The sequence below is a fragment of the Ranitomeya variabilis genome, chromosome 2 (genome assembly GCF_051348905.1).
Source record: "Ranitomeya variabilis isolate aRanVar5 chromosome 2, aRanVar5.hap1, whole genome shotgun sequence".
Lineage (NCBI taxonomy): Eukaryota > Metazoa > Chordata > Amphibia > Anura > Dendrobatidae > Ranitomeya > Ranitomeya variabilis.
Genome location: NC_135233.1, coordinates 756218304 through 756290392, shown reverse-complemented (window position 1 = coordinate 756290392; position 72089 = coordinate 756218304).

Below are 72089 nucleotides of genomic sequence, written 5' to 3'. Positions count from 1 at the left end.
TACACTAATACATGATGTGTGAGGTGAATGTACTCCTATCAGCTATAATGTGAGGTGATAACCCCAGTATTATACTCCCTGAAACTGCAGACATGTTTCCTTAATAGTGTTGAGCATTCCGATACCGCAAGTATCGGGTATCGGCCGATACTTGCGGTATCGGAATTCCGATACCGGGATTCCGATACTTGCCGCGTATCGGATACCGGAATCGGAAGTTCACAGATTCAAACTGCACAAATTCATCCAATGAGAATGATTCCAAGTGTGGGCACATCCTGTTCAGCATGGAGGGCATGAAACTACTGGCATGGCTGTGATTGGCTGCTGAAATGATGTCATGATGCAGTTTAAAAGTCGCTTGCGCCATTTTGCGATCACTCTGCTGTGAATTCAGTTAGTGACAGGACGCTGTTTGCTGACTGAGGGCCAGTTTAGAGATAGCGATTTGCTTCTTTGTGCTTTCCAAAGGCTAATTTAGCAACCGCTGTGTTCACCTACTATTCACCTTGCTTTTGCCTTGTAGCGCTGTTTTCACAGCGATCTGCAAGGTCTGTGTGTGTGTGTGTGTGAGTGCAGCCCACTCTCTAGTCTGAGTGCAGCCATAGGCCATCCATAGCTGGTTGTATTCAGTTCAGGGAGGGTGGTTCATTGCCTCATACTGTTCTTTTTTTTTTTTTTCCAAGTAGTGTAGTCTGCTGCTAATTTTTTCAAAAAAATTCTATTAGTGTCTTTCCACCCGTCTCCAGCTAATTTGTGGAAAAACACTACATAGGATAACGTAGAGGAGGGTTTTTGGGCCTTGCAGCGCCGTTTACGGCTGTCTGCACGGTCTCCGTGTGACTGCAGCTCGCCCTGTAGTCTGTGAGCAGCCATAGCCTGGTTGTCTCCAGCTCAGGGTTCTTCACTGCGTCATACCGCAAAATCAATTTTCATTTTGTTTTAAGTAGTGCAGGCTGCTGCACATTTTTTCAAAAAATTCCTATTAGTGTCTTTCCACCCGTCTCCAGCTAATTTGTGGAAAAACACTACATAGGATAACGTAGAGGAGGGTTTTTGGGCCTTGCAGCGCCGTTTACGGCTGTCTGCACGGTCTCCGTGTGACTGCAGCTCTATCTGTTGTCAGTTCAGCCCCCAAAAAATAAATAAATAATAAAGTTCACCAAACACACCAGTGACACCACTTTACATTTGTGTAGGCCACATTAGCTCATATTAAAGTCTAGTCCACACTTTAGAAAATTAGTGTTTCTTATACCTGTTAGGAGGAGTTGTTCAGGAATAAGCACACAAATCCGTTAGTACTTTTCTGCTTATCATTATCAGTCAACCAAGATGAAGAAGGCAGTGAGTAAGGCACGTGGGAGTGGGCACGGAGCAGGGAGGGGATGTGGGGATTCTGTGCCTGCTGCGGGCACCGGTGACTCATCAGCACCCACTTTCACCAGGGAACAGTCTTTCATGCGCAGCTTTGTGGCAGAGCGCCGTACACCGCTGCTGCGTGAAGAACAAATTGAAGCCGTTGTCGGATGGATGGCAGCTAATGCATCAACTTCAATTAGTGCCACATCCTCTCAGACACAGAGCACTGGAGAGCAGCCATCTTTCTCTTCACCACCTGCCAAATTGCCCAGGCAGACAGAGAGCCCAGGACAGGAGCTGTCTCTACTTCTGTTCTCTGAATCTCTTGGCTTGGAAACAGGGGGCCAGCCAAGCAGCATTGGAGAAATGGAAGAAGAGGCAGGGTGCAGTGATGCCCAACAGCTTTTTCTCTCTTCCTCTGAAGAGGCGGGTGGGCCAGTGGCTCCGTTCACTACATCGCAGGCCACATCAGCTGATGATGACACTCAGGTGCCACTTACTGGTGCGTGCTCTGCTGCTGAGACTACCCAGGAGGAGCAGTTGGGGGCAGAGGGTAGTGTAGATGATGAGGTCCTTGACCCATCTTGGCGTGAGGGACAGGAAGGTGGTGGGAGCAGCTCTGAGGAAGAGATTCCCCATACGGCCCAAAGAGGGAGAGGGAGGGGGAAGACTGCGGATCCTGCAGCCTCCGCTTTGGCACCCGTTAGGAGCATGTCTCTTCCAAAAGCCAAAAAGGGCGCTCCCAAGACTTGCAGTGCCTGGTCCTTTTTTGACACAGTTGCAGATGACATTTGCTATGTCAAATGCAAGGTGTGTCATCACAAAGTCAAAAGAGGGAAAAATGTCAGCAACCTCAATACCTCCAACATGTGGAAACATGTGCGCACCAGGCACCCGGCGGAGTTAGAAAAACACACTGAAGAGCTAGGCCAACCAACAGCGGCAGCTACCACCTCTTCAGCTCGTGTTGCCTCTTCCTCCAGCTCACACGCAGCTGGTTCGGCTTCCTCCCAGGATCGCCGTGGAAGAACCTCTGGCCCTGTTGTCCAGAGACCCGCTGTAATTCCACCCGCAGCACCACTTTCCCAGTCATCCACACACTCCCAGCCCAGTCTACAGCCATCGGTAGTACAGGCATGGGAGAAAAGTCGGCCTTTCTCGTCAAACCACCCACGAGCACAGGCTCTGACTGCAGGCATTGCCAAACTTCTGTCACTGGAAATGCTGTCATTCAGGCTGGTGGAGACTGACAGCTTCCGTGACTTGATGTTATTGGCAGTCCCACAGTACAATGTGCCCAGCCGCTTTTACTTCAGCAGGCAAGCCGTCCCTGCCCTGCACAAGCATGTGGAGGGACACATAAAACACGCGCTACTGAACGCCGTCAGTAGCAAGGTCCACCTCACCACCGATGCGTGGACCAGTCAACATGGACAGGGGCGATACCTTTCCCTCACTGCCCATTGGGTTAATGTCATTGAGCCGGGTACAGACCGTGCGAGTGGCGCAGGACGTGTCCTGCCCACTCCAAGGATTGCAGGAATCCATTCTGTACGCATTGACTCCTCCTCCTACACCAGTTCCTCAGAATCATCGCTGCAGGAGCCGTCACAGTCCACCTCCACATGGACCCGTGATGAACGTGTACCTGTTACGACCGACATGAGCACAGCCGTGGCCAAACGTCAACAGGCCGTCTTGAAATTAATTTATTTGGGGAATCGAAGCCACACAGCGCAGGAGCTCTGGAATGCCATCAAGCAGGAGAGCGATGTGTGGTTTGTGCCAGCGAATCTCCAGCCAGGCATGGTAGTGTGTGATAATGGCCGAAATCTGGTGGCAGCTCTGGGCCTCGGCAACCTCACTCACATCCCATGTCTGGCACATGTGCTCAATTTGGTCGTGCAGAGTTTTCTGAGGGACTATCCGGATCTTGATGCACTGCTGCACAAGGTCCGCCTAGAGTGTGCTCACTTGCGGCGTTCCAGCACGGCAAAAGCGCGCTATGCGGCTCTGCAGCGCCGACACCGCCTGCCGGAACATCGCATCATATGTGACCTACCTACCAGGTGGAATTCCACGTTACATATGTTGGAGCGGTTGTGTGAGCAGCAGCAAGCTGTAATGGAGTACCAGCTGCTTCAGGCGCAAAGAAGTCGCACTCAGCGCCGTACAGACTTCACAACCACAGAGTGGGCCACTATGAATGACGTCTGCCAGGTTTTGCGTCCCTTTGATTATTCCACGCGGATGGCGAGTGCAGATGATGTACTAGTCAGCATGACTGTCCCCCTTATCTGCCTGCTTGAAAAATCACTGCAAGCGCTAAGGGATGATGTTGTGGAAGAGGTGGAGGATGAGGATTCAGCATTTCCATCATCTTCTGGACAGTCAGCGCCACGTGGTTCCTCACAAACGCGTAGGCAGGGGACAGTTTGTGAGGAGGATGAGGAGGAGTCAATGGAGGAGGAAGACATCCGTCCAGAGGAGGGAGTTACACAATTGTCCAGTACTCAGTGTGTACAGCGAGGGTGGGGTGATGACGAGCGGGCAGAGATCACGCCTCCAGCAGGGGACAGCGTTTCTTGGGCAGTTGGCAGTCTGCAGCACATGGTGGATTACATGCTGCAGTGCCTGAGAAACGACCGCCGCATCGCCCACATTCTCAACATGTCTGATTATTGGGTGTTCACCCTCCTCGATCCTCGCTACCGGGACAACGTAGAAAGCCTCATCACACCGTTGAACCAGGAGCGAAAAATGCTGGAGTACCAAGACACACTGGTGAATTCCATCATCTTCTCCATTCCAAGTGAGAGAAGTGCTGCTAGTGCATTCCAAAGCAGCTCAGTGCGTCCAGGCAGTGGTGGAGGCTCTGCACAAAGAGGGAGCAGAAGCAGTGCCTCTGCCCAAGGCAAGACCAGTATGGCCCAACTGTGGCACAGTTTTCTGTGCCCGCCACAAAAGTCTACACCATCACAGACGGCTCCAGTCAGCAGGAGGCAACGGTTCCGTCAGATGGTGACAGACTACATGTCTTGCCCTCTTGCTGTACTCCCAGACGGCTCTTCCCCTTTCAAGTTTTGGGTCTCAAAGCTGGATACATGGCCAGAGCTCAGCCAGTATGCATTGGAGGTGCTGTCTTGCCCTGCGGTCAGTGTATTATCGGAACGTGTCTTTAGTGCTGCAGGTGGTGTACTAACTGACCGTCGCATGCGACTATCCTCCGAAAACGTTGACCGGCTTACTTTCCTGAAAATGAACAAGGCCTGGATCTCGCAGGAATTTGCCACTCCTCTTCCTGATTAAATAATTAGGTCACTGTCTACAGTATCCAGGTCTCCTGTTGTGTTCATCTTTCTACCACCTGAACTTAAATTCCTGGGCTCCAACACCGCCAGTTGAGGCTCAGAAGTGCCGTCTGCACAGTCAAAACATACGACCCAGTGTTATTGGGTTTCAGTAACGTCAGCTGATCCCCAGCTGTGTAGCCGGCAATGTGTCCTGCGACCGCCACGCTGACACAACAACTGAAATGTAAGTGAACCTGTCCCCCCCCCCAAGGCGTTTGTTACTGAAAGAGCCACCTTGTACAGCAGTAATGCTGCACAAGGAAAAGGTAGCTATTTTTGTTTAGCTCCTTGCACACGCAGAACTTAACACTTATAAAATGTGTCCACTGATACCGTAAAACCGTCCCGGAGGTGGGACTTTCCTTCGTAATATGACGCAGCACAGCCGTCATTCCTACCCCCTTGGCGCCGTGCCCCGGCTCCTCAGCGTTGTTTGATTCCGTCCCGGAGCCTGCGCAGTTATGTTATCCCTTGGCCAGGCACACTTAGCGCTGCCCGTCTTCTGACATCATTTGGTGTCAGGATGGCTGCGCCTGTGCGGCCGCGCTGGCCGAGAGCCCGCCTCGCAGTGTCTTCTGATTTAATCCCACTGGGGGCCTGAGATCCATGGACATGCGCAGTGCATATCTGAACCTCCACCTCTCACTCATCTCCCTACGGCTTCTTCAGACTGTGCGGTGTCAGCTGGTCCCTAATAGCATGCCACGGCCGTGACACCGCACAGTCTTAAGAAGCCGTAGGGAGGGGAGTGAGAGGCGAGGATATGCACTGCGCATGGCCACGGATCCCAGGCCCGCGGTGGGATTACATTAGACGACACTGCGAGGCGGGCTCTCGGCCAGCGCGGCCGCACAGGCGCAGCCAGCCTGACACCAAATGATGTCAGAAGATGGGCAGCGCTAAGTGTGCCTGGCCAAGGGATAACATAACAGCGCAGGCTCCGGGACGGAATCAAACAACGCTGAGGAGCCAGGGAACGGCGCCAAGGAGGTAGGAATGACGGCTGTGCTGCGTCCTATTACGAAGGAAAGTCCCACCTCTGGGACGGTATCAGGGGACACATTTTATAAGTGTTTAGTTCTGTGTTTGCAAGGAGCATCATGAAAAGAGCCACCTTTTCCTTTTGCATCTTTTTTGCTGCACAAGCTGGCTCTTTCAGCTACAAACGCCTTGGGGGGGGGGGGGGTTAAAGGTTCCCTTTCAACTTTCTCCAATCAGGCTTCGGCCTACATTGTGTTCCTCTGCTTCTCCTCCTTTCCCTGGGCTCCAACACCGCTAGTTGTTGCCTGGTAGTTACATAGTTACATAGTTATTAAGGTTGAAGGAAGACTGTAAGTCCATCTAGTTCAACCCATAGCCTAACCTAACATGCCCTAACATGTTGATCCAGGGGAAGGCAAAAAAAACCCATGTGGCAAAGAGTAACTCCACCATGGGGAAAAAAATTCCTTCCCGACTCCACATACGGCAATCAGACTAGTTCCCTGGATCAACGCCTTATCAAGGAATCTAGTGTATATACCCTGTAACATTATACTTTTCCAGAAAGGTATCCAGTCCCCTCTTAAATTTAATTAATGAATCACTCATTACAACATCATACGGCAGAGAGTTCCATAGTCTCACTGCTCTTACAGTAAAGAATCCGCGTCTGTTATTATGCTTAAACCTTCTTTCCTCCAGACGTAGAGGATGCCCCCTTGTCCCTGTCTCAGGTCTATGATTAAAAAGATCATCAGAAAGGTCTTTGTACTGTCCCCTCATATATTTATACATTAACATAAGATCACCCCTTAGTCTTCGTTTTTCCAAACTAAATAGCCCCAAGTGTAATAACCTATCTTGGTATTGCAGACCCCTCAGTCCTCTAATAACCTTGGTCGCTCTTCTCTGCACCCGCTCCAGTTCAGCTATGTCTTTCTTATACACCGGAGACCAGAACTGTGCACAGTATTCTAAGTGTGGTCGAACTAGTGACTTGTATAGAGGTAAAATTATGTTCTCCTCATGAGCATCTATGCCTCTTTTAATACATCCCATTATTTTATTTGCCTTTGTAGCAGCTGCCTGACACTGGCCACTGAATATGAGTTTGTCATCCACCCATACACCCAGGTCTTTTTCATTGACGGTTTTGCCCAGAGTTTTAGAATTAAGCACATAGTTATACATTTTATTACTTCTACCCAAGTGCATGACCTTACATTTATCCCCATTAAAGCTCATTTGCCATTTATCAGCCCAAGCTTCTAGTTTACATAAATCATCCTGTAATATAAAATTGTCCTCCCCTGTATTGATTACCCTGCAGAGTTTAGTGTCATCTGCAAATATTGAAATTCTACTCTGAATGCCCCCTACAAGGTCATTAATAAATATGTTAAAAAGAAGAGGGCCCAATACTGACCCCTGTGGTACCCCACTGCTAACCGTGACCCAGTCCGAGTGTGCTCCATTAATAACCACCCTTTGTTTCCTATCCCTGAGCCAGCTCTCAACCCACTTACACATATTTTCCCCTATCCCCATTACTCTCATTTTATGTAACAACCTTTTGTGTGGCACCGTATCAAAAGCTTTGGAAAAATCCATATATACTACGTCCACTGGGTTCCCTTGGTCCAGTCCGGAACTTACCTCTTCATAGAAGCTGATCAAATTAGTCTGACATGAACGGTCCCTAGTAAACCCGTGCTGATACTGGGTCATGAGGTTATTCCTCTTCAGATACTCCAGTATAGCATCCCTTAGAATGCCCTCCAGGATTTTACCCACAGTAGAGGTTAAACTTACTGGCCTATAATTACCGAGTTCAGTTTTTGCCCCTTTTTTGAATATTGGCACCACATTTGCTATACGCCAGTCCTGTGGCACAGACCCTGTTATTATGGAGTCTTTAAAGATTAAAAATAATGGTCTATCAATGACTGTACTTAGTTCCTGCAGTACTCGGGGGTGGATCCCATCCGGGCCCGGAGATTTGTCAATTTTAGTTATTTTTAGACGCCGCTGTACTTCCTGCTGGGTTAAGCAGGTGACATTTAATGGGGAATTATTATCACTAGTCATATTGGCTGCCATGGGATTTTCTTTTGTAAATACTGATGAAAAAAAGTCATTTAGCATATTGGCTTTTTCCTCATCCTCATCCACCATTTCACCCAGACTATTTTTAAGGGGGCCAACACTGTCATTTTTTAGTTTCTTACTATTTATATAGTTAAAGAATATTTTGGGATTATTTTTACTCTCTCTGGCAATGAGTCTCTCTGTCTCAATCTTTGCTGCCTTGATTTGCTTTTTACAGAATGTATTTAATTTTCTGTATTTATTTAATGCCTCCTCACTACCTGCTTCCTTTAATTCTCTAAATGCTTTCTTTTTGTCCCTTATTGCGCCCCTTACAGCTCTATTTAGCCATATTGGTTTCCTCCTATTTCTAGTATGTTTACTCCCATACGGTATATACTGTGCACAGGTCCTATCCAGGATGCTTATAAATGTCTCCCATTTTCTTTGTGTATTTTTGTGTCTCAGGATATCGTCCCAGTTAATTGCACCAAGATCCTCTCTCATCCGTTGGAAATTTGCCCTCCTGAAGTTTAGTGTCCTTGTCACCCCCCTTCTACCCATCTTATTAAAGGTTACATGAAAACTTATTATTTTGTGATCACTATTCCCCAAGTGACCCCCAACCCTTATATTTGCTATGCGGTCTGGCCTGTTGGTTAATATTAGGTCTAGCAGTGCCCCCCTCCTTGTTGGGTCCTGAACCAGTTCTGAAAGGTAATTGTCTCTCATAGTTGTCAAAAACCGATTACCTTTGCTGGAACTGCAGGTTTCTGTTCCCCAATCTATTTCAGGATAGTTGAAGTCCCCCATAATAATGACTTCTCCTTGAGTCGCAGCTTCATCTATTTGCTTTACGAGGATATTCTCCATTGCTTCCATTAGTTTGGGAGATTTATAACAAACCCCTATCAGTAATTTATTATTTTTTCCCCCTCCCCTTATCTCCACCCACAGAGACTCTACATTTTCATTAGATTCACCTATATTATCACGCAGGATGGGTTTTAAGGTCGATTTTACATACAGACACACCCCACCCCCTCGCTTATCTGTACGGTCATTTCTGAAAAGGCTATAGCCCTGCAAGTTAACAGCCCAGTCATGGCTCTCATCCAGCCACGTCTCAGATATCCCCACCATGTCATAATTATGCTCCAACAACATTAGTTGTAATTCATCCATTTTGTTGGCGAGGCTTCTGGCATTAGTATACATGCACTTGTTGTTACTCTCTGTACCTCTATTCTTTCTTAAATTACTATCTGTTCTAACCCCACCCCCCATGCCACCGCCACCCCCAACTTCCTTATTTGTGCCCAGGTCTCTATCTGCACTATCTTCCCCTCCTATAAAATGAATACCCTCCCCCCCAATCCCTAGTTTAAACACTCCTCCAACCTTCTAACCATTTTCTCCCCCAGCACAGCTGCACCTTCCCCATTGAGGTGCAGCCCGTCCCTAGCGTAGAGCCTGTAGCCAACTGAGAAGTCGGCCCAGTTCTGCAGGAACCCAAACCCCTCCTTCCTACACCAATTCTTGAGCCACTTATTAACCTCCCTAATCTCCCATTGCCTCTCTGGCGTGGCACGTGGTACAGGCAGTATTTCGGAAAATACCACGTTGGAGGTCCTTGCTTTCAGCTTGCAGCCTAATTCCCTGAAATCATCTTTAAGGACCTTCCACCTACCTCTAACTTTGTCATTTGTGCCAATGTGCACCATGACCGCTGGGTCCTCACCAGCCCCTCCCAGTAATCTGTCCACCCGATCAGCGATGTGTCGGACTCGAGCGCCAGGTAGGCAGCACACCGTCCGACGATCCCTGTCTTTGTGACAGATTGCCCTATCTGTTCCCCTAATAATTGAGTCCCCCACTACCAGCACCTGTCTGGCCTGCCCTGCTCTCCTATTTCCCTCCTTACTGGAGCAGTCACTCCTCCGGCTTTCAGAGGACATGCCTGGCTGCAGCAGTGCTACCCCTGCACTGGCACCCCCCTCATCTGCCAACTTAGCAAACTTATTGGGGTGTGCCAGATCAGGACTAGCCTCCCTGGCACTCTTCCCTCTACCCCGCCTTCTATCTGTCACCCAGCTAACTGCCACACTGTCCTGCAGCTCCATCCTACCATCCCCCTCCTCATCTATCCCATTGAGCGTCTGCTCTGTGAGCAGAAGACTCCTCTCCATATTGTCTATGGATCTCAGTGTTGCCAGGTAGTGCTGTACGCACAGTCCCAACAGTCCCTCCTCTGTTATTGGGGTTCAGTAACGTCAGCTGTTCCCCTGCTGTGTGTGTGGCAATCCCTCCTATCTCCTCCACCTCCACCTCCCCCTCCTGTCCCTGGGCTCCAACACCGCTAGTTGTTGCCTGGTAGTGCTGTACGCACAGTCAACAGTCCCTCCTCTGTTATTGGGGTTCAGTACCGTCAGCTGTTCCCCTGCTGTGTGTGTGGCAATCCCTCCTATCTCCTCCACCTCCACCTCCCCCTCCTGTCCCTGGGCTCCAACACCGCTAGTTGTTGCCTGGTAGTGCTGTATGCACAGTCAACAGTCCCTCCTCTGTTATTGGGGTTCAGTACGGTCAGCTGTTCCCCTGCTGTGTGTGTGGCAATCCCTCCTATCTCCTCCACCTCCACCTCCCCCTCCTGTCCCTGGGCTCCAACACCGCTAGTTGTTGCCTGGTAGTGCTGTACGCACAGTCAACAGTCCCTCCTCTGTTATTGGGGTTCAGTACCGTGAGCTGTTCCCCTGCTGTGTGTGTGGCAATCCCTCCTATCTCCTCCACCTCCACCTCCCCCTCCTGTCCCTGGGCTCCAACACCGCTAGTTGTTGCCTGGTAGTGCTGTACGCACAGTCCCAACAGTCCCTCCTCTGTTATTGGGGTTCAGTAACGTCAGCTGTTCCCCTGCTGTGTGTGTGGCAATCCCTCCTATCTCCTCCACCTCCACCTCCCCCTCCTGTCCCTGGGCTCCAACACCGCTAGTTGTTGCCTGGTAGTGCTGTACGCACAGTCAACAGTCCCTCCTCTGTTATTGGGGTTCAGTACCGTCAGCTGTTCCCCTGCTGTGTGTGTGGCAATCCCTCCTATCTCCTCCACCTCCACCTCCCCCTCCTGTCCCTGGGCTCCAACACCGCTAGTTGTTGCCTTGTAGTGCTGTACGCACAGTCAACAGTCCCTCCTCTGTTATTGGGGTTCAGTACCGTCAGCTGTTCCCCTGCTGTGTGTGTGGCAATCCCTCCTATCTCCTCCACCTCCACCTCCCCATCCTGTCCCTGGGCTCCAACACCGCTAGTTGTTGCCTGGTAGTGCTGTACGCACAGTCAACAGTCCCTCCTCTGTTATTGGGGTTCAGTACCGTCAGCTGTTCCCCTGCTGTGTGTGTGGCAATCCCTCCTATCTCCTCCACCTCCACCTCCCCCTCCTGTCCCTGGGCTCCAACACCGCTAGTTGTTGCCTGGTAGTGCTGTACGCACAGTCAACAGTCCCTCCTCTGTTATTGGGGTTCAGTACCGTCAGCTGTTCCCCTGCTGTGTGTGTGGCAATCCCTCCTATCTCCTCCACCTCCACCTCCCCCTCCTGTCCCTGGGCTCCAACACCGCTAGTTGTTGCCTGGTAGTGCTGTATGCACAGTCAACAGTCCCTCCTCTGTTATTGGGGTTCAGTACCGTCAGCTGTTCCCCTGCTGTGTGTGTGGCAATCCCTCCTATCTCCTCCACCTCCACCTCCCCCTCCTGTCCCTGGGCTCCAACACCGCTAGTTGTTGCCTGGTAGTGCTGTCCGCACAGAGCAAAACACCTCGCCAATGTGTTAGTGGGGTTCAGCACCGCCAGCTGTTCCCCTGCTGTGTACACGGCAACGTGTACTGCGACCGCCACGCAGGCACAACAAGTTAAATTTAAGGGAACCTGTCCCCCCCCCCAGGCGTTTGTTACTGAAGGAGCCACCTTGTGCAGCAGTAATGATGCAAAGGGAAAAAGTGCCTCTTTTCGTGGTGCTCCTTGCACATGCTGAACCTAACACTTATGAAAAGTGTCCCCTCCTACCGTGATACCGTCCGGTTGGTGGAACTTTCCTTTGTGATGTGACGCAGCACAGCCGTCATTCTTACCCCCTTGGCGCCGTGCGCCGCCTCCTCAGCGTTGTTTGAATCAGTCCCGTAGCCTGCGCTGTTAGGTTAGCCCTTGGCCATGCACACATTTTGCGCTGCCCGTCTTCTGACATCATTTGGTGTCAGGCTGGCTGCGCCTGTGCGGCCGCGCTGGCCGAGATCCCGCCTCGTACTGTCTTCTGATTTAATCCCACTGGGGGCTTGAGATCCATGGACATGCGCAGTGCATATCTGAACCTCCACCTCTCACTCATCTCCCTACGGCTTCTTCAAACTGTGCGGTGTCAGCTGGTCCCTAATAGCATGCCACGGCCGTTACACCGCACAATCTGAAGAAGCCGTAGGGAGGGGCGTGAGAGGCGAGGATATGCACTGCGCATGGCCACGGATCCCAGGCCCGCGGTGGGATTACATTAGACGACACTGCGAGGCGGGATCTCGGCCAGCGCAGCCGCACAGGCGCAGCCAGTCTGACACCAAATGATGTCAGAACACGGGCAGCGCAAAATGTGTGCATGGCCAAGGGCTAACCTAACAGCGCAGGCTACGGGACTGATTCAAACAATGCTGAGGAGGCGGCGCACGGCGCCAAGGGGGTAAGAATGACGGCTGTGCTGCGTCACATCACAAAGGAAAGTTTCACCAACTGGACGGTATCACGGTAGGAGGGGACACTTTTCATAAGTGTTAGGTTCAGCATGTGCAAGGACCATAATTAAAAGAGCTAAGTTTACCTTTTCCAGCATTAGTGCTGTACACGATGGCTCTTTCAGCTACAAACGCCTGGGGGGGGGTTAAAGTTTCCCTTTCAACTTGCTCCAGTGCAGGCTTCGGCCTACACTCTGCTCCCTCTCCTCCTCCTGCTGACCCTGGGCTCTAACACCGCCAGTTGGGGCCCAGATGTGCTAGCTGCACAGAGCCAAACACCAGCCAATGTGTCAGTGGGGTTCAGCACCGCCAGCTGTTCCCCTGCTGTGTAGCCGGCAACGTGTCCTGCAACAGCCACGCAGACACAAGAACTGAAATTGAAGGGAACCTGTCCCCCCTCCCCCAGGCGTTTTTACGTTTTACAGCCACCTTGTACGACAGTAATGCTGCATGTGTGCAAGGTGGCTCAGAAACTTATTCTCCTTGCCCATGTTGAAGTGAACACGTCTAAAAATGAGTCCTCTGCGACCATTAAAACGTCCCTCAGGTGTGATTTTCCTTTGTATTGACACGCAACAAGCTCCTTGGTAGCGCTGCCCGTCTTCTGGCATCATTGTTTGGCTGCCTGCGCCTCTGCGGCCGCCTTGTCCCACACAACGCCCCTCGGAGTCTTATTTATTGGGACTGCGAGGGTGTGATTGATGGGCATGAACGGTGCATTTCTTCGCCTGTCCCTCATCTCCTTCCGCCTTCTTCGGACTGTGCGGCTTCATGGCCCGTGGCATGCGATAAGGGATCAGCTGACGCCGCATAGTCTGAAGCGGGTGTAAGAACCCAAGCGAGAGGCGAACATATGTACTGCGCTAGGCCATGAATCCCAGCCCTGCAGTGTTTTAACAATGTTAAGACACTGGGGGGCTGGGATTCATGGTCATCGCAAACCGCAACGGCCGACATAACATGATGTCAGAGGATGGGCAGCGCTAACAGCGCAAGGCCAAGGGATAACACAAAAGCGCAGACTCCTGTGCAACAAATAACGATGCTCAGGAGGCCGCGCAAAGCACCAAGGTGGCATTTTTGCCAGCTGTACTGCGTCTCTTTACGAAGGGAACTCACGCCTCAAAATCAGTTTGACTGTGTAAGGGCCTAAATGTTATACGTGTTCCTTTCAGCGTGTGCAAGGAGCAAAATTAAAAGAGCAACCTTTGACTTGTGCAGCATTACTGCTGCATAAGCTGTGGCTCTTCTAGTTTGTAACCCCTGAGGGGGGGTTAAAGGTTACCTTTGAAATTGGTTCAATTAGGCTTCGGCCTACACTCTGCTCCCCCTGCAGAGCCCGGGCTCCAACACCGCCAGTTGGGGCCCGGTACTGCTAGCTGCACAGAGCCAAACACCAGCCAATGTGTCAGTGGGGTTCAGCACCGCCAGCTGTTCCCCTGCTGTGCAGCCGGCAACGTGTCCTGCAACAGCCACGCAGGCACAACAGACCCAAAGCTGCCGCCAGTGCAGGCTTCGGCCTACACTCTGCTCCCTCTCCTCCTCCTGCTGACCCTGGGCTCCAACACCGCCAGTTGAGGCCCGGTACTGCTAGCTGCACAGAGAAAAACACCAGCCAATGTGTCAGTGGGGTTCAGCACCGCCAGCTGTTCCCCTGCTGTGTAGCCGGCATCGTGTCCTGCAAAAGCCACGCAGACACAAGAACTGAAATTGAAGGGAACCTGTCCCCCCTCCCCCAGGCGTTTGTACGTTTTACAGCCACCTTGTACAGCGGTAATGCTGCATGTGTGCAAGGTGGCTCAAGTGCATCAGTTCGCCTGTCCCTCATCTCCTTCCGCCTTCTTCAGACTGTGCGGCTTCATGGCCGTGGCATGCGATAAGGGATCACCTGACGCCGCACAGTCTGAAGCGGGTGTAAGGACCCGAGTGTGAGAGGCGAACATATGTGCTGCGCCAGGCCATGAATCCCAGCCCCGCAGTGTTTTAACAATGTTAAGACACTGCGGGGCTGGGATTCATGGTCATCGCGAACCGCACCGGCCGACATTAAATGATGTCAGAAGATAGGCAGCGCTAACAGCGCTAGGCCAGGGGATAACACGACAGCGCAGACTCCTGTACAGCAAATAACAACGCTCAGGAGGCTGCACCCAGCACCAAGGTGGGATTCTTGACATCTGTGCTGCGTCTCATTACGAAGGGAACTCGCGCCTCCAACACAGTTTGACTGTATAAGGGGCTAAATGTTATACGTGTTTCATTCAGCGTGTGCAAGGAGAAAAATTAAAAGAGCAACCTTTGACTTGTGCAGCACTACTGCTGCATAAGCTGTGGCTCTTCTACTTTGTAACACCTGAGGGGGGGTTAAAGGTTACCTTTGAAATTGGTTCAATTAGGCTTCGGCCTACACTCTGCTCCCCCTGCAGAGCCCGGGCTCCAACACCGCCAGTTGGGGCCCGGTACTGCTAGCTGCACAGAGAAAAACACCAGCCAATGTGTCAGTGGGGTTCAGCACCGCCAGCTGTTCCCCTGCTGTGCAGCCGGCAACGTGTCCTGCAACTGCCACGCAGACACAACAGACCCAAAGCTGCCGCCAGTGCAGGCTTCGGCCTACACTCTGCTCCATCTCCTCCTCCTGCTGACCCTTTGCTCCAACACTGCTAGTTGGGGCTCTAGGAAGACAAGCTTGAATAGGTCCCCATCCTGGTTCCAGCACCGTCAGCTGGTTCCGGGCAGAGCCTTTGGCTTAGGTGCCTCCCTCTGGGTATCCGAGTTCCACCAACGTCAAGTGGTCCTTGGTAGTGCTTTCAGGCACGGGTACCTCCTGCTTAGTAACCAGGTTCCAGTAACATCAGCTGGTCCTCGGTCGTTCCATTGGCTCTTGGACCTTCGGCTACCCATCCGGGTTCCAGTACCGTCAGCTGGTTCTCGGCAGTGTCTTTTGCTCTTGTACCTTCTGCTCCCCATCCTGGTTCCAGTACCGTCAGCTGGTTCCGGGCAGAGCCTTTGGCTTAGGTGCCTCCCTCTGGGTATCCGAGTTCCACCAACGTCAGGTGGTCCTTGGTAGTGCTTTCAGGCACGGGTACCTCCTGCTTAGTAACCGGGTTCCAGTAACGTCAGCTGGTCCTCGGTAGTTCCATTGGCTCTTGGACCTTCGGCTACCCATCCGGGTTCCAGCACCGTCAGCTGGTTCTCGGCAGTGTCTTTTGCTCTTGTACCTTCTGCTCCCCATCCTGGTTCCAGTACCGTCAGCTGGTTCCGGGCAGAGCCTTTGGCTTAGGTGCCTCCCTCTGGGTATCCGAGTTCCACCAACGTCAGGTGGTCCTTGGTAGTGCTTTCAGGCACGGGTACCTCCTGCTTAGTAACCGGGTTCCAGTAACGTCAGCTGGTCCTCGGTAGTTCCATTGGCTCTTGGACCTTCGGGTAGCCATCCGAGTTCCAGTTCCATCAGCTGTTTCTCGGCATTTTCTCAGCCTTCTTGTACCTTCTGCTACATTTCCAAGTTCAAGAGACTAAACACGATGACCCGGAAGACCACCCCTAAGATGACGACGACACCAGAGACGACAACCACCGTGATGACGACGACCCTGGAGACGATGACCCTGAAGACCACCCCGATGATGACGACCCCGAAGACGACGACGACCTGGAAGACCGAGAAGCAGAAGAACAAGAGGCTGCAGAACAAAGAGCAGAAGAACATTAAGCATAACACTAAATATCAGAGCAAAAGATATTATCTAAATTATAAGCAGAAGAAGACTAAGCAGTGTATGGGGGTGAGTCCGTTCCTCTTCGTGGTGCCCCTGGATAAAGCCTGATGCTGCAGGCCAAACTGAACGCGGACAAATGTAACTGTTTTGTGACAGGCAGAACGGAAGGTGTAATCTTCAAACTTTTATAGATAACAACTACGGGAATGCCTGTCACAAATAAGAATATGATGAAGAAGTAGAATATGAAGAAGATAATAGTAAAATAAAAAGAATATGAACAATGTCACAAAAAAAATAATAGGTGGAAGATGAAGAAGAAGATGAATAAGGTGAAGAATTTATTGTCAAAGAAGCTGATGATGAGGATAATGAAGAAGAAAGTGTGGGAGAAGTAAAAAAGAAGGTGAAGGGCGTGGAAGTAGTGAAACATCAATATCTGACAAAATAAAAAAAAAATTAACATAGTCAAAATCTTTCTAACGCCGAACGTCATAAAAAACAAAACAAAATCCTGCTATTCTATTAGATTGGGCTAAACCTATGTGCCTTTAATGTCTCCGCCACGTCCCCCAATACATCCTACATTATTCTTAGTTGTTTTCCTTCATGTAGAATGAACCTACAAGTTTATAAAGGGTTTATTTTAATTCCGATATTTTCGTCCCATTGACTTGCATTGGGATCGGGTATCGGTATCGGATTAGATCCGATACTTTGACGGTATCGGCCGATACTTTCCGATACCGATACTTTCCGATATCGGAAGGTATCGCTCAACACTATTCCTTAATGTTTCTTCCTGTCCATCCTGTGAGAGAAAGAGGGAGAGCCAGAGTTGCCTCCCTTATATAAGCCCCACTCTCGTCACAGTAATACACCAGGCACAAACATCTAAACTCCTTCCTCTTAAAGCAACAACACTCTTGTTTAAAATCTACACCGCAATACAAACAAAAGCTGCAGGAGTTCTCGGTCCACCCATTCCCAAGTCATGTCCACCTCCGTCTAGTCTCCGGTGGTTTCTATATTGACTGCACTAAAAACGGATATATATTTTTTACCTGTGGATTTTCCAAATTTAACGCAATTCTATGGGGAAAATCTGCACATAAAATTGAGATTACTAGGAAGAGAAATTAAGGCTGCGGATTTCAAATAAGCATCACAGGTCAGTTTACGCTGAAAAAAAGGGAGGACACATGAGATTTCAAAACATCTCATCCACTGGAAAATTAACCTTAGGGCAGAGACAGACTGCCATATTTCTCGTGTGAGAATCGCATCGTAAACCTCGTACTGGCTGTCGTCTCTCCTGACCTGAACTTGTCAGCTGCATAGAAATGCATTATACTGTCTTGCTCAGGTCAGGAGAGGTGCTAGGCCAGTCCATGCAGTGTGATGCGGTTCTCGCACAAGAAATACGGCTGTCTGTCGCTGCCTAAGTTTACCAGTAGGAGCATCAATCTACAAGGCGATAGTCTCATGTAGCACCTCCACTGTGAATCTGCCTCAGTGGAGATGCTGCAGCGTTCTCTACAGCAGCACTTACTTCTGTACATATTGTGAAGAAGTAGCAGGGGAGCAGTACATTTAACCTTTTGTAATGCTTGCAGTCAATTCTCTCATTCGCAGCATGTGCACGAGATTTCTTAAAATACAATGCACACGGTTGGCACTGTAAAATGCAGTGGATTTTCTATAAGCAAATATGCAGTGAAAAGTGTTTTTGTAACTTAACCTTTCTCAGTTGAATTTCTGCAATATGCAACCTCACAATTCATTATCTTCACTAACTTTCAGAACTGGAGCACAGAACACAGATTGACAAGTAGGAAGTCAGAATTCTTCTGCATTTCAGGGAATAAACCTATGCCTATGGATACATACTTATGTTTGATTCCTCTTGACTCAACATATCCCAGGTGGTCTGCTATGCTTTGAAAAATTTGTCAGGGGATGTTTGTGCTATATTTGGTCATCTAGTGCTTGTGATGGCTGCTTCAGCCTGTCAAGGGGTGTTTCAGCACGTTTCAAGAAAACATTCAATTGTTATTATGAGATATTGCGAATCTAAATTAAATTCACATCTATAGTTTAGCCTATTCCTGACATGCGCCATATAAATACTACGCTGCGGGAGCTGCATTCTCGCAAAGAGTAGTATAAATATGGCACCACTATTTCCGGTCACTGCAATGCATTGCACAGTGACCAGGTTAAGTTGGCTGCTGCCTCTGATAGAAGGCTTCCCTTAGAGTCGCCACAGGAGTTTTGTACAGCCCCCCTGCGTTGGCGATCTCTATGATTGGCTGGTTTAAAAAAAATCATGTGACAAGCCGTGATCTTTGTTGTCTGACACAGCACCAATCATAGCCGTCACAATGGGTGGGTTGACGGCGACATCACCTCACCTGATTAACTCTTTTTCCCCTCATTTGCTGAACAATAGTTTCTGACAAATCAGAAAAGCAAAAAAGCAATTTCTGTGAGTCCTTTGACACATTGCTTAGAGCAGCTCGTGCACCAGCACAACAGAGTCCAAGTCTTGCATGTGGTGAAAAATGGAGGGGATGGTGCAGGAGTATCTAGAACTGAATATCAATACCATCAGGGAGGGTTTGGACCCTTTCACATTTTGGTCTTCCAAAATGGATCAGTGGCCTGAGCTCGCCTCACACACCTTGGAGGTTTTATTATGCCTGGCAGCAAGCATTCTCTCAGAACGTGTCTTTAGCACTGCTGGTGGTGTCCTGATGGATAAGTGCAGCCGACTGTCCCCTGAAAGTGTAGACCACCTAACTTTCATCAAGATGAACAAGTCTTGGATCTCCAAAGACGTTTGCACCTCAATCGCAGACTGTACAGACTACATGATATTGCATTTTTTAGTATGATGCATTAAGGTCAAGTAACTGCCTTCTGTGATATCTTTAATGTGGCTTTTGAGCCTGCTGTAGCTGCTGCTAACACAAATTTGTGAAAATGTGAACAGTAGTGTTGAGCGATACCGTCCGATACTTGAAAGTATCGGTATCGGAAAGTATCGGACGATACCGGCAAAGTATCGGATCTAATCCGATACCGATACCCGATACCAATACAAGTCAATGGGACTCAAGTATCGGACGGTATCCCTGATGGTTCCCAGGGTCTGAAGGAGAGGAAACTCTCCTTCAGGCCCTGGGATCCATATTAATGTGTAAAATAAAGAATTAAAATAAAAAATATTGATATGCTCACCTCTCCGACGCAGCCTGCACTTTACCGAGGGAACCGGCAGCCTTCTTTGCTTAAAATGCGCGCGTTTACTGCCTTCCGTGACGTTACGGCTTCTGATTGGTCGCGTGCCGCCCATGTGACCGCGACACGACCAATCACACAAGCCATGACGTAATTTTCAGGTCCTGATTGCCTAGAATTAGTGTGATTGGTCGCGTCGTGGTCACATGGGTGGCACGCGACCAATCAGAAGCCGTGACGTCACGAAAGGCAGTAAACGCGCGCATTTTAAGCAAAGAAGGCTGCCGGTTCCCTCGGTAAAGAGCAGGCTGCGTCGGAGAGGTGAGTATATCAATATTTTTTATTTTAATTCTTTATTTTACACATTATATCGATCCCGATACTGATTCCCGATACAACAAAAGTATCGGATCTCGGTATCGGAATTCCGATACAGCAAATATCGGCCGATACCCGATACTTGTGGTATCGGAATGCTCAACACTAGTGAACAGTCATTTTTGGTCTACATCTGCTGAGTAGGCTGTAGTGGAAGACGGGTCGGTTCCAATTATACTATTTCTATTCTCGTGACAGTTACTCGACTTCATTGGTGTCAGGCCCTTATTAATTAAAGGGAACCTGTCACCCCCAAAATCGAAGATGAGCTAAGCCCACCAGCATCAGGGGCTTATCTACAGCATTCTGTAATTCTGTAGATAAGCCCCCGATGTATCCTGAAAGATGAGAAAAAGAGGTTAGAATATACTCACCTGGGGCGGTCCGGTCCGATGGGCGTAGCAGTCGGGTTCAGGGCCTCCTATCTTCATAGGATGACATCCTCTTCTTGTGTTTACTTTGTGGCTCCAGCGCAGGCGTACTTTGTCTGCCCTGTTGAGGGCAGAGCAAAGTACTGCAGTGCACAGGCGCCGGGCCTCTCTGACCTTTCCCGGCGCCTGCTCACTGCAGTACTTTGCTCTGCCCTCAACAGGGCAGACAAAGTACATCTGCGCCGGAGCTGCAGCATGAATACAAGAAGAGGACATCATCGTAAGAAGATGGGAGGCCCCGGACCGGACCGTGATACCCATCGGACCGGACCGCCCCCAGGTGAGTATAATCTAGCCTCTTTTTCTCATATTTCAGGATACATCAGGGGCTTATCTACAGCATTACAGAATGCTGTAAATAAGCCCCTGATGCCGGTGGGCTTAGCTCATCTTCAATTTTGGGGGTGACAGGTTCCCTTTAAACTGTGAAATCTCCAGATTGGGTGTCCATCTGCTGGATTGGGCATAGTGGAAGACATGTTGGCCCGTATTATACTATCTATTCTGTGGTGAAATTGATGCCACTTTGGTATAGTCTGCCAATAATTTTTGGAAATGTGAACACTCCTGGCTGGGTGTCAATCTGCTGGATTGGGCATAGTGGAAGACCTGTCAGTACCTATTGTATTCTTTCTACTGTGGTGAAATTGATTCAACTTCTATTGTGCAAAGCCCTCATTTTTTTAAATGTGAACACTCTTGGTTGGGTGCCCATCTCCTGGATTGGGCGTAGTGGAAGACCTGTTTAGACCATATTATACTATCTATACTGTGGTGAAATTGATGCCACTTTGGTATTGTCTGCCAATAATTTTTGGAAATGTGAACACTCCTGGTTGGGTCTTCTTCATGCATATTGCCTGTAGCAGTAGACCTCTGAGACCATCAGGCCTTTCTTTCTACTTTCTTGAACTCAACTGCCGATGTTACTATCCTTAAATTTTTATGACAATGGTAGTGTACAAAACTGATATTTGTGAGTGTGAGTGTGGCTAAGCATGAAAGCAGGTAGAGCTGTTGCATTTTACTTTAACATTCAATTGAAAGCTGTAAATGCTGTCCCGGAACCTGATACCTCATGCCTGGCTGTTGCTGCAGTGCCATGCTACAATTTGTACTGTGGTTGAAATGAGGCCACTTTCCTGGTGTCTGCCCCTCGTTTGATGTGTTCTGGCTGCATTTGGGGCCATTATAAGGTGTTGTGCATGCGTTTGTTTTTGCCTCCCATTATGAGGAATGGCATTCGGTTATGTTCGGCGAATATTGCAAATTCAGCGATCATAATCCAAAATGAACATTTAAATATTCGCTCATCTCTAGCTACCACCAGTTACCTACCCTTTCTATTGTAAAATCGATTTGACTTTTCTAAGGCTGTACTTTTTTAATAAGCTTGGATGCATTACTTTTTAGGGAGTTTGTAAGCTTTGCAGTATTAAGTTTCATGGTCAATCGATTTGTTGAAAATCAATTTTTTTAAAATAATTATCAAACCTGGCGAATTTGAATTTCACTATATGTGATTATCCCAGATATTTATCATTTTTATAATTTTATTGACAAGGGTCTCAATATTGCCTTTTTTTCTCTGGTGAATAGTGTTGAGCACTCCGATACCGCAAATATCGGGTATCGGCCGATACTTAGGTATCGGAATTCCAATACCAAGTTTCGATACTTTTGTGATATCGGAAATCGGAATCGGATCCATATTCATGTAAAAAATAAAGAATTAAAATAAAAAATATGGATATACTCACCTCTCCGGCGGCCCCTGGACCTTACCGCTGTAACTGGCAGCCTCCGCTCCTAAGAATGAGCGCGTGAAGGGCCTTTGATGACGTCACGGCTTCCGATTGGTCACGTGCCGCTCATGTGACCGCTCACGCGACCAATCACAGGCCACAACGTCATCGCAGGTCCTAAACTCCTCATTGAGGAGTTTAGGGCCTGCGAAGACGTCGCGGCCTGTGATTGGTCGCGTGAGCGGTCACATGAGCGGCACGCGACCAATCACAAGCCACGATGTCATCGAAGGTCTTAAACTGCTCATTCTTAGGAACGGAGGCTGCCGGTTACAATCGGTAAGGCCCGGGGGCCCCCGGACGGGTGAGTATATCCATATTTTTTATTTTAATTCTTAATTTTTTACATGAATATGGATCCCAGGGCCTGAAGGAGAGTTTCCTCTCCTTCAGACCCTGGGAACCATCCAGGGTACCTTCCGATACTTGAGTCCCATTGACTTGTATTGGTATCGGGTATCGGTATCGGCGATATCCGATATTTTTCGGGTATCGGCCGATACTATCCGATACCGATACTTTCAATTATCGGAAGGTATCGCTCAACACTACTGGTGAAATAACCTAGTGTTTAGTTGGTAATTAAGTTATTAACTGGGGACATATAAGCCACCTCTGTATCTTTTTTTCTCTATATGTCCTACAGCACAGATGTACAAAAGGTCCTATTTATTCTTTTTCTATTTTTTGAGCCAGTTTTTTACTGTAGAATGTACCCAGACTGTTTTCCAAATACTGGGACACATCAAATGATTCTGAACTTTGGAAGAATAGTCTTTATATTCTTTTTTCTTATCACCTTTCATGTGTCCCTCATGTGTCATCTGCCGGGACATCGGGTTCGTCTACGGACGATTACGAGGTGAACGCTATTTTGAGGTGCAAGGTTGTACGTGGCAAAAAAAAATTCTATTTGATGGATTGGAAGGGTTGTGGCCCAGAGGACAGGTCCTGGGAGCCTGCTGAACACATTCGAGCTCCACAGCTCATTGCTGCCTTCGAGCGTAGCGAGGTCCAAGGAGGGGGGGTAATGTTAGGTGTCGAGTTCCCGCCTCTGCACAGGGGGAATCTCGAACCATCTCCCCTGCTGTCTCCCATTCTTCTCCAGCCGCAGTGGAGTCTGCTCAGTGGAGACATCGGTCCCAGCGTCTTGCTCAGTCTCACTCTGTGCATAGGGTTACTGCTGCTTTTCCAGCTTCTGCCATTGAAGCCAGTGCTGGGCAGCGGCAAGCAGACGCTTTTGGGACTAATACATGTAGAAAAGCCGCGGAGACACCATCACATGTTTCTCAATGTAAGCAATGAATAGCCAGGTCTTTCACCGGGAAGGAACAACCACAGGAAGGGCAGCATCCAACAAAGGAAAACCACCTATGCCAAAACATGGTATCCATCCACAGACAGCTGTTTCGGGGAGAAACACGTTGATAAACACTTGATGGTGTCTCTGCGGTGTTGGATGTTTTGATCTCCCCGAGGTCATTCATCCTTGTGTTCATAGCTTTTGGGACTAAGTCCTGCTTTTCCCCTTCTGAGCATGCCCAGGGCAAGATCTCCCATTGGAGATCGAGGGTCACATGCTCAGATACTGCAGCAGATCCCATTGGTCCTCCAGGAAGGTCCTGTCCTGAAGGTGCTCAACTTCTGTGGCAGCTTCCCATTGGTCCTTCTGGGAACGTCCTGTACATGCTGCAGCTATAAAAGGTTTGCATGACCGCACGGCCATGCGCTAGTGTACATTTGTATATGTGTGTGTGTTGATGAGTGCAAGTCGTCCTTAAATATCCCATCCCTATTGAATCGCGTAGGGTGGATGATTGATATCTAGCACCCGACTTAGCCATCAGCACGTAACACACAAAACAGCATCTATTGCTGTGACCGCCAGTGCGGCACCATGCGCTTTCACAGCGCTTTCCTGACCCAAGCCTGGGTGGTTAGTGGCGTCCGCCAGTGCGGCACCGCACGCACTCTCATGCATCTTTATTAATATTATTTCTTTCTCTCTGACACCCTAGTTGCGGTGTCAAGCGCAAGAGGTCTATATGAACTCAAATCCTGTGTCTTGGGATTGAGTTCTGGGACTCCTTGCTTGCGCTCTTGGTGCGGTACCGCTGCCCTGTGACGCAACAGGGTTCGCTTCCTCCACACAAGTTGAAGTTAACCCGTGTGTGTGTCCACATTGTACCGCCATATAGTCCGTCATTGCTTAGCAGCAGGTTCCATCTCTGCACGGTGGACCCCAGGCTGCGAACGCACCTTACTCTATTTTCCTAATTATTTGGTGCGTTCCGCTAGCCCTAACATTCACCAGTGGCACTTTGTGCTCTTCACAGATGAAAGTAGGTTCACACTGAGCACATGTGACAAACGTGACAGAGTCTGGAGACTCCGTGGAGAGCGATATACTGCCTGCAACATCCTTCAGCATGACCGGTTTGGCAGTGGGTCAGTAATGGTGTGGGGTGGAATTTCTTTGGAGAGCCGCACAGCCCTCCATGTGCTCACCAGACTTAGCCTGACTGCCATTAGGTACTGAGATGAGATCCTCAGACCCCTTGGGAGAACATAAGCTGGTCCGGTTTGCCCTGGGTTCCTCCTAATGCAGAACAATGCCAGACCTCATGTGGCTGGAGTGTGTCAGCAGTTCCTGCAAGATGAAGGCATTGAAGCTATGGACTGGCCCGTCCGTTCCCCAGACCTGAATCTGATTGAACACATCTGGGACATCATGTCTCGCACCATCCACCAATGTCACATTGCACCACAGACTGTCCAGGAGTTGGCGGATGCTTTAGTCCAGGTCAGGGAGGAGATCCCTCAGGAGACAATGCACTGCCTCATCAGGAGCATGCCCAGGCATTGTAGGGAGGTCATACAGGCATGTGGAGGCCACACACACTACTGAGCATCATTTCCTTGTCTTGAGGCATTTCCACTGAAGTCAGATCAGCCTGTAACTTCACTTTCCACTTTGATTTTGAGCATCATTCCAACTCCAGACCTCCGTGGCATATTAGTTGTGATTTACGTGGAAAATGTTTATGTTTTATTGCTTTCAACACATTCCACTATGTAACGAATAAAGATTTTCAACTGGAATATTTCGTTCAGTGATATCTAGGATGTGGGATTTTAGTGTTCCCTTTATTTTTTCAACAGTATATATATATATATATATATATATATATATATATATATATATATATATATATATATATATATATATATATATATAGTTGGTACTGAAAGAATTCATACCCCTTTAAATTTTTCACTCTTTGTCTCATTGCAGCCATTTGGTAAATTCAAAAAAGTTCATTTTTTTCTCATGAATATTCACTCTGCACCCGATCTTGATTGAAAAATATAATGTAGTAATTTTTGCAAACTTATTAAAAAAGAAAAACTGAAATATCACATGGTCAGAAGTATTCAGACCCTTTACTCAGTATTGAGTAGAAGCACCCTTTTTAGGTAGTAGAGCCAAGAGTCTTCTTGGGAATGATGCAACAAGATTTAACACCTGGATTAAGGGATCCTCTGCCATTCTTCCTTGCAGATCCTTTCCAGTTCCGTCAAGTTGGTTGGTGAACAATGGTGTTCAGCCATTTTCAGGTCTCTCCAGATATGCTCAATTGGGTTTAGGTCTGGGCTCTTACCGGGCCAGCCAAGAATGGTCACAGAGTTGTTATGAAGCCACTCCTTTGTTATTTTAGCTGTGTGCTTAGGGTCATTGTCTTGTTGGAAGGTGAACTTCGGACAAGTCTGAGGTCCAGAGCACTCTGGAAGAGGTTTTCATCCAGGATATCTCTGTACTTGGCCACATTCATGTTTCCTTCAATGACAATCAGTCATCCTGTCCCTGCAGCTGAAAGACACCCCCATAGCATGATGCTGCCACCACTGTCTTACACTGTTGGGATTGTATTAGGTAGGTGATGAGCAGTGCCTCGTTTACTCCACATATATAACTTAGAATTATTCCTAAAAAGGTCTATCTTCATCTCATCAGACCAGAGATTCTTATTTCTCATAGTCTGGGAGTTCTTCATGTGTTTTTTTAGCAAACTCTATGTGGGCTTTCATACGTCTTGCACTGAGGAGAAGCTTCTATTGGGCCACTCTGCCATAAAGGCCCAACTGGTGGAGGGCTGCAGTGATAGTTGACTTTGTGGAACTTTCTCCCATCTCCCTACTGCATTTCTGGAGATCCGCCACAGTGATCTTGTGGTTCTTCTTTACCTCTCTCACTAAGGCTCTTCTCCCACTATTGCTTAGTTTCCCTGGACGGCCAGGTATAGGGTATAGGAAGACTTCTGGTAGTCCTAAACTACTTCCATTTAAGGATTATGGAGGCCACTGTGCTCTTAGGAACCTTGAGTACTGCAGAAATTATTTTGTAACTTTGGCCAGATTTGTGCCTAGCCACGATTCTGTCTCTGAGCTCCTCCTGGCATGCACTGTGAGCTGTGTCTTATATAGACTAGTATGTGCCTTTTCAAATCAAGTCCTATCAGTTTAATTAAACACAGCTGGACTCCAATGAAGGAGTAGAACCAACTTAAGGAGGATCACAAGGAAATGGACAGCATGTGACTTAAATATGAGTGTCTGAACAAAGGGTCTGAATACTTATGACCATGTGATATTTCTGTTTTTCTTTTTTATTAAGTTAGCAAAAATTACTACATTTCTGTTTTTTTCAGTCAAGATGTGATGAAGATTGTATATCAATGTGAAAAAATGAACTTTTTTGAATATACCAAATGGCTACCAAATGACTGCAATGAAACAAAGAGTGAAGCATTTAAAGGGGTCTGAATACTTTCCGCACCCAATGTGTGTATATACATATATACACACAGTTGTGCACAAAAAATGTGCACAAAAAACTTGGTCATTTTTCAGAGAATATGAATGACAACACCAAAGATTTTTCTCCACTCATGATTGGTGGTTGGGTGAAGCCATTTATTGTCAAATTTCTGTGTTTTCCTTTTTAAATCATAATGACAACCCAAAAACATCCTACTGTCCCTGATCAAAAGTTCACATACCCAGGTGATTTTGGCCTGATAAAACATGCCCAGAAGTTGACACAAATGGGTTTAAATGCATACTAAAGGTAACATCTTCACCTGTGACTTGTTTGCTAGTAATCAGTGTGTGTGCATAAAAGCTGAGTGAGATCCAGACAGACTCTTGCATCTTTCATCCAGCCACTGACGTTTCTTGATTGGGAGTCATGGGGAAAGCAAAAGAATTGTCAATGGATCTATGGGAAAAGGTAGTTGAACTGTATAAAACAGGAAAGGGATAAAAAAAAGATATCCAATGAATTGATAATGTCAGTCAGAAGCGTTCAAACTTTGATTAACAAATAGAAAATCAGGGGCCTTGTAAAAACAAATCCACGGTCAGGTAGACCAACAAAAATGTTGTCCGCAACTTCCAGGAAAATTGTTCGGAATGCAAAGAAAAAAAACCCAAACATCAACAGCTGAAAAACAGGACTCTCTGAAAACTAGCAGTGTGGCTGTTTCAAGATGCACAATAAGGAGGCGCTTGAAGTAAAATGGGCTGCATGCTCGAGTCCCCAGAAGAAAGCCATTACTGCATAAATGCCACAAAGTATCTCGCCTACAATATGCAAAACAGCACAGAGACAAGCCTCAAAACTTCTGGAACAAGGTAATTTGGAGTAATGAGACCAAAATTGAACTTTTTGGCCACAACCATAAATGTTACATTTGGAGAAAGGTCAACAAGGCCTATGATGAAATGAACACCATTCCTACTGTAAAGCACAGAAGTGGATTGCTGATGTTTTGAGAATGTGTGAGATACAAAGGCACAGGAAACTTGGTCAAAGTTGAAAGAAAGATGAATACAACACTGTAATGATTATAGAGGATAACTCAGGAGTCTCTTTGCGTGGAACAAGACAACTACAGGACACAGTTTTATAAGTTGTAAAGTCTATATTATCACACAGTGATTCAAACAGGTGCAGAGCGAAGCTCAAGTCCACAACACTTGGTGTAAATATAAAATGCAGCTTAACAGTCTATAGGAACTTTTAGAGGAAAAACACAATCAAGCTGAAAGTCTATGAAGCACAGTTGTACTTGAGGATACTTGACACGAATAAGTCCTTGTTTAGTCCAAACACAGATATATATGCTTATAAGGCAGCAACAGCTTACATGTCCAGCAAATGCAGATGGAAACAAACACAAGCAGCCAGATGGAGGAGGATTACTGGAAACCGATGTATGCAGCAGAAACTCAGAGCTGAGTAGCAGGATCTCCACACAGGTTCACAGGAGCAGGTGCAAAGCCAGGGAGTCACCAGGGTAAGAAGCTGGATGCAAGGCAGAATACTCTAGCACAGACTAAAGGCTGGGGTGGAGTTATATAGCAGGAAGACACAGTGCACATGAGACCAAAGATGCCATCTTGGAAAAGGGCAGTAATGCACAACAGGTAATCACAATGTTCAGAGTCCTGACATTACTCCCTCCTTAGAAGTGGCCTCAGGATGATCCTGGACCTGGTTTCTCAGGGAATCTTTGATGAAAACGAGAGATCTTCTGTTGGGCATTGATGTTTTCCACAGGTTCCCAAGAGTCTTCCTCAGGGGGATATCAATGCCATCTTATAAGATATTGGAGCCGATTCCTGCAAATCCTGGAATCAGTAATTTCCTTCACCACCAATTGTTCTTGCCCATCAATCACCACAGGCTGCGGAGGTGGCACAACACGTCCCTGGAAGGTATTAGGAGATACAGGCTTTAGTAAAGATACATGAAAAACTGGTGTACCTTCATAGTCCTAGGCAGCTTCAGACGGCAGGCCACAGAGCTCACAATAAGATCTTGAAAGGGCCAATGAATTTCTGTCCAAGTTTTTGTGAAGGAACATTTAACTTCAGATTCTTAGTTGCTAACCACAGGGAATCTCCTACCTTGAACACGGGTGCAGGTTTATGGAATCTATCAGCCGATTTCTTATAACGTTCTTGAGCCGTGGTCAGTAGTGTTGAGCATTCCGATACCGCAAGTATCGGGTATCGGCCGATACTTGCGGGTATCGTAATTCCGATACCGAGATCCGATACTTTTGTGGTATCGGGAATCGGTATCGGGATTAATATCAATTTGTAAAAGAAAGAATTAAAATAAAAAATAGGGATATACTCACCTCTCCGACGCAGCCTGGACTTTACCGCCGTAACCGGGAGCCGTTGTACCTAAAAATGCGCGCTTGAAGGGCCTTAGATGACGTCACGGCGCTTTGATTGGTCCGTAGCGGTCGCGTGACCGCTACGCGACCAATCACAAAGCAGTGACGTCACCTAAGGTCTTTCAAGCGCTTGAAACACCTTAGGTGACGTCACTGCTTTGTGATTGGTCGCGTAGCGGTCACGCGACCGCTACGCGACCAATCAGAAGCTGCGAACGTCTTCTAAGGTATTTCATGCGCTTGAAAGACCTTAGGTGACATCACGGCTTTGTGATTGGTCGCGTAGCGGTCACGCGACTGCTACGGACCAATCAGAGCGCCGTGACGTCATCTAAGGCCCTTCAAGCGCGCATTTTTAGGTACAAGGGCTCCCGGTTACGGCGGTAAAGTCCAGGGCGCATCAGAGGGTGAGTATATCCCTATTTTTTATTTTAATTCTTTCTTTTACACATCGATATGGATCCCAGGGCCTGAAGGAGAGTTTCCTCTCCTTCAGACCCTGGGAACCATACAGGATACCGTCCGATACTTGGTGTCCCATTGACTTGTATTGGTATCGGGTATCGGTATCGGATTAGATCTGATACTTTGCCGGTATCGGCCTTTACTTTCCGATACTGATACTTTCAAGTATCGGACGGTATTGCTCAACACTAGTGGTCAGGGATTCCTTCAGAACCTCCAGATTTTGCATCATCTCAGTCAGCCTTTCCTCAACTGCTGGAACCGGAGAATTAATCAGAGACCTAGGTAAGATACATGGATGATAACCCAGATTGGCAAAGAAAGGAGTGAACTTAGTGGAGGCGCTCTTGGAATTGTTATATGAAAATTTGGCTAATGGCAGTAACTCCAACCAATCATCCTGGAGATGGCTGACATAGCATCTTAGATATTGTTCCAACGTCTGGTTGGTACGCTCAGTCTGACCATTTGTCTGGGGATGGTAAGCGGAAGAGAGACAGACATTAATATTGAGTGCAGAGCAAAACCCCTTCCAGAATCTTGAAGTGAACTGTACTTCACGGTCAGAGATGATCTCATCCGGGACCCCATGCAGCCGGAAGACATTCTGAATAACCTAGTTCACTGTATCCTTAGCTGAGGGGAGGCCGGAGCATGGAACAAAATGAGCAGCTTTAGTCAGGCGATCAACTACCACCATGATTATATTCATGCCCCCCCGATGTAGGCAGCTCCACAATAAAGTCCATTGATATAGACCCCCAAACGTGGGACGGAACAGGTAATGGTTGCAGGAGACCTATAAGTGCCACATGAGGAGTCTTGTAACGAGCACATACCTCGCAAGAGAGAACATAGTCCTTAGTATCCTTCAGGCAAGTTGGCCACCAGAAAAATTGGCTTAGGAACTCTTGTGTCTTCTGTACCCCCCTGTGACCAGCCAACTTGGAGTCATGTACCAACTTGAGAATCTGCAGACGGACGGCCTCAGGGACATAGATATGTCGATCTCTGAACCACATGCCACCCTTAAAGACAAGATTAATATCAACAGGTGGGTTGGCCAGAAATTCATCACCGTCATAAGCCTCCCTGCACTTCTTCCATAAGTCCTGATCGTGGATAACTCCAATGAAATTGGCATCAGATAGAATGGTCTTGGACGGGGCTCCAGGTACGGAATCCGCAGCATGGATTCGCGATAAAGCATCAGCCTTCCCATTACGAGAACCTGGACGGTACGAGATAACAAAATTAAATTGATTTAAAAATAAATTCCAACGAGCCTGATGAGGAGAAAGACATCTAGCGGATCTGAGGAACTCTAAATTGCGATGGTCAGTAAGCACTACGATCTGTTGTGCAGCTCCTTGCATATGATGCCTCCATTCCTTGAAAGCCGCAATAATAGCCAGCAATTCCTTGTCTCCCACATCGTAAATCTTCTCTGCTGAGGTTAGTCTACGGGAAAAGAAAGCACAAGGATGTAGCAGACCCTTCTCTCCAGTTCTTTGGGAGAGAATAGCCCCCAAGGCATTATCAGAAGCGTCCACCTCCACAATGAAATAAAGTGTTGGATCTGGGTGTATCAACAGCGGTGCTGAGGTGAAACAGATCTTAAGCCAATCAAAAGCTTCTTGAGCCTGTGATGACCACTTAAAGGGCTTTTCCTTCTTTGTCAAGGAAGTAATGGGACGGACAATATCAGAAAAATTTCGAATTAAACGTCTGTAGAAATTTGCAAAACCAATAAAATGTTGGACCTCCTTAACGTTCTTGGGTACCGGCCAATCAAGGATAGCCTGAATCTTACCAGATTCCATGTTAAGCCCCTGGGGAGAGATGATATAACCTAAGAACTGTATCTCAAAACAATGGAACTCGCATTTCTCCGGCTTGATATACAGATGGTTCTCTTTCAGACGTCTTAAAACAGCTTTGACATGTTCTTCATGTTCCTGTTGAGAGTCAGAAAAGATTAGAATATCGTCCAAATAGATCACCACAAACTGGTCCAACAAATCTCTGAAAATGTCATTAGCAAGGTGTTGAAACATTGCAGGGGCATTACAAAGCCCGAAGGGCATCACGAGATATTCAAAGTGTCCATATCGGCATCTGAATGCTGTCTTCCACTCATCCCCTGGACGAATACGCACCAAATTATAAGCCCCACGAAGATCCAGTTTAGAGAACACCTTAGCATGGCGGACTCTTTCCAGTAATTCGGGAATCAGAGGCAAAGGGTAACGATTCCGTATGGTTACCTTATTGAGCTCTCGATAGTCCACACAGGGTCTCAGGGACCCATCCTTCTGCTTTACAAAAAATATAGGTGCCCCTGCTGGTGAGGAAGAAGGACGTATGAAGCCCTTGGCCAGATTTTCATCAATATATTTCTTTAAGGCTTGAAGCTCAGGTGCCGCCAAAGGGTATAAGTTACCAAAAGGACCAGCTGCCCCAGGAAGCAACTCAATGGGATAGTCATAATGCCTGTGTGGAGGAAGCTGATCTGCATTCTTCTTGTCACAGATGTCAGAGAACTCTATATGCTGAAGGTAAAGTAAATACCTGTACGGGTGGTTCCGTAGCTGTGGACTCGGGACAGCTTCAGTTAATGCTGAGTTGCTCCTTGTTGGAAAGATAATCTCCTTGGTCTCCCAGTTGATAGTTGGATTCTGAGAATGCAGCCAAGGGATACCTAAAATCACAGGAAAATGAGGAGAAGAAATTAGCAAGAAAGAGAGTTGTTCCTGATGATTAGGCTCCAACAAAATTTCAAGGGGTGCGGTCTCCTGATCCACAGGCCCGGAGATTAAAGGTGACCCATCCACTGTTTCCATGGTAATTGGAGAGGCTCTTTGCTGAATTTCAATACCATGTTCCTTGGCAATTGCGATATCCATAAAATTGCCACCTGCACCAGAGTCAATCATAGCTTCACTGGAAATTCACTGTCCTGTACACAGGATCTTAATTGGGAGAGAACAGTGAGAGTTCTTTTCATTTAGCTCCTTAGCTGGTAAAGTCATAGAAAGTGAATGGAATACAGCGTTTAAAGGCATGCTACATTCAGAGATGTCAGATTCATCATCATAGTTGTCATACTCCCCTACTGCTGCTAGCACCTTGTTAGGCCGCTTGGGACAGTTGATTAAAAAGTGGTCAGACTGGCCGCAGTAGAAACATAGACTTTCTCGAAGGCGATGCTCCCAGCGCTCATTACTCTCACGCTTCTGAACAGAATCAATTTGCATGGGCACCTCCTCTACCTCTCAAGATGTTTTACCTGCAGGCTCTTTGGAAGGAAGGGAAAAGTTAGAAATATGATTATATGCAGCAAACTTCTCCTGCCTACGCTCAGTAAGGGGAATGTCAATGCGCACACAATGCTGTTTAAATGTTTCTAGCTCTTGTGGTGATTCAGAGCGAGCTAATTCATCCTTTACAATGCTAGACAGACCCCTTTTAAAAATAGGTAATTGTGCATAACTGTCCCAATTAGTATCTACCGCTAATCTCCTGAATTCAGTAGCATACTCAATAACAGAACATTTAGCCTGGCGTAAAGACAATAAAGCAGATTCAGCGGTTGCACGGCGATTAGCATCAACAAACATTAATGCCATAGCGGCCAAGAAATGATCCAAATTATTTAACCGTGGGTCACGAGACTCAATAATCTGATTCGCCCAGGCGAGCGCTCATGCGGTTAGCAGCATTATTACACACAATACTTTGGATCTATCATTAGGTCAGCATGCACATCAAAATATAGCATACATTGAATCACAAAGCCATGAAATTTGTCACGATCACCATTAAATCTGAATGGGGGCAAGTTAGGTGGGCTAGCTGGTGGCGGTTGCCCAGCGGGTAATATGGCTTGTGCCGCTACTTGTGTGCTTATGTCCTGAAAAGCCCATCCATACTGGGACTCCATGCCAGCAAGTTTGTTTTCCTGGACTGCCATTTGGGTGCTTAAATCCTGTAAAGTTTGTCCAAACACTTGTTGATTGTGTTCAAAGCTTCCAAACTTATTTTGCAGACCTTCCACATCTTTCTGCAGTGATCTAATTATGGAGAACACCTGCTCTAGTCTGCTTTCTGCAGTCATTGTTCCAGCAGTCTCCACTTTTGAGGTTAGAGTATCCTGTAATGATTATAGGGGATAACTCAGGAGACTATTTGGGTGGAACAAGACAACTACAGGACACAGTTTTATAAGTGGTAAAGTCTATAATATCACACGGTGATTCAAACAGGTGCAGAGCGAAGCTCAAGTCCACAACACTTGGTGTAAATATAAAATGCAGCTTAACAGTCTATAGGAACTTTTAGAGGAAAAACGCAATCAAGCAGAAAGTCTATGAAGCACAGCTGTACTTGAGGATACTTGACATGAATAAGTCCTTGTTTAGTCCAAACACAGATATATATGCTTACAAGGCAGTTCAAGCAATGTCTTAGCTCAACCAGGAAGGCCTGGGTGATAATCTCAGGTTTAAGCAGAGCAGCAACAGCTTACATGTCCAGCAAATGCAGATGGAAACAAACACAAGCAGCCAGATGGAGGAGTATTACTGGAAACCGATGTATGCAGCAGAAACTCAGAGCTGAGTAGCAGGATCTCCACACAGGTTCACAGGAGCAGGTGCAGGTGAAAAGCCAGGGAGTCACCAGGGTAAGAAGCTGGATGCAAGGCAGAATAATCTAGCACAGACTAAAGGCTGGGGTGGAGTTATATAGCAGGAAGACACAGTGCACATGAGACCAAAGACGCCATCTTGGAAAAGTGCAGTAATGCACAAAAGGTAATCAAAATGTTCAGAGTCCTGACAAACACATTATCAGCAAATACTGGAGGCAAATGAAGGTCAGTCAGTCCGAAAAATTGGGAAAACTTTGAAAGTGTCCCCAAGTGCAGTGGCAACAACCATCAAGCTCTACAAAGAAACTGGCTCACATGAGGACCGCCCCAGGAAAGGAAGACCAAGAGTCATCTCTGCTTCTGAGGATAAGTTTATCCGAGTCACCAACCTCAGAAATCTCAGGTTAACAGCAGCTCAGATTAGAGACCAGGTCAATGCCACACAGAGTTCTAGCAGCAGACACATCTCTACAACAACTGTTAAGAGGAGACTTTGTGCAGCAGGCCTTCATGTGAAAATAACTGCTAGGAAACCACTGCTAAGGACAGGCAACAAGCAGAAGAGACTTGTTTGGGCTAAAGAACACAAGGAATGGACATTAGACTAGTGGAAATTTGTGCTTTGGTCTGATGAGTCCAAATTTGAGATCCTTGGTTCCAACCACTGTGTCTTTGTGCGAGGCAGACAAGGTGATCGGATGGACTCTACATGCCTGGTTCCCACTATGAAGCATGGAGGAGGAGGCATTATGGTGTGGGGGTGCTTTGCTGGTGACACTGTTGGGGATTTATTCAAAATTGAAGGCATACTGAACCAGCATGGCTACCACAGCATCTTGCAGCGGCATGCTATTCTATCCGGTTTGCGTTTAGTTGGACCATCATTTATTTTTCAACAGGACAATGACCCCAAACACACCTCGAGGCTGTGTAAGGGCTCTTTGACCAGAAGGAGAGTGATGGGGTGCTACACCAGATGACCTGGCCTCCACAGTCACCAGACCTGAACCCAATCGAGATGGTTTGGGGTGAGCTGGACCGCAGAGTGAAAGCAAAAGGGCCAACAAATGCTAAGCATCTCTGGGAACTCCTTCAAGATTGTTGGAAGACCATTCCTGGTGACTTCCTCTTGAACTCATCAAGAGAATGCCAAGAGTGTGCAAAGCAGTCATCAAAGCAAAGCAAAGCTACTTTGAAGAACCTAGAATATAAGATACAATTTCAGTTGTTTCACACTTTTTTGTTAAGCATATAACTACACATGTTCATAGTTTTGATGCCTTCAGTGTGAATGTACAATTTTCATAGTCATGAAAATACAGAAAAATCTTTAAATGAGAAGGTGTGTCCAAATTTTTGGTCTGTACTGTACACATATGTATATATATATATATATATATATATATATATACATATATATATATATATATATTCTCTATTGATGTGGATATATATGAAATATCAAATTCCCCTCTTTTCACCCACTAAACAGAATTTAAAAATGCACGTATTTGTCATTGCTGTATTTATGAAAGTTTGATATATCAACATAAATTAATCTGATTTGTAAACGAAGTAGTGAGAAAAAAATCAAAATTTCAGAATTGCTGTTTTTTGGCCAATTCAACAAAACAGAGATTTGCAATAACAGGCAATAAAAACATTGTATCTTCCCCAAAATGATATCAATAAAAACTTTGGTTCAGGGCACAAAAAACAAACCCACACAGTCCCATATCCTGAAAAGTTACAGCTTTTGGAAAAAGGGCATCACAAGAAAGTGTTTTTTTGTCTTTATATATTTCTGAATTTCTTTTCACCACTTAAAACAAAAACGATGCATGTTTGCTATCTGTATAATCATATGTCCAGATTAGTTTAATGGTAGAATGAACGCTGTAAATAAAAATTAAAAAAACAGTTGCTGAATTGCATTTTTTTGCTGGTTTGCCACACTTGGAATTTTTTTCCCTGCTTTCCAGTACATCACATCATAAAATGGATGGTGTTTTTCAAAAGTACAGCTCACCTCACAAACAATAAGCTCTCACATTGCTATGTTGACCGAAAAATAAAAAAATTATGGCTTTTGGAATAACGGGAGGACAAAAATAATGTGGAAAAAATAAAAATTGCCGTTTTTTAAGGGGTTAATATCATATACTATTTTGATATTTTCTTGCCATTTTTAATGCTTATTTGGGGGTTCCCTTTTTTAAATGTAATGAGTATACAAAATTAGTCTGGATTCATTCTTACTTTACTGTGCAAAACTAGGATTGGTGATTACTCCACCATTATATCATCCATTACTCTAAATAAAACAAGCTCCCTTTATTACATGGCCATATAGCAGCTGCAGTCTTAGCTATGAGACCCTATAGCAGATGCTTATCAGATACTCTGTTAATAAAAACAAAGGAAACAATTGATATTAAATGATAGAATTAATTTTCTTCTACATTAATAAAATACAATTTATGACTAAGTTAGACTCTATATTTATTTACAATACATCCTTTTGTAATAAAATGTATTGTATAATGGTGAAGCGCTGGAGGCAGCAACTTTTTAGGAGCAACAAATTGCTTATGTATCCAATTACACATATATTGATGTATGCTATTGATTAGCGAACAATTGATCGATCCCCAGAGGATTGAGTTCAAGTTGAATTTCCTGAAATTCATATGAATTTGAATATCTTCAGATTCAATATGCGTGGCACCATTTCTCACACTGCTGAAGCATTAGAGAGCAGGTTAACATCATTGTTTGTTGCCAAGCGGGCTTCCCATAATGCCCTTCAGCTATGACATCTTATGAAATATCATAATTTGCATGGTGGTAGTCAGTACCTGGGCAATCACAGATCTGTAGTTCCCAGCTGAGCACAGTTTGTACTGTGGATTCCTTTTCCATCTATGGAGTCATTTGGTAAGTTTCTCTTCTGTAGAGTGCAAGCTCTCATGGTCAGTGGGGTGTTCTTTCTTGCTTGTAGCCTGCAGTCTGTAGAGCTTAAGCTCTTATAGTCAACAGGTCCTCTCTCTCACCTGTAGAGTGTAAGCTCTTGTGTCTAGCAAGATTCTCTCTTTCTCTCACCTGTAATGTGTAATCTTTTATTGTCAGCAGGATCCATGCTTTCTTTCATGTCATAAGCTTTTATGGTTTGCGGAGTCCTCTCTCTTTCCTTTAAAGTGTAGTCGCTTATGATCGGGGGGCATCTGTCTCTCTCTTACACTCTCCTGTTGAGTGTAAGCTCTCTCTATCATGTAAAGTGTAAGTTCTTATGATCAGCGTTATTTTCTTTTACTTTCTCTCGTGTAGAGTGTAACTTCTTATGGTCAGCCGGGTCCTCTCTCACAGGTAAAGTATGAGCTCTTATAGTCACCAGGGTCCTCTCTCTCTCTCTGTCTTTCTCACCTGTAGACTGAAAGCTCTTATCATCAGCAGGGTCCTCTCTCTATCATGTAGAGTGTAAGCTCTTATGATCAGCATTGTTCTCTTTCACTTTCTCTCTTGTAGAGTGTAAAACCTTATGGTTAGCTATGTCCTCTCTCTCTCCTGTAGCGTGGAAGCTTTTATGATCATGGGGATCCTTTCTCTCTCTCTCTCTCCCTCCTATAGAGTGTAAGGGTACCGTCACACAGTGCCATTTTCATCGCTACGACGGCACGATTTGTGACGTTGCAGCGTCGTATGATTATCGCTCCAGCGTCGTATACTGCGGTCACACGTTGCAATACACGGCGCTGGAGCGATAATTTCATGACGTATTTGCGATGTAGAAGCCGTTGGTTACTGTGCGCACATCGTATACAACCTGTGTCACACGATGCAATCATGCCGCCACAGCGGGACACTAGACGACGAAAGAAAGTTTCAAACAATCTGCTACGACGTACGATTCTCAGCGGGGATCCGGATCGCAGTAGCGTGTCAGACACAACGATATCGTAACGATATCGCTAGAACGTCACGAATCGTGCCGTCGTAGCGATGAAAATGGCACTGTGTGACGGTACCCTAAGTTCTTTCTCTTTCTCTCTTATAGAATGTATGCTCCTAGAGTCAGTGTTGTCTTCTCTGACTTTTTCTTTCTCCTGTAGAGTGTAAGCTTTTATGGTTAGTGGGTCCTCTCTTTTTCTCTCTCCTATAGAGTGTAAGGTCTTATGATCAGCAGGGTCCTCTCTCCTATAAATGGTAAGATTTTATGATCAGCAGATTCCTTTCTCTTCTGTAGTGTTTTAGCTCTTAAGATCATTGGGCTCCTCTCCTGTACATTGTAAACTATTATAGTCAGCAGAGTCCTCTCTCTCGCTCTCTTGCTCTCTCTGACTCTCTCTACTGTGCAGTCTAAGCTATTATAGTCAGCAGGGTTAGAAGCTTTTCAATATTGAGAATTGTGGAAATATATTCAAATCCAACTTTGGTTGATAATTCAGGCAAGAAGGCTAATACAAATTTCAAAAGATCAGCTCATCTCTTCTATTGATAATGTCAAATTGAAAATTTGGTCAGATGACCGAGGGGTAAGTGTTGACAAATATTCTACTTTAACATTTAAAAAGGTGTGTACATAGCAAAAAAGAGATTTTTTTTTACAACAGTACACCCTAAAAAGAAGAAATAAGAGGTTAATAGAAAAAGATTTCGCAAAAGCATTCTAAATATTAACATAATGACTGAAACAATACAAAGCTATGCCAAGCTTTTATTCTAAACTCAAACTTCAATGCAAAATAGAATAATGTAAATGTGATAAAAAGTAAATGTGCATTTTTTCCATTAGAAGGCATCAAGTGCAAACATTCATTTCAATTACTTTTGTCTCCATTGCATTATGTTTCCCAGTCGTCTCCTCTTAGCAGTAGCACATGTTCCATAATTTTTGATGTTCCAAGAACCTGTGCAACCTTAGTGGGTTGAAAACTAGAGAAGAAGAATAAGATTTAAATATCTGTGGCCACTATTAGCAAAACCATTCCCTTTTTGTGATTATCTTGGTCTTACTTCTCCAGTAGTACACTTGGTTTTTTTTATTTGCACCAAAACAGGTGAAATTTACTCACAATTGATTATACTTACTAACTTGAAAGATTTATGTTCCTTAAAATATAATTTAGTGTTTATACTGTATGTCTAAATTTTACTAATTATTTCACAAATGATAAATATTTGGCCAATAATGCCAATCACTACTGTATTGTTGATCATCGTACTGTAATGAAATATTAGCACAATACACATCACATGAGCTCAGCTGATAACACTGGTAGAGAAGCTTTTCCCCTCATTATTAAGTAAATTACTGATGACTAGTGTTGAGCGATACCTTCCGATATTTGAAAGTATCGGTATCGGATGGGATCGGCCAATATCCAAAAAATATCGGATATCGCCGATCCCGATACCAATACAAGTCAATGGGACACAAATATCGGAAGTGATCCTGGATGGTTCCCAGGGTCTGAAGGAGAGGAAACTCTCCTTCAGGCCCTGGGATCCATATTCATGTAAAAAATAAAGAATAAAAATAAAAAATATGGATATACTCACCCTCGGACGAGCCCTGGCTGTCACCGCTGCAAGCGTCTGCCTCCGTTCCTAAGAATGCAGAGAGTGAAGGACCTTCGATGACGTCGCGGTCACGTGAGCGGTCACATGAGCGGTCACGCGACCAATCACAAGACCGCGACGTCATCGCAGGTCCTACACTCACTGCATTCTTAGGAACGGAGGCTGCCGGTTGCACCGCTGAGGTCCAGGGTCCGTCGGAGGGGTGAGTATATCCATATTTTTTATTTTTATTCTTTATTTTTTACATGAATATGGATCCCAGGGCCTGAAGGAGAGTCTCCTCTCCTCCAGACCCTGGGAACCATACGCACCGCACACGCCTGGGAAGTTATAGGAACTTCCGATTCCGATTTCCGATATCACAAAAATATTGGAACTCGGTATCAGAATTCCGATACAGCGAATATCGGCCAATACCTGATATTTGCAGTATCGGAATGCTCAACACTACTGATGACCAAAAAGGTAACAATCTTTAGAACTTTTGACTTTCAGGCTCATATCTCACCATCCACTATTGATTCTTATGTGAGACTGCCATCATTTTATAGGCAATCATTTTGGCTATCTCAAACATAAATTTGACTTCTAACTATTTAGCATATGATTAGTTATGCAGATTCTTGTCATGTCACTGCATTGTTACTGTTTTGCTCTTGGTGGTGGAAACATCTTTTTCTTCCTGTTTACTACAAGTTACAACCTGTTCTCTCATTTTCTAATAGCTCATTGCGTTATTATGTTGATTCCCAAGCAAATGATCACTGGTTCGAATTGCTAAGCCACCATGAAGAAGGTTTTCCAAGAAAAGAGAAACAACATTTTTCAGCTCATCAATAGCAATCTCTTTGTCAATAAAATTGCCAAACTGCATCGTGTGTCAGCACAGTTGGAAGAATACAAAATGAAGTCTGTCCACCCATTGAAAAGCCAAGAGGTGGATGTCGTGGAAAATATCGGAGTCAACAAGTAGGCTTTTCACAAGGTTTATCATTTGTGGAGCAATAAACTTGGCAGAGGAGATGGCTTGTATGCTTCATAATATTGAGGTAACAGATATCCATTCAAGCACCATGCCATGTACATAACACAAGTCTGGAATGGTGGCCCAAATAAGGTGAAGAAGTCTCGACTGCCATGTCATCATAAAAAGTATTGGCTCGAGTTTGCAAAAAAGTACGAAAAGTTGATAGAAGAAGATTGGAACGGGTGATTTGGAGTGATGAGATATAAGTCAATAGACTAGGCTCCGATGGGTACAAATAGATCTGGAAGAAACAAGGGAAAAAGGGTAATGGATTGAGAAATTGAAGGAATTGTGTGGAGGAAGCTTGATGATATGGGGTTGTGTCACAGCCAAAGATACTTGACTAGAATCAATGTCGGTCTCAATGCTGAGCTATATGTGGATATCCTACAAGATTAGCTACTTCCTACACTTGAGTACAATGGGTATGAAAAGCAGCTAAGGCTTATAATAGAACTAGCCGTGTCTAACCCTCAGAATCAATATGGAAATAGCTATGGAGGATATCCACTAAATTAAAACATAACCTTTATTAAATATAGATAAAATACTCGGGTCCTAACAAAACATATACATAGACAATGAAACAACGTGCTCAAGTGAACCAGTGCTCAAGATAAAAAAATTGGAACAGTCTTACCAATTTAGACGGACAAATGGAGGAAATCTCTCAATCTCTGTAAGGAAGGTGGCTCCAAGATAAACAAAAAAAGGAAGAAAACACCGGGCCAAGGGTAGGGAATGATATATTACCCCTGTCTTCCCTGTGAACCCTTGAAGAGCCCCTGTCCTCACAAGGACAGGCCCCAAGTGAGCCCTGCTATGGACACCCACCAACCAATATAACCTAAATGTCTCTCTTCTCCCTACGCGTTTCAACTCCAATAAAGGAGAATCATCAGGGGAGTTATGTACAGGAAATACCAATGGGTCTCCTTAAAAGTTCAGAAAAGACAGTCCATTAAAATCCATACTGGTCCGTATGCATATGTGTAGATTGGGTCCCGCAGTGGCTGGGAATCCCAGCAAAAGTCAGCAAAGTAATAGCTGTGTCCGCAGCTTAGAATGAATCCCCGCATACTGACCGAAAACCCCCCCCCTTTTATAGACATTTATTTGTCAGCTGTTAACAACCGTCCCCCAATTAGAGGAAGAATGGCACTACATACCGGGTCCTGGCTGTATCATTTGCCTCGCCGGGCGGTGAGATAGTTCTGGCAGCTGGGACGCATATTACCGGAAGTTCCGACGCCATTTTGAAAAGTCACTTCCGCCCACCATATTTTTGGAGTCCCCATTAGTCAAAGGGAACACCAAAGATGCAAAGTACTATTTTTAGCAAAACCCATCTACGTAGGGTGTGGGCGCCCCGGTGCACCGGCGCCGCTGCGGACGCACTACCCCCGTCCACAATTAGGGTCTACGTCCAGTATTTATACAGGGCAAGAGGTGTCTGCGCCATTTTACATGTGTCATTTCTATTAGTGGCGGACGCCATGTCTACAGAGTGCAAATAATTAGTACAGCGGCGCCATCTTGTGTGCGCCACAATAGTCCACTGCTAGAGTACTCCTAAACCACTCTGAAAGAGATGTCATTTACGCCGAGCTCCATATTACCGGAGCTCAGCGCCCCCATAGAACATCCTGATTACCGATATGGATACATCCTTTAAACCCACAATTAAGCTTAAACCTGACAATGATACAAATTAGGCAATGCGTCTACGCCCTATATATTTACATTAGTGGCGGACACCATATATGAAAAATACAAATAGATTAATATGACTACGCCCTTTTGTGAGCGCCCCAGCAATCAATTGCCAAAGTGTCCATATGCATGTCTCAAAAGAAAAAATATATATTTACATTTTCCAGAGATTCCCTGCGTAGATAGTATACGGCAATAAAAGGGGGGGGGGTTGAGGGAAATGTCCTCTGTAGCCGTGACATTTATACCAATAGACGCTGATACATCCAGAAAATTAAAAATGGATTACCCAGTCGTCATCGGTCTGCTAATGACCATAAGTAACAATAATCAAAAAATCCATATAGGGATATATATACAAGGATACCAATACAAAGGCTAACAGAGGTTTGAACAGAAACAGCAGGGGGCCAGTATGGAGGATACACTAAGTGACATAGACGTTAGGTCCCAAAAGAAAGAAACTCCTTTCAAGGCTCACAATGGGTTCAGTATCCCAAATGGGATCCCCATTAAATGTTGCCACTGAAAGTGACTATAGAAAGGAGCAACGGCTCCATTACTATATGATGAACTTCAATATGACTTATTTTGTTTTCTTTGGCTGTTCCTATAGCTTAAGGCCTATGATTTGGTCCGGATAAAGAGATGGGACAAATATCTGAGTAGAGCCATATCAGATTTCCCACAGCGATAAATGACAGCATAGCTCCTATTCATAAATTGGCAGTCCATATTGAGATGGAGAGATACAGTAAGGGGTAGTAAAGGGATATATATAAAAGTATGTAGGTAGGGGGAAAGGAGGAATTATTTTATAGGAAACATCCGAAATTAATCTGATCATTCAGGCCTTGAGGATGGCAAGTATCCAGCGTGAAGATCCAGCTGGCCTCTCTTTGGAGCAACAATCTATCAAGGTCGCCACCTCTGACTGGCATGTCAATTCTGTCAATCCCCATAAATCGTATGGCTCTCACATCTCCCCCATGCATGCTGTTAACATGTTTGGCAATTGGGGTATCTCTTTTGTTTCATATGTCGCCTAGGTGCTCCCCCACCCTTCTCCTCAACTCCCTTATTGTTTTCCCAACGTAGGTAATGCCACATTGACAGATGGCTCTGTAAATGACACCTGTGCTTTTACAATTAATAAATTTCTTTAGTTTGAAGGTCTGTTGTGTGTTTTCATTAAAGAATTCTTTTCCGGTACATATTGACTCACACACTATGCACCCACCACATCTGAAACATCCCGCTGGTCTCTGTGGGAGCCAAGTCATTTCCTTGGGTGTACTGAAATGGCTATGTACAAGTCTATCGCCTAGCGTCTTAGCCCTGCGATAGGTAATGACTGGTTCATTTCCCAAGGCGTCCCTCAGATCCTCGTCCATCTTTAAGATGCCCCAATGTCTTCGTATGATATTTTTAACAGATGATGCACCGTTATCATAGGTGCAGATTAGTCTCGTCACCTTAGAGGGTTCAGTCTCCTCCCTTCGAGGTGTTAAGAGACTTTCCCTCTCTTGTTGGTTGGCATATCGGAATGCTTCCCGCAAAATACGATCCGGGTAACCTCTGGCCAAAAACCTCTGCCTAAGGTCGTCGGCCATAACTTTGAAGTCTCTCTGGTTAGAGCAATTACGTCGCAATCTCAAATACTGACCTTTTGGGATGCCTTTCTTTAGAGAATACGGATGATTGCTATCCCATCTTAATAGAGAGTTAGTTGCAGTGGGTTTCCTATATATAGTACTCTCCAAGCGATCTCCATCCTTCAATTTGGAGATCAATACATCCAAGAAAGGTAATTGTGACTCTTGTATGTCAAATGTAAATTTGAGACCCACATCATTGCTGTTTAAAGAAACTATGAATTCACCAAACTCGTCGTCTCTCGTCCCTCTCCATAAAAGAAAATGTCATCAATATACCTGACCCATAGGTCAATGTGGGCCAGGTAATTGCTATGTGACTCTGAGAAGGCAATACAATCCTCCCACCAGCCCAGGAACAAGTTTGCTTAGGTGGGTGCGCAGGGATTCCCCATAGCGGTGCCCCTGAGCTGGTGGAAGGTCTTGCCGTCAAATGTAAAATAGTTGTTAGTGAGTACAAACTCAAGGAGGGTCAGGATGAGCTCATTGTGGGCATTAAATTGACAACCCCTAGTACTGAGAAAGCGACGCACCCCCTCAATCCCGCAATCATGCGGGATTGAGGAGTACAGAGCCTCAACATCAATGCTGGCAAGCAGTGTGCCAGGTTCAAGAGAGATGCCCTCCAATTTACGGAGTAGGTCCATCGTGTCCCTAACATAAGACGGGAGTGATAGTACGAAAGGTCTAAGGACATCATCGAGATAGATACCGATGTTTTGTCCGATACTCCCTATGCCAGACACGATGGGCCTACCCTTCAGAGGGTCCAGGCCCTTGTGGACCTTAGGCAGGGCATAAAAGGTGGCCATTACAGGATGACGAGGTAAAAGAAAGGACAGTTCATCCTCACTGATAAGCTTGTCAGCCTTTGCTTTTTTGAGAATTATCCCTAAGGTTTTCACACAATCAGTGGTGGGATTTGAGGTCACCCGTGTATATGCCGTGCGGTCATTCAAAAGTGACAGAAACATATTTTTATATCTGTCCACATCCATTACGACCACATTCCCTCCCTTATCAGAAGGTTTAAGGACAAGAGATGTATCCATTTCTAAACTGCGTAGTGCTATCATCTGTTCCCTAGTAAGATTATGTCTAGACTGTTTTTTAGCGTGTCTTTTTATGTCAGTGATACTTAAATTAAGGAAAACATCTATCGCAGATAAATCTCCCCCTACTGGTGCCATTTTTTTACTTGGGTTCTTCAGTTGAGTAAATGGACCACACCCATTACTACTTTCAGGGACAGTGTCCAGGTCTGCCAGCAGGCGTACGTCAGATAACATATCTTGCGGGATATTAAGGTCACGGCACATTTTTTTATCTTTTAATTTAAAGAACTTATGCCATCTAAGTTTTCTAACAAAAAGGTTAAGATCCTTAACCATTTCAAACATCTTGAAATCTGTGCTAGGGACAAATGACAGTCCTTTTGACAGTACTGCCATTTCTGCTGTGGTTAATCGTTTGCTAGATAAATTTAGAACCTGTAATTCTCCTCCCTGTTGAAGGCGGTCTGACTCCGGAGCTGGTATGGCCGGTCTAAAAAACCGGTTGTTGGATTGGAAGGTTGGTATCTATTTCCTCTACGATAACCACCTCCCCTCCCCCTTTGGCGACTTCTGGAGTAGTTCCCTCTCCCCTCAGTGTCCGAGATATCCGTTTCAGTGGAGGACAGGTCAGTCTCTCTATCCCTCTCTGTTCTATCCACTGTAATCTGATATACCTTCCCTTCTTTAAAGTCTTGCAGGTCTCTGAGATATTGTTTATGTTTTCTCTCCTTGAGATTATATTGAAACTTCTCAATGGAGTTCTGCAGTTGACTCTCCTTTACTGTAAAATCACTTTCCGATTTGAATTTTTTGGTAATGTCAATCTGCTCTTTAAGTTTATTATTCAGTTTTTTGAAGATTTATTTTTTCTTCACTAGCCAATATTTGCATAAATCTCAGAGAACTGCAAGTAGCCTCTTTTTCCCAGAGGCTCATGAGATGAGGGGTTCTACACCGTACGGCTGGAAGTAGGGGGATACGTAGTCCTCTTGGGACAATCCCGCTTTTAATATAATTTTCTAGGCTCTGTAGTTCCCACCAGGAAACTATCTGTTCCCTATAGAGCCTATTCAAATCCTTAAACGCTGAAGTGTAAGTGGGTGTATATTTTTTCTGAGAAAATTCCTTCTCTGAAAAGATGTCCCTGGCTTCAGTAAGCCACAACTCTGTATCCGGGCCTGTCGCTAAAAACCAGCCATAACAAAGGCAATAATAATGAAAAGCAGCTAAGGCTTATAATAGAACTAGCCGTGTCTAACCCTCAGAATCAATATGGAAATAGCTATGGAGGATATCCACTAAATTAAAACATAACCTTTATTAAATATAGATAAAATACTCGGGTCCTAACAAAACATATACATAGACAATGAAACAACGTGCTCAAGTGAACCAGTGCTCAAGATAAAAAAATTGGAACAGTCTTACCAATTTAGACGGACAAATGGAGGAAATCTCTCAACCTCTGTAAGGAAGGTGGCTCCAAGATAACCAAAAAAAGGAAGAAAACACCGGGCCAAGGGTAGGGAATGATATATTGCCCCTGTCTTCCCTGTGAACCCTTGAAGAGCTCCTGTCCTCACAAGGACAGGCCCCAAGTGAGCCCTGCTATGGACACCCACCAACCAATATAACCTAAATGTCTCTCTTCTCCCTACGCGTTTCAACTCCAATAAAGGAGAATCATCAGGGGAGTTATGTACAGGAAATACCAATGGGTCTTCTTAACAGTCCAGAAAAGACAGTCCATTAAAATCCATACTGGTCCGTATGCATATGTGTAGATTGGGTCCCGCAGTGGCTGGGAATCCCAGCAAAAGTCAGCAAAGTAATAGCTGTCCAACACGCCAGAGTATAGAAAGCCGCACTGCTTCTAATACTAGAGCTGTCATATATCGTGAGATGAATAAAATCAGCTGGATGTCTGAAGAAAAAACCTGGAGGTGCTTGCGTCGATACAAAAGTCTATAATATAATAACTGTCAGTAAAAATTACGCCATAGCACTCACCAGGTAAGCAGTTCACGTTCTCTTTATTGGATTGCACACAAAGGCATCTTCACGGCACGGGAGTGTGGGAGAGTGCAAGAAAATAGCGAGATGACGGCCGTTTCGCGCTGAAAGAAAGCGCTTCTACGGGTCTGCCTGAGAGTAAGTGACGCCGCATTAAGAAGGTAAGTAATTGCAATACTCCTCCTGCGTCGACTTCCAATCAGGTATGAAAGTGCACAGTGCTATTAAAAACAATTAAAACAAGCATCAAATGCATCGCTTAAGAATACAGATTATATATAATAACACTTTTAGATAGAAAAAAAGGAGAATAATGGAAAATTCACAGTGGAAACAACAACGATGGTAAAGAACCATTGTATATAATTGTGGTCAGAAAATGAGTTATCACAGGACCTGCGGAATAAAGAAAAGCATTTAGAAAATTAACTCCGTATACGTACATAACCAAATGAATGTCGCTAACGGAGTATAGAGGCAAAATACGGGGCAACAATATTTCTCAATCCTGGATCTAAAGAAAAACAGACATGTCTACCCTATCATTCATGCCAGCGGGGCCAGTAGCTCGCGTACGCAAAATCCATTTAGTCTCCTGTCGTAGCAATATATTATGAAGGTTGCCTCCCTGCGCGGGGAGAGAAATTCTCTCAATGCCCGCAAACGTTAGAACATCGGGGTTCCCTCCATGAATCTCTCTGATGTGATCGATCAGTCTCGGAACACCCTTCCCCGAACTAATCGACTTAAAGTGTTCTCTGAAACGTACATATAACTTCCGAATAGTTTTACCAATGTAAAATCTTTTGCACGGGCAGAACACTACATAGACTACATACTCCGTTTTACAGGAAATAAATTGTCGCACAGTATGCATAACGGGACCAATATTTAATACCTGCCCAGTTATGTGAAACCGGCAATAGTGGCAATGGCTACATCGGTGATTCCCTTGCGGGGTAACCCATTCTAGCCACGTAGTTCTATCTATAGTCACTCGGTTATGTATCAGCATGTCTCTGATACGGGTCCCTCGTCTATTCGATATTAAAGGGCCACCTCCAGTTTTACCCACTAGTTCTCTATCTCTCTCCAATATGTGCCAATGCTTTCGAATTGTTGATCTAATTTCTCGGTCTAACGGACCGAATTGAAAGCTGAAAGTGAATTGTCTCTCAGACCTGTTCTGTCTACTTTCTTTTGTGCCCTGTGGTAAAGCTTCCACCCGGCTAACCGCAGATTCTAACACCTCATCAGGGTAACCTCTATCATGTAACCTGGTCAAAAGCTCTTCCGACTGTCGCTCGAAACCTTCTTGTGTATTATTGGTATGTCGCGTTCTCAATAATTGGCTGTATGGCAGCGATCTTTTTATATGATTGGGGTGAAAACTATTATAATGTAAGATTGAATTCACTGCAATAGGTTTTCGAAAAACTGATGTACATAACCTATCCTGTATCACCTCCACAAACACATCTAAAAATTCCAAATTGGTGCCCCCAAATTTATGGGTGAAGGACATACCCATTGAATTGTCACTATTTAGATAGTCTACAAATTGATTAAACTCGACTTCGGTGCCGTCCCACACCATAAACAAATCGTCGACGTATCTAACAAAAAGTTTTATGTGAACCAAGAACTTATTTTTTTGTGAGTAGATATAATCTTCTTCGAAGACAGCCATGTACAGATTGGCGAATGTACATGCAGCCGGGGTCCCCATGGCAGTCCCAGTGGTCTGCCTGTACCAAATGTCAAGGAAGGTGAAGGCATTGTGGCTTAATATAAAGTCCAAGCCTCCACACACAAAATCAATATATCCTTGACTATTATTCGTAGTATTCAATATACGTCTAATAGTATTCACACCCAATCTCTGGGGGATATTAGTGTACAGGCTGACCACATCAATGGAGGCCATGGAGAACCCCGGCTGCCATTCAAAGCCCTGTACCTGATTCAGAAATGAATTGGTGTCCTTGATGTAGGACGGCACGTCAGACAAAAGAGGACGCAGGAGCCAATCAATGTACTGGGATAGAGGCTCTGTGAGGGAGCCAATCCCAGACACGATTGGTCTCCCAGGGGGAGCAATCAAAGATTTGTGAACTTTAGGGAGGTAGTACCAATGGGGTTTGATAGGAAAGTTGGGAAATAATTTCTCTGCCTTCCCTTGTGGGATAACCCCATTTTCAACAGCTATTCTAAGAAAAGTACACAATTCGCTTTTATACTTAGAAGTTGGATCACCTTGCAATCTAATATAAGTTGATGTATCTGACAACTGCCGATTAGCTTCAGCCAAGTACATTTCTTTTGGTAAGAGAACGTTCTCTTACCAAAAGAAATGTACTTGGCTGAAGCTAATCGGCAGTTGTCAGATACATCAACTTATATTAGATTGCAAGGTGATCCAACTTCTAAGTATAAAAGCGAATTGTGTACTTTTCTTAGAATAGCTGTTGAAAATGGGGTTATCCCACAAGGGAAGGCAGAGAAATTATTTCCCAACTTTCCTATCAAACCCCATTGGTACTACCTCCCTAAAGTTCACAAATCTTTGATTGCTCCCCCTGGGAGACCAATCGTGTCTGGGATTGGCTCCCTCACAGAGCCTCTATCCCAGTACATTGATTGGCTCCTGCGTCCTCTTTTGTCTGACGTGCCGTCCTACATCAAGGACACCAATTCATTTCTGAATCAGGTACAGGGCTTTGAATGGCAGCCGGGGTTCTCCATGGCCTCCATTGATGTGGTCAGCCTGTACACTAATATCCCCCAGAGATTGGGTGTGAATACTATTAGACGTATATTGAATACTACGAATAATAGTCAAGGATATATTGATTTTGTGTGTGGAGGCTTGGACTTTATATTAAGCCACAATGCCTTCACCTTCCTTGACATTTGGTACAGGCAGACCACTGGGACTGCCATGGGGACCCCGGCTGCATGTACATTCGCCAATCTGTACATGGCTGTCTTCGAAGAAGATTATATCTACTCACAAAAAAATAAGTTCTTGGTTCACATAAAACTTTTTGTTAGATACGTCGACGATTTGTTTATGGTGTGGGACGGCACCGAAGTCGAGTTTAATCAATTTGTAGACTATCTAAATAGTGACAATTCAATGGGTATGTCCTTCACCCATAAATTTGGGGGCACCAATTTGGAATTTTTAGATGTGTTTGTGGAGGTGATACAGGATAGGTTATGTACATCAGTTTTTCGAAAACCTATTGCAGTGAATTCAATCTTACATTATAATAGTTTTCACCCCAATCATATAAAAAGATCGCTGCCATACAGCCAATTATTGAGAACGCGACGTACCAATAATACACAAGAAGGTTTCGAGCGACAGTCGGAAGAGCTTTTGACCAGGTTACATGATAGAGGTTACCCTGATGAGGTGTTAGAATCTGCGGTTAGCCGGGTGGAAGCTTTACCACAGGGCACAAAAGAAAGTAGACAGAACAGGTCTGAGAGACAATTCACTTTCAGCTTTCAATTCGGTCCGTTAGACCGAGAAATTAGATCAACAATTCGAAAGCATTGGCACATATTGGAGAGAGATAGAGAACTAGTGGGTAAAACTGGAGGTGGCCCTTTAATATCGAATAGACGAGGGACCCGTATCAGAGACATGCTGATACATAACCGAGTGACTATAGATAGAACTACGTGGCTAGAACGGGTTACCCCGCAAGGGAATCACCGATGTGGCCATTGCCACTATTGCCGGTTTCACATAACTGGGCAGGTATTAAATATTGGTCCCGTTATGCATACTGTGCGACAATTTATTTCCTGTAAAACGGAGTATGTAGTCTATGTAGTGTTCTGCCCGTGCAAAAGATTTTACATTGGTAAAACTATTCGGAAGTTATATGTACGTTTCAGAGAACACTTTAAGTCGATTAGTTCGGGGAAGGGTGTTCCGAGACTGATCGATCACATCAGAGAGATTCATGGAGGGAACCCCGATGTTCTAACGTTTGCGGGCATTGAGAGAATTTCTCTCCCCGCGCAGGGAGGCAACCTTCATAATATATTGCTACGACAGGAGACTAAATGGATTTTGCGTACGCGAGCTACTGGCCCCGCTGGCATGAATGATAGGGTAGACATGTCTGTTTTTCTTTAGATCCAGGATTGAGAAATATTGTTGCCCCGTATTTTGCCTCTATACTCCGTTAGCGACATTCATTTGGTTATGTACGTATACGGAGTTAATTTTCTAAATGCTTTTCTTTATTCCGCAGGTCCTGTGATAACTCATTTTCTGACCACAATTATATACAATGGTTCTTTACCATCGTTGTTGTTTCCACTGTGAATTTTCCATTATTCTCCTTTTTTTCTATCTAAAAGTGTTATTATATATAATCTGTATTCTTAAGCGATGCATTTGATGCTTGTTTTAATTGTTTTTAATAGCACTGTGCACTTTCATACCTGATTGGAAGTCGACGCAGGAGGAGTATTGCAATTACTTACCTTCTTAATGCGGCGTCACTTACTCTCAGGCAGACCCGTAGAAGCGCTTTCTTTCAGCGCGAAACGGCCGTCGTCTCGCTATTTTCTTGCACTCTCCCACACTCCCGTGCCGTGAAGATGCCTTTGTGTGCAATCCAATAAAGAGAACGTGAACTGCTTACCTGGTGAGTGCTATGGCGTAATTTTTACTGACAGTTATTAAAGTAATAGCTGTGTCCGCAGCTTAGAATGAATCCCCGCATACTGACTGAAAACCCCCCCTTTTATAGACATTTATTTGTCAGCTGTTAACAACCGTCCCCCAATTAGAGGAAGAATGGCACTACATACCGGGTCCTGGCTGTATCATTTGCCTCGCCGGGCGGTAAGATAGTTCCGGCAGCTGGGACGCATATTACCGGAAGTTCCGACGCCATTTTGAAAAGTCACTTCCGCCCACCATATTTTTGGAGTCCCCATTAGTCAAAGGGAACACCAAAGATGCAAAGTACTATTTTTAGCAAAACCCATCTACGTAGGGTGTGGGCGCCCCGGTGCACCGGCGCCGCTGCGGACGCACTACCCCCGTCCACAATTAGGGTCTACGTCCAGTATTTATACAGGGCAAGAGGTGTCTGCGCCATTTTACATGTGTCATTTCTATTAGTGGCGGACGCCATGTCTACAGAGTGCAAATAATTAGTACAGCGGCGCCATCTTGTGTGCGCCACAATAGTCCACTGCTAGAGTACTCCTAAACCACTCTGAAAGAGATGTCATTTACGCCGAGCTCCATATTACCGGAGCTCAGCGCCCCCATAGAACATCCTGATTACCGATATGGATACATCCTTTAAACCCACAATTAAGCTTAAACCTGACAATGATACAAATTAGGCAATGCGTCTACGCCCTATATATTTACATTAGTGGCGGACACCATATATGAAAAATACAAATAGATTAATATGACTACGCCCTTTTGTGAGCGCCCCAGCAATCAATTGCCAAAGTGTCCATATGCATGTCTCAAAAGAAAAAATATATATTTACATTTTCCAGAGATTCCCTGCGTAGATAGTATACGGCAATAAAAGGGGGGGGGGGTGTTGAGGGAAATGTCCTCTGTAGCCGTGACATTTATACCAATAGACGCTGATACATCCAGAAAATGAAAAATGGATTACCCAGTCGTCATCGGTCTGCTAATGACCATAAGTAACAATAATCAAAAAATCCATATAGGGATATATATACAAGGATACCAATACAAAGGCTAACAGAGGTTTGAACAGAAACAGCAGGGGGCCAGTATGGAGGATACACTAAGTGACATAGACGTTAGGTCCCAAAAGAAAGAAACTCCTTTCAAGGCTCACAATGGGTTCAGTATCCCAAATGGGATCCCCATTAAATGTTGCCACTGAAAGTGACTATAGAAAGGAGCAATGGCTCCATTACTATATGATAAACTTCAATATGACTTATTTTGTTTTCTTTGGCTGTTCCTATAGCTTAAGGCCTATGACTTGGTCCGGATAAAGAGATGGGACAAATATCTGAGTAGAGCCATATCAGATTTCCCACAGCGATAAATGACAGCATAGCTCCTATTCATAAATTGGCAGTCCATATTGAGATGGAGAGATACAGTAAGGGGTGGTAAAGGGATATATATAAAAGTATGTAGGTAGGGGGAAAGGAGGAATTATTTTATAGGAAACATCCGAAATGGGTATGAAAAGAATGACATACTGTTCTAGCAGGACAAAGACCCTAAGCATTCATCAATATTGGGAAAAAATGGTTCAATGACAATGAAGTAGAGGTGCTGGATTGGCCCCCAAAAGTCCTCAACCCAATCAAACCCTTGTGGGTAGAGTTGAAAAAAGCTGGATGCATACCCAAGTGAGTCGACCAGTATGCACCAACTGGAAATGAATAGAAGAGAACTAAGATGATATTTTGATTGAGACATGCTTGAGTTTGTTCAAGAGCATGCCCAGAAAGATTCAGGCAGTGTTGAAGCCAAAGGTGGATTTACAAAATACTAGCAAAATAATAAAAAATACAATTTATATTTTTAGGAGAAAAACAGTAACAATGCAGTGACATGCCAAAAAAATTTCATAACTAATCATATGCAAAGTAGTCAAATTTATGTAAAACATAGCTAAGATGATTGTCTATAAAATGTCTCACGTTTAAATTCATAGTGGATGGTGAGGTATGGAGCCTGAAATGCAAAAGTTCAAAACATTGTTACCATTTTGCTCATCAGTGTACAGTATATTGGTGCAGCAAATTGACAGACAGCCATCTGCCATTTTCCTGGAATCTGGAAGTCAAAAAGGGATTAAAAACAGCAAACTGTCATACTCTGCAGAGCCCTCCCCATATCTGTCCAGCTGCAGACCCACCTCTTGCTTTTTACAATATTCTGCTCGTTCTACTCCCTCCTGGCCACCAGTGCCTAGACTAAGACCTCACATGGCACATGGGGCAGCACTATCCATTAATGACATGGATTACATCCCACGTGATCATGTGGGGTGTGGTGAGTTATGATTCCTGGAGTGGACAAACTGGATTGCGGTGTTGACCGATCCCAGGTGAGCTGACCAGGTGGAACTGACCCCTATACAGGGACCTTTAGTGACAGGCCTAGGAGGGAGATACACCATGATAGCTTGTGCCAGAGGGGTGGCTCAAGGACAAGAAGAATCGGTGCTCGCCGAGGCCAGACGGGCAGAGCAGCCACAGAGTGACCCGGGACTCAGGACATGGCAGGGTTCACACAGAGGGTACTGGATCCTGGACATTGCAGAGCACGCACTGGAGGAGTACAGGGATCGAGCAGAGCATGCACAGAGAACACACATATTGGAAGCGTACTGGGACAGGGCGGTGGAGGTATTGGAGATGTACAGTACCCAGAGTGGTACGGGGACCTGAGAAACCTAAGAGCACCTCGGGGAGGCATGTAAAGGCACAATAACAATCATGCGCTTCCTCTAGCAGGAAGTGACCTGATATACCCGGACGCCGCTGCCCAGGCAGGACAGCGCTTCTGGGTCAGTACAACCTGGCATCATAAAGAAGCTGAAAGTGCGTGTGATTGCAACCTAAGTGGCCTAGCGGGCATGCGCAGGGAACGGGATCCGGATGAGGACCCAGAAGAGCAGGCGGAACGCGGCAAGGGACCCGGGAAGCAAGGTGAGTATCACCGGAGGCCGTAACATGGTGCATTTCAATGAAATGGAAAAAAGTCATTGACGGCACCCGCTGGAAAACTGAAGAGGGAAGAGGAAAAGAAGGTGATTTGAAGAAGGACTAGGAGCAAATAAGGCAGGAAAAAGAATATGTGAATGTAATAGTTTATTAATTTTTTTTAGTTCCTTCCTGGCAGATCCAATTTACACCAAATTTATTTAATGCAAAGTTTGCTTGTAAATTGAATTAATCTATCCAAATTAAATGTTGTTAGATTTGCTCAATTCTAGTTGTCATTTCTGGATTATAAGCTTTTGCTAGCTAGGTAGGTATTTTATAGTTCGTTATATAGCTAGTCACATAAGATAAAAGAACATATATTTAAGTAACTAATTGTATGCAAGTAATAAGTATTCTATTTTGTTCTGTAAATGCTTTATCTTTTATGGCTATTTTATGATTTCAACTCTAAAGTGCTCAGTTAAAAATCCCTGCATCAAAACTGAAAATTAACTTTCTTTATAGTTCAGTTAGCAGGATTACACAATAACCCATTATGTTAATCTATCACTGCAGCGAAGAATAAAAGTTCCTGTCATGATGGTGATTGCTGGACCACGTTGCCATTGGATCAGAGCCCAAGAAAGAATTCCTTTATGGTTTATTATGGCCTGTTGGTACCACTGAAATGTCATGATCTTTTTTCACCAAGGCCAGATGGTGTCCTTTTTGAGGACTTACTAATGCCCAAGTTTTCCACATATAAAACTCCTGGGAAAATGACCTAACTCGCAGCTGATTAGTGAGGCTTGAGTAAATCTTTAGAAAATGTTCTGTCAAGAAAAAAAGATTGTACTATTTGGTGTGAAATAAAGGGGAGGGGATTGTGTTCTGTAATATAGCCGTAAAAAAAAGATCACTAGAAGATAGATCTAAAATTTGTAGCGCACCTGTTGACTGGATTACCCAGATTGAATGTAATATGAACTAAAAAAGGTGACAGCTCAGTTTTCTCCATTTTTGCTACACTTAGAAAAAAGTTTCCTTCACAGGAAGCAGATGTCATGAAAAGAGTGAACTGAATGTGGCCTTGAAGGGTCGGCAAAGGACAAAAGTAAAAGATTCCCTGGTCAGCTGTAAGGGACCTGGGAGGAGGAGGGATTGCATAAGCTTAGAAGAAACAGAAATTGAGGATATTTACTAATGAGGTTCAATGTACTGTATAATGGATACACATACCTGTACAGCAAAGGGAACAGAATTATAAATCATTTACGTCATGTTGATTTATTTAGAACTAATATTTTTACATATTCAGCTTGATTTGGAAATTGTTGGTCAAATTACTTTGTGCACCTGTTAAATGAGAACTTTGTGGTCTGGTGAGTAAACCTATGTTACAAGAAAATTGATCCGATTAGGCCATGTTCACACGTTCAGCATTTGGTCAGTATTTTACATCAGTATCTGTAAGCCAAAACCAGGAGTGGGTGAGAAATGCAGAAGTGGTGACATGTTTCTATTATACTTTTCCTCTGATTGTTCCTGTTACTGACCAAATACTGAACGTATGAATCTGGCCTTATGATAATCATACTCTGATTAGATTCTGATATGAGTTTGATCAGAATTTAATCAGAGTGTGATCTGATTTTCTCAAAGGTAAATAAAGAATTTCTTCATCTCCTCTATGTTGTAATTCCATGAATATTGAACTGCACTTGGATATTATCTGAGTGCGGCAAAAAGCGAATATGTGCACAGCCCAACAGAATAACAATTTTTACGGTCGTGTGCACGAGACCTGAACAAGATTATTTTGATCCTGAAGCATAGTGGTAAATGCATTGTTATGTTCAGAAAAACTTTCTGCAGGTTTCAAGAGAACTGTAAAATTTATTTTCCACCATATGAAGCTATATGTGCCCTGGAACAAAAGAGTAAAATAAAGCATAGGATTCTGATCTTTATATTAGGAGAAAAGAACTCTGATTTTATTATTCAATATAATTTTTGGTGGGCTGCATATAGGCTTAAAATCAAATAAGCTGGTAGTCACCATTTACATCTGTTCCAGTGCTAACAATTCCATACTCACCCTTCCACCATTCTTAACTGCTGCATAGACAAGATGGAATACAATAACTGGGTGTAATAATAAAGTCAGTGGTTATAAAACATGATCATTGCAGTTAATTGCTAAAGCGCTCATGGGTCAGTTTCGCACATCATTGCTGCAGCAATATAATGTGTAATAAACTGAATGTCCACTCATAGAATATGATGGACCATTCCAAGAACTCTTTCCAAGAAGCATTTACACTTTGGTCTACTGGATCTCCAGTGAGTGTCAGCAGTTTGAACTCTTCTGTTTGGGTATTGATTAGTGATGAGCGAATATACTCGTTACTCGAGATTTCTCGAGCATGCTTGGGGGTCCTCCAAATATTTTTTAGTGCTCGGAGATTTAGTTTTTCTTACCGCAGCTGAATGATTTACATCTGTTAGCCAGCATAAGTACATGTGGGGATTCCCTAGCAACCAGGCAACCCCACATGTACTTATGCTGGCTAACAGATGTAAATCATTCAGCTGTGGCAAGAAAAACTAAATCTCCGAGCACTAAAAAATACTCAGAGGACCCCTGAGCATGCTCGAGAAATCTCAAGTAACGAGTATATTCGCTCATCACTAGTATTGATCTAATGTCCTAGTAGTAATATATTGTTGAAGTTTATATGGAGTTTCTCTGCATGGCCATGCAGCTTCTAAAGTTTCTCTGTTCAGTACTGTTTAAAACCCATGGAAAGCACATGTCAAAATTGCTGACTGAAGGAGTGAGTGGGATTTCACATAGCTCCACCTGCTAACTGGCATCCTAGTTCGACACCCTAGTCCTCCTCCTGACTTGCTGACGTAATAGCACCACTTGCTGACAATTGTGTCTGATCATCCAGCCTTTGCAACACTAATTGCATTTTCCCACCTTCACTTTCTTCTGAACGTGGCTGCTCAAAAAATTGAGCATTACTACGTGCTATCTAATCATGTCCCGGTTGGAACGGGAAGGGCATGAGGCCAAAATCTATAACTGGAAATGTGGACAGCTCTTTGAAGTGTCCAAGTATGGGATCACTTGTCTCCAGGTACTCAGCATGTTGGGAGGAAGGAGGATCAGGGTGAGGTTTAGGTGGTCCAGAATTATGGCAACTGTGACTGGACTGTGTGATAGACATGGTGGTGCTGGCAAACTGACTGGAAACATTATTTGCTATCCATGCAACAACCTTTTCACACTGGTCTGACTTCAAGAGTGGTATTCTGTGCCTCCCTAGAAAGTGGGACAGGAAGCTAGATTGACATGATCTGTGTGTTTGTTGTGCTTCTGCGGCAGGCACAGTTTCATCTTGCTCACGGCTCCAGTGTCTACACTCACTATCAGCATACTCCACTTTCCCATCCATTACCACAAGCCTTGCAAATTTTAAATTATGTAAAATATATCCCTGTTGAGAAAACTTTGCAGTCAGTATTACAATGTCAGTAAAATTTGCCCACTACAGAAGGACTGTAGTATCACTGTAGCAGTGCTATTTTAACCAAATTTATTTGTTTGTGTTTTGAGGGTCAATTCTAGCATGAAAAATGCCATATAAAATGTGACTGCTGAAAAAAAACTTAGTATTACAATGCCAGAAAAATTTGCCCACTTCAGATGGGCTTTTAAGATTGCAGAATCAATATAACAATGCGATTTTTTTTTAACAAACTCTTTTTTGGGGGGAATTTTGAGGCCCAATGCTAGCATGCTAAATGCTTTATAAAATTTCACAGCTTAACAAAAAAGGCTGTATTACAATGCCAGGCAAATTCACACACCTCGGACAGATGTATCAGACTGCAGTATAAATATAGCAATGCAATTTTTTTAACAAACAATTTATTTGGCGGTTTTCTTTAGGAACAACTGTAGCACGCTAAATGCTATATAAAAATTTCAGTGCTCCAAAAATTTGCAGTATTACAATAACAGGCAAATTTGCACACCTCACATGGACGTATGAGACTGCAGTATAAATATAGCAATGCAATTTTTTTTTAACAATTTCTTTTTTGAGGGGTTTTGAGGCAAAACTGTAGTAAAAAATTTAATTGCTCAAAAAAACTGCACTATTGCCAGGCAAATTTTCCCAATTGAGATGAACATATGAGACTGCAGTATCAATATAGCAATACTATTGAGATCCAACCAAGTCTGGTTGTATGCTTTTGACGTACAACTGCAGCAGTAAAAATGGTGAATAATATTTCCATGCTAAGAACAATTTCCAGGATTAAGAAATTACAGAATATTATTAGCACTGAAAAGAGGTTTTGGTATCAGTTGCAGGCTGCAACATAAAGGACTTGCAATTCACCCTATCCTGTCCTACACGATCCCTTCAGCACAATCTCTCCCTAAGTGCTGCTAACAGCAGTATTACTATTGATTATAATTAGCTCTAAGAAGGGCTGTTGTTGTACTTCTCAGAAATGTGGTTGAATCCCTGGCTAATACACAGCTACAATTCTGTCCTCTGCTCATCAGCACCTCTCCCTATGCTGCCTGTGTCAGTGGTACAGTGTGCCGAGCATGGTGTCATGGTAGAGTAATAGTAGGGGGGACACAGAAAATTAAATCTAAGAATGAAACATGTCTAGTATTCTAAATTTTCTGTGACCCCCTACTATTCCTCTTCCATTGAGGATTTTCCTTTTATTTATTTCTGTATTTTTGATTTTTTTCTACTGATTTTTGACTCTTCTGGAATACAGACTTTATGATTTTACCACATCTCCTTGAACTGTGTATCAAAAGCTGGATCAATTTTTTCCTTCCCTTGGTCTAATGCCATGAGGTGGTGTGCATCGCGGGCTTCTGTGCTGATTGAGCTACATTGAGGAGTGTGCTATTTTTTTCTTCTGTTTACAGCTGTGATTTTTGACAAATCACTGCTGCCATCAACCCCAAATCCCATTATCCCGATTGCCACCGCACCAGGGCAACTGGGAAATGCTGAGACAGGGCACCAGAATTGGTGCATCTAATGTGATGTGCCAGTTCGGAGGCGGCTGCGGGAAGGTATTTTTCAGCTGGAGAGGGACCAATAACCATGCCATCTGCTTTGACCTAGCTGATTATTAAAAATAGGGGGAGCCAAAATCATTTTTTAAAATTATTTATTGCTAAAAATGACAGGGAAATACAGTGAAAGATGGAGAGTTGATTTTCTTTTTTCTTTTGCCTTATATTCAAGTCCATATACAGGAAAGAATATTTTCTAACATTTTTTCCTTTAAAATCCATTTGCTCTGATCCTGTTGCTGCCGCCGTCCTGGTTCTGACGCCTTCCTGGTGCTGCCGCCTTCCTGGTGCTGCTGCCTTCCTGGTGCTGCCATCTTTCTGGTGCTGCTGGATGTAATTATAGAAGCTTGAAAATGTCTGTTTCTTCTTGCAGTCTGTAACCTGTACTAATTTTTTTCTGTTCCTTGTAGACTGTTTGCTGCTCCGGACCTGTTGCTGCTATCCTGTTGCTGCCATCCTGTGTACTCTGTACTAATATTTTATATTCCTTTTAGACTGTTTGCTGATCCGGTCCTGGTGCTGCTGCTGTCTTCCTGGTGCTGCCGTCTTTCTGGTGCTGCCATCTTGGTGCTGCTGGATGTAATTATAGAAGCTTTAAAAATATCTGTTTCTCTTTGCAGTCTGTACTCTGTACTAATTTTTTTCTGTAATTGTAGACTGTTTGCTGCTCCGGTCCAGGTGCTGCGGCATCACTGCTGTGCTGTTGGACTACTGCCTGTAATGTAATTATTGGTGTCCATTGTTCTTTTTTTGTGCTACACTTCCAAAAGTTGACATGACACAGATTATGTAACCACATTTGATTTACTGATTGGTATGTATTGACTGTCAATACTAGACATGTGTTAAATCATGGCTTTTCTTTACAGGTACCAGATAGTGCATGTTAGGGGTCAAGTTCCCACCTCTGCACAGGGAGAATCTCAAGCCATCTCCGATCCGGTCTCCCATTCTTCTCCTGCTGCAGTGGAGCCTGCTCAGCGGAGGCGTCGGTCCCAGCATCTTGCTCAGTCTGACTCTGTGTAGAGGGTTATTGCTGCCTTTCCAGCTTCTGCCATTGTGGCCAGTACTGGGCAGCGGCGAGCAGACGTTTTTGGGACTAAGTCCCACTTTTCCCCTTCTGAGCATGCCCAGGGTAAGATCTCTCATTGGAGATCAAGGGTCACATGCTTAGATACTGCAGCAAAACCCATTGGTCCTCTAGGAAGGTCCTGAAGGTGCTCAAACCTCTGTGGCAGCCTCCCTTTGGTCCTTCTGGGAAGGTCCTGTACTTGCTGCAGCTATAAAAGGTGCGCATGACCACACGGCCATGCGCTAGTATCAATTCATGTGATGAGTTTTGCGCCAATGTGGTCACTCTTGTGTGTATTCAGGGACCTGGCTGAAATAAGCCACTAGAATACCGGCACCTCCGGTGAGGAGATTGTGTGTATGGTTTCAGGACCCCGGCTGAAATATGCCAATAGAATACCGGCTCCTCTGGTGAGGAGATTGTAAGTTTGTCTCTTTGACTGCGTGACCACAAGCTGCTATCTGCTCGGCAGTTACTGTGTACACCTGTGAGCTAAACAGGACACAGTGCGTTCTTTATAGCGACTCTGCGAAGTAACAGAGTTTGCTTCTACCACCATATTGTGCCGCCATTTGCCAGCAGCAGGTTCTTTCCTGCACGGTGGACCCCGGGCTGCAAACACACCAAATATCATCTCTCTATTTACTCGGTGTGATCCGCCAGCCCTAACAGTATACTAGCGCCAGGGTCTGGCTAGTAAATGGCGGACGATCAGCATCTACAGCGGTACATCTAGCAGCTGGAGGGTAGGTTGGCGGCTCTTGAATGCACAACCTCAGCTGTGGATGTTACTGCAATCGCTGTCCAGGCTGCAAGTGTAGTTGCAGCCAGTTTGTCCTCTGCTACCCCTGCTCCGACTTTGCCCCGTCTCCCGCTTTCTGACAAGTTTGCTGGTGACAGTAAGCTATGTCGAGGATTCATGAGTCAGTGCTCCATACATCTTGAGCTCCTGGCTGCACGTTTCCCTATGGAACGGGCGAAAGTGGGATTTATTTTATCCCTTTTGTCGGGCAGGGCGTTGGAGTGGGCAACGCCACTGTGGGAACGTGATGAACATGTGGTGCAGAGTACTCCTCTCTTCCTGGACGCTCTGAAACAGGTCTTTTTAGGACCTCGTGTTACCCACGATACCACGCTCCAATTGTTGGCAATAACACAGGGTTCGTCCATGGTCAGCCAGTTCACCGTCCAATTCTGGACTCTTGTCTCAGAGCTGGAGTGGCTGGATAGAGTCCTAATTCCGGTGTTCTGGAGAGGACTGGCAGACCATGTGAAGGACGCCTTGGCCACCAGGGAGATTCCTGCCACACTGCAGGAGCTCATTTCTATATCTACCCGCATCGACCTCCATTTTAACGAGCAGAGGTTAGAGCGGACCCAGTGTAGGCAGAGATTTCGGCTGGCTCCTACCTTCACCAGTCCTCTAGAAACTCCTGTTCAGGCGTCTGACACGCATGAGGCCATGGAGGTTTCTCGAGCTGGACCTAAGTCTCTGAACGCTCGAGTACCCGTGGTTTGTAAAAATTGCCAACAACTTGGACATTATGCCAATAAATGTCCATGGTGGTAAGGAAAACGATCGCATCTAGTGACCATTGGAGGAGGTTCACTAGACACAGCGGCATTTTCCTCCAAGTTGTCCTTTAAAGGGACAATCATGTTAGGCTTATCCACTCTGATAGTCGAGCTTTGTGTGGACTCTGGAGCAGAGGGGAATTTCATGTCCACTGCTTTTGCTCTGCGCCATGCAATACCTCTGGTGATGCTCGCCAAACCGGTGACTGTTAGAGTAGTGAATGGGTCGACACTTCCCTCACAAATCACACACCAGACTGTCCCTTTCACGTTATCCATGTCCCCTTCCCACCAGGAGATTATTTCCCTTCTTGTTCTTCCTGAGGGAATGGACAAGATTCTGCTGGGAATACCCTGGCACCGTTTCCACTCGCCACATATTGAGTGGACCTCTGGGAGGATATTGGGTTGGAGTGATTCATGTAAGGGCAGATGTGTGAGGGAGTGCGTTCAGGTTTCCACTACTGAGATACCCGCAGATCTCTCTTCCCTTCCCAAGTGCAATTGGTCCTATGCAGACGTCTTCTCCAAAAAGGCTGCAGAGACCCTTCCGCCTCACCGCCCCTATGACTGTCCTATTGATCTCTTGCCTGGAGCAGAACCTCCTCGGGGACGGGTCAATCTCCTATCTCTCCCGAAAACAGAGGCTATGTCCCAATACATCCAGGAGAATTTGGCAAGAGGGTTCATTAGGAAGTCAGTGTCACCTGCTGGGGTGGGGTTTTTCTTCGTGCAGAAGAAGAACAGAGAATTACGCCCATGCATAGATTACAGGAGTCTTAATGCCATCACCGTTAAGAACAAGTACCCATTGCCTCTGATCTCAGAGCTCTTTGATAGGCTACGGGGAGCAAGGGTATTTACCAAATTAGATCTGCGGGGTGCTTATAACCTGATTCGCATCCGTGAGGGGGACGAATGGAAGATGGCATTTAATACCAGGGATGGGCACTATGAGTAACTGGTGATGCCCTTCGGGCTCTGTAGTGCCCCTGCTGTTTTCCAAGACTTTGTTAACGATATCTTCTGGGACATGCTCTCCACCTCTGTCGTAGTCTATCTGGATGATATTCTCATCTTCTCTCCAGATATTGACTCCCACCAGAGAGATGTTGGCAGAGTCTTCGTCCTCTTACGGGCAAATTCCCTCTATGCAAAGTTGGAGAAGAGTATGTTTGAGCAGGCGTCTTTACCTTTCCTGGGCTATACCATCTCCACCCAGGGATTGGCTATGGATCCTGCCAAACTACAGGCTGTGATGGACTGGCAAGAACCGTATTCTCTTAAAGCGGTGCAGCGCTTTATGGGGTTCATAAATTACTATCGTCAGTTCATTCCCCACTTCTCAACTTTGGTAACTCCCTTGGTAGCCCTCACCAAGAAGGGAGCAAATCCCAAATTGTGGTCTGAAGAGGTCTCCAAAGCTTTTTCTTCTATTAAGTCTCATTTTGCTAGCGCTCCCATCCTACATCGTCCCGATGTTGATAAGCCGTTTATAATGGAGGTGGATGCCTCATCCGTTGGTGCAGGAGCAGTCCTCTTCCAAAAGGATGCTCAAGGTCGGAAGCATCCTTGCTTCTTCTTCTCCAAGACCTTCACACCAGCGGAGAGAAATTATTCCATCGGGGACAGGGAGTTGCTAGCAATGAAGTTTGCCTTCTCGGAGTGGAGACATCTTTTGGAGGGGCTCGCTTTCCCTTCCAAGTCTTCACGGACCACAAAAATTTGGTTTATTTACAAACAGCCCAGCGGCTAAATTCTCATCAGGCCAGATGGTCCTTGTTTTTCTCCCGGTTCCACTTCACCCTCCATTGTCTCGCTAGGGAGAAGAACATTTGTGCTGATGCCCTCTCTCACTCCATTGTGTCTTCTGAGGTGGAGGAAGGGGAGCCTCGGCTTATTGTCCCTTCAGAGAGACTGAGAACCGTAGCTCCAGTTTCGCTAGAGTCACTGCTTCCGGTCAAGACCTTTGTACCTATTAATTTGTGACCGGAGGTTCTCTCTTGGGCTCATTCGTCCAAGGTGTGTGGACATTTTGGGACAAAGAGGACATCTGAGCTGCTGGCGAGGATGTACTGGTGGCCGCATATGGTCCGTGACGTCGGAGATTATATTCGGGCGTGTGTTTCCAGCGCCAAAAATAAGTCTCCTCGACAACGGCCTGCTGGGTTACTTTATCCCTTGCCGGTGGCAGACAGGCCCTGGGAGATGGTCGGGATGGACTTTGTGGTGGGCTTGCCCAAGTCTCGTGGCTGTACCATCATTTGGGTTATCACCGATCATTATTCTAAAATGGTAAACTTGGTGCTGCTTCCACGGCTACCTTCTGCACAGGCCTTGGCAGCGTTGTTTATAAAACACATCTTCCACCTACACGGTATGCCGGACAAAATTGTCAGTGACCGGGGTCCCCAGTTTGCATCTTGGTTCTGGAGAGAGCTTTGTCGTCTTCTCAGCATTTAGTTGAATCTCTCTTCTGCATATCATCCCGAGACGAATGGGTTGGTAGAGAGGGCCAAACAGACCTTGGTCACATATCTGCAACATTTTGTCTCAGCCAGGCAGGATGACTGGGCATACTTGCTATTGTGGGTGGAGTTTGCACTGAACAACGCTGTAGCCAACTCCACTGGACAGACCCCATTCCTCCTTAACTATGGTCAGAATCCGCGGGTTCCTGTGCCTATGCCCATGTCTTCCGCCGACTCCAGGGTGGCAGACTGGGCTGTGGAGGCACGGGCCAGATGGGACCGCACTCAAGATGCCATTCGGGCCTCAAAGGAGAGAATGAGGTCCTCCGCCGATGCACATCGGCTCCCCGCTCCGACCATTGCTACTGGCGACTTAGTGTGGCTCTCCGCCGTAACATCAGGCTGCGAGTTGAGTCCACTAAGTTTTCACCTCACTACTTGGGCCGCTTCAAGGTCCTCGAACAGGTTAACCCTTTGGTCTACCATCTGGCCCTTCCGCCACACCTGGGTATCACCGACACCTTTCATGTGTCGCTCTTGAAACCCGTATACATGTCCCGGTTTTCCAAGTCATCTGCTGGGACATTGGGTTCGTCTACGAATGGTTATGAGGTGAATGCTATTTTGGGGTGCAAGGTGGTACGTGGCAAATTATTTTATTTGGTGGACTGGAAGGGTTATGGTCCTGAGAGACTGCTGAGCATATTCAGGCTCCGCAGCTCATTGCTGCCTTCGAACGTAGCAAGGTCCAAGGAGGGGGGCCCTAGGGGGGGTTATGTTAGGGGTCGAGTTCCCGCCTCTGCACAGGGGGAATCTCAAGCCATTTCCGCTGCAGTCTCCCATTCTTCTCCTGCCACAGTGGAGCCTGCTCAGCGGAGGCATCGGTCCCAGCATCTTGCTCAGTCTGACTCTGTGCAGAGGGTTATTGCTGCCTTTCCAGCTTCTGCCATTGTGGCCAGTACTGGGCAGCGGCCAGCAGATGTTTTTGGGACTATATCACTTTCCCCCTGTGAGCATGCCCAGGGTAAGATCTCTCATTGGAGATCAAGGGTCACATGCTTAGATACTGCAGCAAAACCCATTGGTCCTCCTGGAAGGTCTTGAAGGTGCTCAAACCTCTGTGGCAGCCTCCCTTTGGTCCTTCTGGGAAGGTCCTGTACTTGCTGCAGCTATAAAAGGTGTGCATGACCGCACGGCCATGCGCTAGTATCAATTCATGTGATGAGTTTTGCGCCAATGTGGTCACTCTTGTGTGTATTCAGGGACCCGGCTGAAATAAGCCACTAGAATACCGGCACTTGCGGTGAGGAGATTGTGTGTATTGTTTCAGGGCCCCAGCTGAAATAAGCCAATAGAATACCGGCTTCTCGGGTGAGGAGATTGTATGTTTGTCTCTTTGACTGCGTGACCACAAGCTGCTATCTGCTCGGCAGTTACTGTGTACACCTGTGAGCTAAATAGGACACAGTGCCTTCTTTATAGTGACTCTGTGAAGTAACAGAGTTCGCTTCTACCGCCATATTGTGCCGCCATTTGCCAGCAGCAGGTTCTTTCCTGCACGGTGGACTCCGGGCTGCGAACGCACCAAATATCATCTCTCTATTTACTCGGTGCATTCCGCCAGCCCTAACAGTGCAGAAGGGCAGGAGCAGTCTAGTGGAAATGATTTTTCGCAGGGTCGTCGGCCTCAAGTTGCTGAGGAGGAAAGATGGGGTGTAATTAGCCTGTACCATAGTTGTAATTGAATTTGTTTTCAGTTTTACTTACAAATTATTTTTTTTTGTATTTCATCTATAGGCTCCACAACGTGAGGAAGGACAACCGGATACCAATAACGATGTCCTTATTCAAGCTGTGCAAGAGCGAGCAGCATTGTGGGACCCCCATGGTCGAATCATTCCGACTGAGCTTTGATCCACCAACTCTGGGAAGAAGTAGCCAGATTGTTGTTGGATGATTGGGACCATGCAAGGCCACAAGTCAGAAAGGATTTTCTTAAGTATTGCAATGTGGTCTTTTATGCGTCGGCTTTGCTGTAAATGTTGGTGTCTTTTTACAATAATTTTTTTCTTTCTTCCCCCTTCACAGTGAAGAGAGTAAAAGTTTGTTGGCGTTCGATGAAGGATCGCTTCAATAAGGACATGAGAGAGGAGATTTGAGTTCGAAGTGGTGCTGCTCAAAAAGTCTGAAAATATAAGTACCATCAGCTTTTTTTTCCTGAGGCCTGCGCTTGCTCAGCGAATGTGACTATCTTTTGTGCTGTCTAACTATTATTTAAACTTTCAATTTTTTTACTAATGTTTTTTATTAATTTTCTCTGTTGGAGTGGCCCCTCATCGACCAGCCAATGAACAGGCCCAGTCCCAATAATCCACCATTGCTGGAGCAACAGGCAGGCTTCACAGGCTCTGGAACAGGAAGCCAGCCCATCTGGTTTTCCCCTCTCCCAGCCCTCTGCCACTACTTTACTTAGGTCTGCTCGCCAGCGGCAGAGGGCCTTCACTTAAGCTCTGTCTTCTAGGCTGGGATGAAGGTGGTTGTAGAAAGACTGGATAGTGGGTTCATTCAGGTGAACACACTTTTCCAGGACGTCCACAGACGCCTTGACCTCCTGGAATCTGACCTTAGTAGACTGTCGCATCATTATTTTTCCTCTATTGAACAGGGCGTGGTGGAAAACCTTAGTCCTAATCTCCAGCTGTATGTGATGAAGGCCCATAAGGATGATTACACCGAGGCCATGCAGCGGTCCCGATATCAGCAGAAGTCACAAAGTTCTTTCCCTACAGGGCAAAAAGCTCTAGGACAGTATCATTGGCACTATACACCACCATCACAAACACCGCTGGACATTAGAACATGGTGGCTTAGTGGTTAGCACTGCAGTAGTACAGTGCTGGGGTCCTGGGTTCAAATACCACCAAGGACATGATCTGCAAGGAGTTTGTATGTTATTCCCGTGTTTATGTGGGTTTCCTCTGGGTTCTCCGGTTTCCTTCCACACTCCAAAGACATACTGATAGGGAATTTAGATGTGAGCCCCATTGGGGACAGCACTGATAATGTATGTAAAGTGTTGTGGAATAAGATAGCACTATATATTCATAATAATACATAAGATCTCATTTGCCAAGTATTTGCCCATTCAGTCATCTTATCCAGATTGTTTTGCAATATTGTACTGTCAAGGTTAGATTTTAATACCATATCCTACATAGTTTGGTGTTGTCAGCAAAGACTGACAGTTAATTCTCAATCCCATCCACAAGGTCATTAATAAAGAGGTTAAAAAGAATCAGTCCTAGCACACATCACTGCAGTACCTCACTGCTGACTATATCGCTTTTTTGGGAACATATCATTTATGATGACTCTTTGTTTCCTGTCATTTAGCCAATTCCTTACCCATCTGCATATAGTTTCCCCCAGTACCTACTTTTTATAAACATACTGACCATTTGGCCATTAAACCAAATTAAATCAAGAAGTGTCTTTTATTTTTTCATTAAAAGATTAGCCTTTATTTACATACCGTATACACTCGAGTATAAGCCGAGATTTTCAGTCCATTATTTTAGGCTGAAAGTGCCCCTCTTGGCTTATACTTGATTCATTGTCCAAGGGGGGTCCGCGGGGGAGGGGGAGCGGCGGCTGTAACATACTCACCTGCTCCTGGTGAGGTCCCTGCATCTCTGGTCTCTGGGCGCTGACAGTTTCTTCCAGCGTTGAGCGGTCACATGGTACCGCTCATTACAGTAATGAATATGACCCGACTCCACTCCCATAGGGGTGGTGCCGCATATTCATTACTGTAATGAGCGGTAACGGTGACCGCTCAATGCTGGAAGAAGCTGTCAGCACCCAGAGACCGGAGATGCAGGGACCGCGCCTGGAGCAGGTGAGTATAATGGGGAGGGGGAGCACTGCACGATATTCACCTCTCCTCGTTCCGGCGCCGCTCTGTCTTCTGCATCCTCTGCAGTGACACTCAGGTCAGAGGGCGCTATGACGTGGTTAGTCCGCACCCTCTGCCTGAACGGCAGTGCAGAGGATGCGGGAGACACATCAGCGCCTAAACGAGGATCGGTGAGTATTGCAAGTCCCGGGGGACTGAATGACGAGAGGTGAGTATGTCATTTTTTTTTTTAATCGTAGCAACAGCATATGGAATAAATATCTCTATGGAGCATCTTATGGGGCCATTATCAATGTTTGTGCAGCACTATATGGGGCAAATGTCTTTATGGAGCATCTTACGGGGCCATAATCAACGTTTGTGCAGTACTATATGGGGCAAATATCTTTATGGAGCATCTTATGAGGCCATAATCAATGTTTGTGCAGCATTATATGGGGCAAATATCTTTATGGAGCATCTCATGGGGCCATATTCAACGTTTGTGCAGCACTATATGGGGCAAATATCGCTATGGAGCATCTTATAGGGCCATATTCAACGTTTGTGCAGCACCATATGGGGCAAATATCTTTATGGAGCATCTTATGGGGCCATAATCAACGTTTGTGCAGCATTATATTGGGCAAATATCTCTATGGAGCATCTTATGGGGCCATAATCAACATTTTTGCAGCATTATATTGGGCAAATGTCTCTATGGAGCATCTTATGGGGCCCTTATTGACCTTTATGCAGTACTGTATGGGACAAATGTGTCTATGGCGCATCTTATGGGGCCATTATTTACCTTTTGTACAGCATTATATGGGGCATATTTTAATATGGAGCATCTTATGGGGCCCATTATGAACTGTATGGAGCATCTTATGGGGCCCATCATGAACTGTTTGGAGCATTATATGGGGCTCCTGATTCAATATGGATATTCAAAAACACTTAACCTACTGATATCTCAATGAATTTTACTTTTATTGGTACCTATTTTTATTTTTGAAATTTACCGGTAACTGCTGCATTTTCCACCCTAGGCTTATACTCGAGTCATTAAGTTTTCCCAGATTTTTGTGGCAAAATTAGGGGGGTCGGCTTATACTCGGGTCGGCTTATACTCGAGTGCATACGGTATATTAAAAATACACACAACAATAAAATAGTGCCTCCAAACCGATAACTATTATCTCTTAAAGGTCAGCTGAACCATGTCCATATAAATATCAAAAGAAAATAATTGGGACTGAATAATTCTTTACTGCTCCTACAGTCATTATATAATACTTACGCACAATATTAAGGATATTCACCTAATTTGAATATTATTCATAAATTATTCATGGAATAATCCATATTGCTAAGAATTACTACTTGAAATAAGCTATCTGTCATGAGGAGCAGAAAAAAACATTGGGAATGCATTATATATGCAGAGCAGATGTATACCAATTGTAACAAAATCATGCAAGTATGTGGCAAATCCACTGCACAGGTGAATCTACTCCCAAATTCATCGATACACCACAAGCAGGCCGATCATGGAACGGCTTGCTAAGGTAAAATGAGAAAATATTAAGAAAAATTCCAACGCTAGAGTTCATATGAGTTTCTTTCAGCAGGGGGCGCAGCACTGTAAGTCAACAAAGCTGCATTCCATTCATTCCCCAGTTTTTACAGCCAGGGGTGGCTGCATTAGCAGGCTCCTGGTTGTAAAATTATTTAACCCCTTCAGATGGATTTACATTGTGGGACAAGAGTGTACAGCAGACAGGTATGGGATATTTTTTTTAATTTTTCCTTTTTTTTCAGAAGATCGAGGGTCGTCAGTTGATTGAGAGTACAATACAGTAAATATATTAAAACCCCATGTGTTTATTTCACTAAAATACTTTATTCATAATGTGTGTTTATTTAACCCTTTATTACTATTGGATTAACAATGGATACGTGTCTTATTGACATCTCTCCATTATTAACCTGGCTTAATGTCACCTTACATTAGCAAGGTGACATTAACATCTTATTACTAGGGTTGAGCGACTTTTATTTTTATAGGATCGGGTCGGGTTTCACGAAACCCGACTTTCTCAAAAGTCAGGTCGAGTGAAATCGGCCGATCCTATAAAAAAGTCGGGGTCGGGGTCGGCCGAAACACGAAACCCTATGCAGTGCAATGGGATACTATGGTTCCCAGGGTCTGAAGGAGAGGAAACTCTCCTTCAGGCCCTGGGATCCATATTAATGTGTAAAATAAAGAATCAAAATAAAAAATATTGATATACTCACCCTCGGACGCGCCCTGGTACTAACCGGCAGGCTTCCTTCCTAAGAATGAGCGCGTGAATGACCTGCGGTGACGTCGCGGCTTGTGATTGGTCGCGAGCGGTCACATGGACAAGCCACGACTAGGGTTGAGCGACTTTCATTTTTTAAAGATCGAGTCGGGTTTTGTGAAACCCGACTTTGTCCAGAGTCGAGTCGAGGGCAGTCGGCCGATTATCGCTAAAAGTCGGGGATCGACCGAAACACGAAACCCAATGCAAGTCAATGGGGAAGCATAGTCGGCAGTGAGTGGAGGCCAGGAAAACACCTACAGTGCCCATTTTAATGCCAAAAACATCCATTCTTGTTTCTGAAGCTTGTCAATCTTAATTAACTTTATAATTATAGTTGTTCATTGGAACTTGGGGGTCATTTGGCAAAAGTTGTG